Source organism: Scomber japonicus, chromosome 10, assembly GCF_027409825.1.
Source record: "Scomber japonicus isolate fScoJap1 chromosome 10, fScoJap1.pri, whole genome shotgun sequence".
Lineage (NCBI taxonomy): Eukaryota > Metazoa > Chordata > Actinopteri > Scombriformes > Scombridae > Scomber > Scomber japonicus.
The window spans coordinates 13,545,660-13,615,331 of NC_070587.1; the positions used below are offsets into that span (position 1 = coordinate 13,545,660).

At 39.2% G+C, this 69,672-nt stretch overlaps 8 protein-coding genes across 12 annotated transcripts in view; 5 read left to right on the forward strand and 3 right to left on the reverse strand.

Moving 5' to 3' along the window:
• zbtb32 (zinc finger and BTB domain containing 32) overlaps positions 1–7,063 on the forward strand; it is a 9,024-nt gene extending 1,961 nt beyond the window's left edge. The window contains exons 2-5 of the mRNA XM_053327584.1: positions 719–1,774; positions 2,696–2,799; positions 4,912–5,079; positions 6,453–7,063. Coding sequence (XP_053183559.1) covers positions 750–1,774; positions 2,696–2,799; positions 4,912–5,079; positions 6,453–6,682 — 1,527 coding nt within the window. The 5' untranslated portion in view covers positions 719–749 and the 3' untranslated portion in view covers positions 6,683–7,063. The remainder of the gene's footprint in view (positions 1–718; positions 1,775–2,695; positions 2,800–4,911; positions 5,080–6,452) is intronic.
• A 7,624-nt stretch (positions 7,064–14,687) lies between these two features.
• Positions 14,688–18,348, forward strand: igflr1 (IGF-like family receptor 1). The gene is made up of 6 exons (XM_053327585.1): positions 14,688–14,772; positions 14,948–15,141; positions 16,416–16,473; positions 16,559–16,639; positions 16,811–16,900; positions 18,038–18,348. The coding sequence occupies exons 1-6, from the start codon at positions 14,688–14,690 to the stop codon at positions 18,346–18,348; spliced, it is 819 nt and encodes a 272-aa protein (XP_053183560.1).
• A 210-nt stretch (positions 18,349–18,558) lies between these two features.
• On the reverse strand, positions 18,559–46,419 carry kmt2bb (lysine (K)-specific methyltransferase 2Bb). Of its 5 annotated transcripts, none has more exons than XR_008321894.1 (37): positions 46,090–46,419; positions 44,621–44,699; positions 40,899–44,441; positions 40,609–40,781; positions 40,294–40,413; positions 39,850–40,036; positions 39,159–39,390; positions 39,012–39,079; positions 38,666–38,923; positions 38,225–38,331; positions 35,393–35,518; positions 34,590–34,703; positions 34,238–34,384; positions 34,054–34,146; positions 33,810–33,927; positions 33,568–33,681; positions 33,082–33,266; positions 32,851–32,952; positions 31,618–31,728; positions 31,272–31,348; positions 30,876–31,099; positions 30,654–30,757; positions 30,376–30,513; positions 29,942–30,100; positions 29,728–29,842; positions 29,545–29,623; positions 29,287–29,447; positions 29,015–29,182; positions 25,754–28,904; positions 25,293–25,393; positions 25,009–25,146; positions 24,605–24,857; positions 23,661–23,768; positions 23,393–23,476; positions 21,580–21,709; positions 18,873–21,460; positions 18,559–18,754 (listed from the first exon to the last, which is right to left on the reverse strand). XR_008321894.1 is itself a non-coding variant. In XM_053327505.1 (36 exons), the coding sequence occupies exons 1-36, from the start codon at positions 46,417–46,419 to the stop codon at positions 21,185–21,187; spliced, it is 11,655 nt and encodes a 3,884-aa protein (XP_053183480.1). In that variant the 3' UTR covers positions 18,559–21,184. The 5 variants fall into 5 exon arrangements, 3 of the variants coding, with proteins under 3 accessions (XP_053183480.1, XP_053183478.1, XP_053183481.1); XR_008321893.1 differs by having other exon boundaries at positions 18,869–21,460; XM_053327505.1 differs by having other exon boundaries at positions 18,559–21,460; positions 39,159–39,372.
• Positions 46,420–48,825: 2,406 nt separating this feature from the next.
• Positions 48,826–52,054, forward strand: psenen (presenilin enhancer, gamma-secretase subunit). The gene is made up of 4 exons (XM_053327544.1): positions 48,826–48,945; positions 49,344–49,414; positions 50,832–50,936; positions 51,413–52,054. The coding sequence occupies exons 2-4, from the start codon at positions 49,354–49,356 to the stop codon at positions 51,550–51,552; spliced, it is 306 nt and encodes a 101-aa protein (XP_053183519.1). The 5' UTR covers positions 48,826–48,945; positions 49,344–49,353; the 3' UTR covers positions 51,553–52,054.
• A 1,651-nt stretch (positions 52,055–53,705) lies between these two features.
• On the forward strand, positions 53,706–54,740 carry hspb6 (heat shock protein, alpha-crystallin-related, b6). Its single transcript, XM_053327543.1, has 4 exons — positions 53,706–53,796; positions 53,886–54,048; positions 54,369–54,491; positions 54,588–54,740. Exons 2-4 carry the CDS (start codon positions 53,893–53,895, stop codon positions 54,729–54,731), a joined length of 423 nt encoding a protein of 140 aa, XP_053183518.1. The 5' UTR covers positions 53,706–53,796; positions 53,886–53,892; the 3' UTR covers positions 54,732–54,740.
• Positions 54,741–55,123: 383 nt separating this feature from the next.
• On the reverse strand, positions 55,124–60,304 carry proser3 (proline and serine rich 3). Its single transcript, XM_053327586.1, has 12 exons — positions 60,185–60,304; positions 59,815–60,068; positions 59,445–59,587; positions 59,223–59,305; positions 58,537–58,622; positions 58,324–58,457; positions 57,925–58,154; positions 57,316–57,827; positions 57,050–57,230; positions 55,884–56,055; positions 55,425–55,506; positions 55,124–55,250 (listed from the first exon to the last, which is right to left on the reverse strand). The coding sequence occupies exons 1-12, from the start codon at positions 60,302–60,304 to the stop codon at positions 55,199–55,201; spliced, it is 2,049 nt and encodes a 682-aa protein (XP_053183561.1). The 3' UTR covers positions 55,124–55,198.
• Positions 60,305–60,947: 643 nt separating this feature from the next.
• lin37 (lin-37 DREAM MuvB core complex component) lies at positions 60,948–65,884 on the forward strand. The gene is made up of 10 exons (XM_053327546.1): positions 60,948–61,371; positions 61,806–61,881; positions 61,969–62,019; positions 62,363–62,396; positions 62,525–62,526; positions 62,592–62,677; positions 62,844–63,004; positions 63,651–63,782; positions 64,084–64,157; positions 65,502–65,884. The coding sequence occupies exons 1-10, from the start codon at positions 61,338–61,340 to the stop codon at positions 65,587–65,589; spliced, it is 738 nt and encodes a 245-aa protein (XP_053183521.1). The 5' UTR covers positions 60,948–61,337; the 3' UTR covers positions 65,590–65,884.
• A 2,450-nt stretch (positions 65,885–68,334) lies between these two features.
• On the reverse strand, positions 68,335–69,528 carry LOC128366768 (chemerin-like receptor 1). Its single transcript, XM_053327533.1, has one exon. It carries the CDS (start codon positions 69,517–69,519, stop codon positions 68,551–68,553), a length of 969 nt encoding a protein of 322 aa, XP_053183508.1. The 5' UTR covers positions 69,520–69,528; the 3' UTR covers positions 68,335–68,550.
• Between the last annotated feature and the right edge of the window lie 144 nt (positions 69,529–69,672).

The following is a 69,672-nucleotide window of genomic DNA, read 5'->3' on the forward strand; positions in this document are numbered from 1 at the left end:
TTCATCTATTCACTCTCAATTTTAGATGTAAAATTCAAAATATTTCTGAAACATACTTGCATATTTACGTATTCCACCCCTGCGCACTCTTGCATTTTATGTTTATCATCCCTGAATATTGTCTTATTGTTGTTGATGTTCAAACTTTACTCATGTTTACTCGTGTGTACAGTCATTAGTCATGGTTTCATATACTGTTAGGGCTTTGTGGCTTTAGAGTGTGTATGTGAGCACAGAATATCAAAGCTTTCACAAAAGAGAGTACATTTCCACACATCAACCAGACATTCAGACACAATATCAGACACAGCTGTGATTGAGGAACCTTTTATTGCCAATTTTAAATAGTGTCAATGCACTGGTACACCCCTGTGTAGATGGGAATAACTGGATCTAATCTATATCAGTTTTAGAAACTGTTTTGCTAAATATTTACTATTAGAGTGGTAGTATTACACCAACTAAAGAATCTTGGGTACAATCTGCCCCCTCAATTCTCATTAGAGGTAAAACTACTCTCTGGAAAGGATGGAAAAACGGTACAAACCACAGAAAAACATTATCTGTAGATCATTAAAATGATTTTCCTATTTACAGTTTAGCATTTCTAGAAATGTCACATACTTGGTAACAGAGTGGCAAATGGATGGAACAAATTTGTACTCATTGTTGGCATAACATGGTTTGATTTTTTGCTCCTTTGACTTTCTCTTCTCAGACTTTTGTTACTATTTCGACCAACTTCAGAAATGATCCGCATCAACAACACCCAGTACTTCCACTTCCTGCAGCAGGCCAATGCCTTACGTCGCTCAGGGTTGTTCTGTGATGCCGTCATCACGGTAAAGAGTCAAATTTTCAGGGCTCACCGACTCGTACTGGCATGTGCAAGCAGAACACTGGCACAGCAGCTAGCCCAGGAAGATGTAGACAGTCCAGTCCACTGCACTTTGGAGTATTTCTTACCTCGCACCTTCCAGCAGGTCCTGGATTTCACCTACACCCAGACTCTTGAGGTGTCTGAGGATGACCTGCACCTGCTGCTGAAAGCTGCGCAGCTATTGGAAATGCAGTCACTAGAGGACCAGTGCCGGAAGCAGCTTAACACCCTCGACTACAGAGAAGCGGCCAAAAGAAGAGAAATTACAGATGTGAAAGAAGAAAAAGAAAGTGCAGAGGAGACAGATCAAAAGGAAAAGGCAAATCTAATGCAAGAAGAGAAACTCCAGGAAACTTCTCCCGAAGGGAAGGAGGCCAGTGACAGAATTGTCACAAAAAACCTCTCCCCCCTTGATACTGCTAAGAGCCACAACAGTCCACCATCCCCAAGAAAGAAGGCTAGACTGTCTCCCGTGTCAGCAATGCCCTACAACAGAGACAGTGTCATTACCAGGCCTATCAATGGCACATCTTCTTTCTCTTCTTCTCCGTGGACTTTACCTACAAACATGTGGGACTCTGTGAACACCCTGAAGCGCATAGCAGAAGATTATTCAAACTTGATAGCAGCTCACCCCCTCCAGACCCGAAACCAGTCCTCTGTAGCATACCCAATCTCTTTCTCCACTCCCCGTATGCTCCCTTTACTGGGCCCCCATTTTCAAACCCCGGCTCACAGCTCTGCAATGAGCTACTCGAGCTTCTATCCACGATATACACCAAACTTTTACACTGGGCCTACAAGGGTGGGGAGCATAATCAAACAAGGCCTTTTGAAAAGAAAAAAACCCAGCCAGAAACCTTTTACTGGGACCATCCAATCTAATGAGCTGAGGTAAGTCAGCCCTTGATATTTTCTATCAATTGTCTCCTTGTTTTTACACTCACAGTCATTTAGAATCCCCTGATTTGCTCAGTTGTTCCCTTGCGACAGCTGCAGTACCTGACTCACTGCTGTTTGGGTAGATGTGTGCTACCGAGCCTCCTGCACTTTCCAACTAGAGCAATTTCCCCTGTTAACCCTTCCCTGTCAGTCCTAGTCAAACTCTTGTGTCAAATTAAAATTGCTGCTGCATACCTCATATAATGTCCTGATCAGAGACTAAAATAAATGCATGATAATAAATGTAAAGTAAGTTTTAGCATCGCTTTTTAAAAAGCTGGATTTAAACAAATGATACTTTGTTTGATTTCTGAATTAATTTACTACTGCCCTTGAGTAAAAACCCAGTTCATTTTTGGGTGATTTACCACCTTTTTCAAGTCTTTACATCTTTTACAGTGTTCCACACATTAACCAAATAGTGTATAAAGGGGAGCCCCCTAATTTTCTCCCCTCCTTTGCAGATTTCAAGATTTTCCACCCACTGAAACCAAGTCTAAATGTTTAGATTGGGTGTGCCTGTACCACATTAAATTGTTCAAATTGTCCTTGCATCTTTGTGGAAAAAATAACTATTCTTCAGTGTCACTTCAACTCTACTGTTGTATAAGATGTAAACGCGCTTTTACCCTGAGTGAGTGCTATACATATCTTGTGGTTGGGGATAGAGAGGAAGGAAAGGGTGTTAAGGATGTTATCTGTGATAACATGTAATGTTGTAAAATATATGCAGAGTGCCTTTTTTCATTTAAAAAAGAGACTTTTCCTTTCTTTGTATTTCCCCAGTTATGCAATTATGTGGAACACATTGTTAAAAACTTACAATTAGAGTAATGTTTTGCAGCGGTTACATCTGAAATATCTTTTCCACAGTTACTCTGAAGTGCCGAAAGCCAGTGCAGAGAGAGATAAAGACTGCCAGCACTGCACTCTCGTTGGTGATCCAGGTCTGCGGGAGTCAGCGTCCACGCCTTCAGGTAATGATATGATTATGGCAAACAGAAAACAAAACAGTTTTTTAATAATCACAACAAATCGAACTTACTGTTATTGCTATACAGTACGATGAAGCCTGTTATAGTGGTTGTCCTGTTGTAGAACTGATCAATTTAACATGATAACAAGACAGTTCTTGCTGTGACCCCTAACCTCGGAAGACTCCAGCTACGTTGCTGCGCAATGGAAAGTGATAAAAAGAGTTGTGGTTTTGAGAGCATAGTGCAGCAAGAGCAGTAGTGTGGTTACTAGATACAGCTCCATACATGCAGTACAGTATGTACTCACAAACAGCGGTTTGTCCTATACCAAAAATGTGATATATGTTGATTTTTTAAATAATGAATTCCTTTCATGTAAGTCACTGCAACTTTACTAAATCACTTACATCAGCAGCCTGTGTGCGTGCATGTGTGTATATGCATATGTCTGTATGATAGTTCAGCTGATAAACATGTTTTATCTGATGTTCAATATCTCTGCTCTATGGAACATTATGTTCATGCTTCAAGAGATTAGGGTAAAACTGCTTTACAAATGCCTTACTGCACCACTATGTAATAACATGCACAAAAGTATAAAGGTAAATAATACCATTAAAGAACCTATTGAAAAACACAATGCACCTACATGGTATAATACATTATTATAGGTGTAGTTCAGTGTTGGTGTATAATTTTTCTGTATCCTTAGCTTTCCCTGCTTTAAAGTTATGTTAATGAAGCCATTAAGATAAATAAAATAAAATAAAAGGCATTATCTACAAAAGATGTCTTTTAAAGTGACAACTGAGGAAAAGTATTGGACAGGAAATGCACTAATGACAGCAGGTCTCTGTAGGTGGTGTTTAGAGTGGTAAGAGCTCAATTGTTGTGGTTTATTCTTGCAATTTCCCCCACTACAGTACACCCCCTTCTTATTTCAGCATCCTGTCTATACTACTCTGTTTTCACTTGAGAAACTCAAAAATGATATATAAGTGTATATATATGTATACACACACACACACACACACACACACACACACATATATATATATATATATATATATATATATATGAGGTACCAAAAAGCTTTAGTGTTGCTACCTTAACCTCAAAATCACACCTTTGTCATTTTAAGACTCACTAGGTGCAGATGAGACACGTGTGCAGACTGACAGGAAAGTGAACGTGTACAAACTGAATTTATTGTCCTGCAACAGGATGTTGGCCAAAAACAGATATGTGCCTCTGAAAGATGATAATAATACTGTAGCAATATATTGTTCTAAAGGTCAAGTTTGTTCTTGTTTTTTTTGATAACTTGTATCAAGTGAAGGTGGGTCAGTGAGTTTTTTGATCCTTTGACAGCTATTGTCGACTTTCGCACTTACCGTACTGTGTCATAGTGCCTTTACAAAGGAATTAGGACTGCAACTAATGATTATTTTCATAATTGATTAAAATCTGCTGATTATATTCTCAATTAATCAATTAATGGTTTGGCCGCTACAATGTTAGAAAATAGTGAAAAATTACAACCACAATTTCACAGAGCCCAAAGTGATGTCATTAAATGTTTTGTTTTGTCCAAGCAAATGTCCAAATGGAAGATATTTCATTTATAATGATACAGAAAACAGAAAAGTATACATCTGTTGATTAATTGATGAATTGACTTCATTGTTTTTGCTTTAACAAGTAATTAGTTATTTTGGTGGCTCATTGTGGCTCAATGCGGATGTCTATGAAAACTACAACGTAACAATTTATTCTGATACCATCTACCTGAAACTGTTAGGGATTTATGTGCAGGAGTTTACTTTTCTTTTAGATGTTGGTATGAACAATCACAATCACCCAAAACAATTCTGAATGTACGCACTCATATCCATCTATTAGTGTTTGAGCAAACACAAATGAACAGGTGGAGGTTTGGTACCGTACTTTACATTACTTTTACAAGACTGCTGGCTGTTGCGGAATTTGAATTCACAGGTGCTGCTGGCTTTTAAGGTGTAATATAGGGTTTGTGTGTACATCTAGGCCACTCTGCCCACCACAGTATTCACACCTTCACCTATCCCCCCCCCCATCCTGTTATTTGAACAGATGTGGCCTGTGCAGGGTGTAGGTTCTGTGGAAGAGGAGATGCAGCACAGCATGAAACACAATCCCATCGACAAGACCACAGGGGAGAAAAACCCTACCAGTGCCAACACTGTCCCAAGAAGTTTAGTCTGAAACATCAACTGGACACACACCACAGAGTTCACACTGGTATGTATTATATCTAATCTGTGAATGTATCTGAGATTATTCAGTTTGTCTGTTAACTTAGTAGAAGTAACTGCAAACTGTAAGTAGCATTTATCTTTTTTGTTTTGTTTACTGAAAAGAAAGAAAAAAAGACATCTGAGCTCTAAGGAGGTACTACATTTTGTAAGCCTGTAGCCTGAATGGTTAGACATTACATATATTAGCATGTTAGAGCAAGTTACCAGTAAGAGACATATGACTAATTTTCACTTATTGGCACTTTTATGACTTTTGTGTTATTTGTATTTTGTTTCATACCATTTACTACCCAGCAGGTACGATTTGCATTACTGCTAGACATCTTCCAAAGCAGACAGTTGCGTTTTAGATTTCGGACGATCTTCCAGGCAGCTGAATGTTTCCACCATGTTTACTACTATGAAACTCATCTAGTAGAAACTTGAAACTTGCAGACATGAAACTTGTGTCAGATAGAAAATACATTCATCTATGAAGAACATCATGCTGCTTTAAGGTTGTCATGGTTAAAGTATTATTCAATGGTAGTACAAAATACATACATTAATACATTAAAATACCAACATTTTTCTCTGCAAAGTAGCCTAAATGCTGGAGTTTAAGTAATGGCCCCAAAGCAACGTTTAAAACTGATTAGTGACATTTAAAAGAATGCAAGGTGACTCATTAAGTAACTCTAAAACCTGCTAAACCATAAAAAACCATACAATATTTAACTTAATAACCGATACAGTGGACTAGTATTCAAGATAAACTGTCATCCTAAAATAATATGTGCATTTTTGATGATTCCTGTAACATAAAATCTTGTTCTAAATCTTTAATTTTATTTTAAAGTCTTGCTAGCAGACGTTTTAAAGGTTTCTTGTTTGTTTTAATGTTACATCTATTTGGATCATTGACATTGTGAGCCACTCAACTGAAGTCAAATTCTTAATATGTGTAAACCTTGTTGGGCACTAAAGCCGAATTCAAATGATTAAATAAATTGGTAACCTACATGCACACACACATGCGCACATACTTTGTTCATCATTTTTTTGTTCAGAATAAACTTCCTATTCCGTTTTTTGTTTTTTTGTTTTTTACTCGTTAACATGCCATCATAGAATGTGTAGCTGTTTAAATGGAGGTCTGGAGGCGCAGTTTGGTTGATTTCACCCCAAATTACGCACTTGCTCTTTGAAAATCAAAATATATAACAGCATGAATCAATTGCAGTTTGGGAAACTGACATAAATATGCATACTTTTCATTTGTAAAGGTATGAGAGCCCTTCTAAAGTGAACACTCCCTCCTCTCATCCTCCACTGTCTTCTCTGCTTTGCCCCCCGCTTTCTTGTCTCTGTTTTAAGGGGAGAAACCCTTCGAGTGTCGTCTCTGTGGTCAGCGCTCACGGGACTACTCAGCCATGATCAAGCACCTGCGGACGCATGGCGGGGCCGCTCCCTACCAGTGCACTGTGTGCCTGGAGTTCTGCAGCAGCCTGGTCGCCATGCAGAGACACGTCAAAATTCACGCAGTGCAGGACTTCCCCCCTGACTGGAGCATCAACAGCACCTACCTGTACACTTCACACATCTGAGCCACACCTTACAACACTCTGACCTCCGTCAACACAACGTTCTCATTGGCTTAGCTTCATATTGTGTTTTTCATTTGAGTCACAAGCATTTGTTTTCCTGGAAGAAAAAATCATGATGATATCTGAAAGACCCAGAAGGTCCTTTAACAACATTTATCATTGTTTTGAAGGTATCATAATACATGAGATGCACAAACTTCACAGCAATAAATTCTATGCAAACTGAGACTGCATTGCATCCACATTCACAACAACAGAGAAATGTGGCACTAATTTCCAATGACAGAAAAGGTTTTACTATTGTGTTTTCCATTTAACATTATGTCATGTACGTGCATTAAAACCACATTAACAGCTCAATAAATGACACAGTACTCTTCCCTTGTACCGCTTGTGTAAACTTTGTAAGTTTGACCTAGGTTTATAGCGCCCTCATGAGGGCAATCACTGTATCAACCAGTTTTTACTGTGTTTCTGTTCCCAAATGCATCACTATGCCAAAATTGAACCAATACTTGAGATATTACATTTGCTGGAACACAGTCTATATTCACTGATACAGATTTAATTAATTAACTGCTTTAATTAAAATTCAAATGATATTAGCCTTTGAAATATTTATGTGACTTTGTTCAGGCCTGGTGTATTTTCCTCTTAGAGAAAAATAGAGAATGAGGGAGTCGGGCAACCAAGTCTTGAGTCTCTGCACTGCTTGGGAAACAAAAGTCAGTCAAATTCACATATGCAAACATTTAAAAGTTTGGGGAGACTGTGTTTATATGTAACAATAAAATGTCCTGGGAAGCTAACACTGGAGAGCTCATTCATTCATTCAACTCTGATTAAGAATAAGTAATAAATCATATGTTTTTAAAGCAATGTACCGTCTAGTTAGTGACAAACCATTGTCTTGAATTTTCTTATTTTTTATTCTTCTTTAAGTGGATTTTCTGTACTGTCACCCACTGAGTTTCCTAGGTTTAGAGACGTGGATACTAAAATTGGTCTCAAAAGTTGTATTTAGCAACTGCCACACCTCTTTAAAAACACCACACAAATTATATGTGTGTGAAGTTATCCCAGATGTCATCATATGTGTGTATACAGTATGTAATCATGCACATTGCTTACAAGAGGGAGCATTCAGTGAAGCTCTCGGACCTGCATCCACTGAAAGCTATTTGTCAATTTGTACAGCATTACCTTAATTAATTAATTACATGAGGGAAAGAATAAATAAATAATCATTTAATGCATCTTTCATTGGCTCATCTTTCATTCATGGGCTTTAATGGATCAATATACCATGTTTTAGAGATTGGTATTGCACCAAATAAACAAGCTAAAACACAATATCTTCACTTCTTCTTTTTTAATTTTTTAAATTATAGTATCCTAGCTTGACTTAAAAGATGGTTTTACATCGTGTTGAACATTTTCTACCTTAACACATGATACTATTAATGATCTCGTGTATGATCACACATGGAATTAAACATTAGTTTTTTCAATGAGTTGACCTTTACAGTAATGCAGTACTACATGAATCAAAGATATCTGATATCTTTCGTCTGTTTCAGAATATACGTTTATGCTCTTGACAAAAAAATCTAATTAAAATAATGAATACATTAAAATATCAAAAGACAGAACTGTATACCTTACATGTGACAGTGTGGGCAGTGGTTTGAGTAAGTAAGCATACATAGTGACTTACACAAACTAGTTTGTTTCATTACAGGCTCAGCAATGAATGTACATAACATTGTTATCTGTGTGTGTGTGTGTGTGTGTGTGTGTGTGTGTGTGTGTGTGTGTGTGTGTGTGTGTCCCTTACACTCCATAATGTAAATCCTTTTCAAGGTGAGGACAAGGTTAAGTTAAAGTTATGGTTAGGCAAGTAGTGGTCAGGGTTAGACAACGTTTCAAGGAAATTAATGTAAGTCATTGTAATGTTTTCTGAAGTGATGGAAACATAACTGTGTAAATAATAGTAAAAATGGTAGACATTAATCCAGAGGTGGTTCCTGATTAGTTAACTGGAGTGTGTTGGGGTCCCCATGTTCAGTGTCTGACAGATCTCACTGACACTAATAATCCTCTTAGGAATCATGCATGATCAAATTGACATTTTTTGCAGCAGAAATTTTGACCTGTCATAGAAGGAAATGCACAGATTTAACATTTAATGACAATGAATGTTTTCTTTTTAAGTCTCCCGATAAGTAACTGAGACCTCGAAACTGAAGCAGCTAAATTTAGCCATTATTCATTTTATTAATGAAAACTGTGTTTTCCTGTGGATATATATAAATAGACTACATTTGATCTTGTTGTAGAAGGTCTGCCAGTACCAGCTACTGTTATGATGAGCCCTTTTCTGCACTCTCATTCCCTTCAGTTACTCTCTCCTCCTAAATGTTGAGGTTACATCAATAGTGTATCCTCCATGTGATCATTGTTTGTCTTTGTCCTCATCAGCCATTTCCTCTGCTCAGGTTCTCCAGTCTCTGTCAGCTTTGGAGTCTTGACGTTTACAGTCAGTCAGAGCCATTAACTGATGTGCCTGCCTGGCACTGCAGTTTGGTGTCACTAATAACATTACTATGGTTCTGTTCTAGTGTCCCCCATGAAGCCATAACAGAAAACACATAACAGCCAACTTCTCTCTCTCAAACATATATAATTATATCACCATGTGCATAGGCAATAAGAGAGCAGTATGGTTGAAAAATAAAATAATGTGAATCTTTACTTAAACTGGAATAATAGATTTTTTGGCCACTTGGGGGCAGCGGAAACAAGTTGTGAAAACATCACTGAATACCTTTACATGCACATAATATTCCAGTTTTTGACCTTATTCCGAAAATGAAAATGAATATTCCACTAATACTATCGTTAACAGGAAGATGATTTTCAGCGTTTGCCTTTGTTCCAGTGGGAGAGGGAATCACCACAAGTAGTGATGTAAACCAGCAAGGTAAAAAAAACAAAAGCAAACAAACAAACAAAAAATGTTAATATGACTGATATTATAATTTTACAGTTAAGGGCACATCCAGAACTTAAGTTTTCCCCTGCTTTTTGAGTGTTGAGTGTTTTCTGCATGACATCGAGATGTCATCATCAGGGCTCTCCACAACGGGAGAGCCCTGTTTTTCCAGCTCTCATTCCTCTACTCTGTCTACCATCATGCTCCAGCATGTCAATGTTCCCTGCACAGGAGTGCATTACTCAACCAATCTGTCATGCATCCTGTACGGCATATGACGTTATAGCATTGACGTGACGTGCAAATGAGCGATAGAAAACCGATGCTTTCATTTATGAGATGAATATCTGTTAGAACAGTATCACTTTTCGAGGAAGTAGGTGGCCCCTCCACCCGTTTTGCGGTCTTCTGGCCTCTTGTTAATCTTATCTATAGAAAGTATTATGATATCTATTATAGGCTAGATATAGCTTTTATATCGTCACATTTTAGTCTTAAAATCAATGACTCCAATATGTATAATATGTAAAATTGTGTAAAATCTACTGAGGAGGATATTAGACGACGTGTTAACAGTTTTCTGTTGGGGGTTTAAATTACTAGCCTACATGTTGAAATAGCCACATAATTAATATTTACTTTGTTTAATACCCTACGTCATCTATGAATAAAATCAAAGCGAGGTACAATCATAGCCTAGCAAAATGTGCCTTACTTTTCTGAATTATGTTTTTTCTTATTTAATTTTTAGCTGCTTCCAGTTACGTTACACCACTTTTTCATCTGTATGCTACAATTTTAAATGAGGAATGTTAAGTCAATAGAGTGGTGAATTCAAACTTAAGCACTGACATAACTCTGAGTAAGTTGACACAGAGTTCAAGGGAACTGTTTTTTTTTTTTTTTTTGGTTCCTCAAAGCCAGTTCAGTTTAACTCTGAGTCAGTTACCCTAGCAACATGTGAACTCTGTGAACCTAACCTGCTCGCTGGCAGGTTTTCTTCAACTAACCCTGAGTTTCTCTTCCTTTTTAGTTGAAGCCTGTAGACTGAAGGTGAATCATATTATCTGTGTTCCACTGATGAGGGCTTGGTATCTCCTCATGCACGAGCTTTGTGCTGGCTGTGTTCGAAACCGCATACTACACTTCTATAGTATTATAGACCGTTTATACTGTAGTAAACTACACGCTAATCCACAATGCATTTCGTTCCTACCCGAGCTGAAATGAGCAGGCTGAAGCTGATTTCATTTTGGTTCTAACTTTGTAAATGTACCACTTTATCGACATTTCTAGTCGAGAAAGTAGCCCTTTAGATCCACAATGTGACGCTAATTTGTCCAAATAACACCTGTTTAAAGTTTTGTTCCTGCGAATTCGGATTGACTCAGAGTTGATTGAACTAACTGTTATCACCTGTTCTGAAACCGAAAACTGAGTTGGTTGACCTAGAGTTAAGGCTTTAACTCAGAGTTAGTTAAAGCTGCTTCCTGAGAGTTTTCCATCTCAGAGTAAGTCAACTCAGAGTTAGACACAGAGTTCAGGGTTAGACTCATAGTTTGTTGAACCTCCTTCTTGGAATAACCAGACATCCCAACTCTCCCGGAAGTTTCCCGCATATTGATAGTGGCTCTCTGACGCTATTATTAGACCACAAAATAAGTATAATGTGCGCACGAAATACTAATTTGTGGCCACGAAATAAGTATAACGTGCACACGAAATACTAATTAATAATATTAATATCATTCCTGGACAGCTGGGTAAGCAAATCGAGCGCACCCTCTCTAAGGTCAGAGGGGCTAAAGCTACACGATGGACAGGGGCAGTATGATACAATTTTATTTTAGGCTGGGAATGAGCTACAAAGACATTCTGAAAAGCCTGGCATGCAAGGAACCACGCATAAAAACATCATCAAAGTGTTAACATAATGGTTTAAAGGAATTATAGCACATTTCATCTGCAGGTACGTCAGACTGATCAATAGCCTAATATAGTGAACTTTTAATCTTCTGTGATTTTATTGAAGGACAAATGTCCAGAGAACACTACAGTCACATTCAGCAGTTCAGTCAGAGCAACAACAACCTGCAATCAATACAAACTAGATTCTTATCACTGATAGCTATAGGTTCCCTTGGCAACGTGATACATACAGTGTACAGCGCTACTGTAACTGCACGGCTTCATCTGGTGGCATCATTAAACGCTGTGGTTCCTATAGCCTATGTATTCCCTCAGCTGAGAGTCTGACACATATGATGCTACTTTCAAAGGAGATGATCCGTGGAAAAGGCTTGTACTATTGCAGGTTCTAGAGAAGGTGCGCTCGATTTGCTTACCCAGCTGTCTAGGAATGATAATATTATCAATTAGTATTTCGTGTGCACGTTATACCAATTTCTTAGCCACAAATTAGTATTTCGTGCGCACGTTACACTTATTTCCACTCCAAAAATATTAATAGCCTACGGATGGAAAGAACCCATTCTCTCCAGGCAAATATCAAAAGAACCAAATATCCAAAAACCAAAACCAAAGCTATTTGTGTGGCTACATAGGCTACCACTGAGGTGAAGTAAGAAAATGCATAAGGGACCCTTAAAACTTTATAACTTGTCTTACAAAAATACTGGAGGTCCACAAAGGTCCACAAAGGAGGTAAAAATATCCAACAGGAAATGACCCTTCTCAGAAATATGACACAAGTTGACGCAACACTTTCCATCCTTGGTGACATAGCGAAGTTGCTCCCTGGTTTCTGGAGGAATGGAAGGGGTGTGGTTACAGTCACTCTCTAGAAGTTTATAAAGCTTGGACAGGCTGTCTACCTCCCTAGCAGGGCTTGACATGTTGCTGTGAGCATGTGAGGGTGGGGTGCTGTGAAGAGGACTGTTGTTCCAGATTAGGCACACTGAGGGCATGGCGAGGGCATGATTAAAAACCGTGTTGGTCTCTTTCAGTGAGCAGCGGTGCAAAAAGGCTTGCTCTCTGTCTGTGAGGGTGGAAGGTGTGAGCAAGCAAATGTTACCCCGATAATGAATGTCTGTTTAGGAATATTCCCTGGCATGATGTCCGGAAGTGGAGATGACTGGGAAAAAGAGAAAGTTACTGTTACTTCCTTTTTTTAAATTTGAATCTATTTTCTAGTAGCTATTCACTGCTACAACTGCTACTATTGTGATATAATTGCAAATGCCGAAACAGCTACTAAATGGATCTTTTAGTGAGATTGTTTTGTTTCCACAGTCAAGAGTGAACTTTAAATCTCAAAGACAATATAGACAAGAAGTCCTGTTTGTCACACAGTTTTACAGACCTCAGTTCCTTAGCAGATATTCTTGACAAAGACAACAATGCACAAGAATTCAACAAATGAAAATAATTGTGCTGTACAAATTAAATCACGTTACATTTATTAAGTAGCTCTCGCATTGAGTTTGCTCCTCTGACGGTGTGGAATGAACGACCATAATAGATTTTTTTCTGATTGGGCCATCTCCGTGTCCCATCCTGGGTGGCTCCTCTGTCTACTATCGTCCCAATGGATCCAATAACCACCACCAGCAGAACAATGGCTTACTCATTCAGGTTTCAAGTTTCTTCCATTGATTTAAGACCTGAGGACATAACACAAGATTGGATCTTGACACAATCTCATCATTAGATCCCAGGTATATTTTACACCCTGGCAGAAGGAGCACATTATAGCTCATTAAATTGAACTCTAGCTGGTTAAAAGTAGCTTAAACACTTGATATGGATAACAGGAAAGGGCACACTGTGGTAATAGACAAAACTGTTCTGTAAGCATTTAAAAACAAACAAAAAAACTTGTTTCAATATTTTGACAGCAACCAATAAGTCAATGACTCTAGAAAGCAAGCTGTTTTTAGAGGGAAAAAAAGAAATACTCATACAATAGATCTGGCATGGTGTGACCTGAGGGATGTGCCAATACTGCATTCCATAACAGATGCAAGATATTTCCTTTCGAAACAATGTTTGAATGTTTTGGATCCCATTAGTGACACTGAATCCTCCAACACAATAAGAGGAAGCTTTAAAAAAGTGATATCCTGACCATCTGGACTCCATCAGCCTGCTGCCTCAGCAGAATATCCACCCTGAGGATACCTAAACCTACTAATTTTGACTATGTATTACTGATTTGAAGTTGAAGTTGTGATATTAATTACAACTTAAAAACTTAAATAAGTAAGTATGTGGGTGAGTTGAATGAGAAAGTGTGTGGAAACTTTTGACTGGAACTGTAGATATTGTGCTTAGTCATGCAAAGGTTGCTGACACACAGTCATCACAGATCACACTCACTGTCCGGTGATCATTATGACATGGCTTTGGAAACTCACAAAATTCCAGAAACAAGAACAATAACCAAGAAAATGATGACGATCATAATTTGTCATGGTTACTGTCATTAACACACAATGACAAATCAAACAAAGTAATTTTATTGTGACAACAAACTGACAAAATGTTCCTTGTGTCATATTCTTCTATATTCATATACACAATTTCTTAGCACTTCTTATCAAATTCTGTATTTGAGATTTTAATTTCACCAGTAGGTAGCCTGATGCCATAACAGAGATAGTTTAATCAATGGTTGGTAGAGCAACATCACAAAACTCATATGTATTGGATGGGATCGGTGGAGCTATGGGGTGGCTTCTGCAGCTGCAGTTCTGAATGTTTTCTCAAAAGCCCCGAATCTATGTAAAAAAGATGGAAGACATTTCAGTTGAATTACAAAGTGAAAAAAAATGTAATGTTTTCCTTTTAATCTAATTCCGTATTGTTATGTATTTATGTATTTACTAATTATTTATAAGTGCATTGTTTTGGAAAATTGTTAACAAGGACCAAAATGAATCTCTGTTTGCAGTAGTCATATAATGCAGAAGTAACAGTAGGCTGCAGAAGGAAGAGGCGGTACAATGTTTAGCCTTGGTCTCAAAGCTGCACAGCTTCTCCTTCAGTTTAATGATGAGGTACTCTGACAAATGCGAGGATCTGACAACCCGCTTGTTTCAGGATAAATGTGTCCCGTGTAATAAGCCAATACCAGGTAGGTTATTATTATATTATATCATATCATATCATATCATATCATATCATATCATATCGTATTGTATTGTATTGTATTATATTATATTATATTATATTATATTATATTATATTATATACTAGGCGTGTATAATATATTGCATTGTATTTTGTTTTGTTTTCAACAAACAATATAGGATACGAAATTACGCCAAACTGTGGCTATGATGACCACGGTGGTCGACATGAGGTTCCCACCAAACCATGCAAAGCCAACTTTTTTAATGATGGCAGCAAGGCACTCTGTCAACCTTGCGCTCCATGTCCCGCTGGTTTTAATACTGCCAGCCCCTGCACCTCAACCACTGATACCCAATGCAATAAACTAAGGTAAGAAATAATTCATTCGCTAAGAAAAAACTCCAAACCAGCTATGGGTTCATTTTTGCGTATATTTCAAAAGCAATTGAAAGACATTTTGTTTTAAATAATTCTGCCCAAAAGATGTGGAAATTCAGGGGATGTTTTGACCAGACGCACTGTCTGTAAACTACCATGTTGACATGAGCTATTTTTGGCCGTCACAGCCTACGGCAGTGTCTTGTTAGAACTAACCGCCTACGTCTCATTTTTGGTTTCTTTAGAAGTCCGACCAGTGCACTTCCTGCCAGAGTGAGTAAGATGTCACGTAACATTATAGTAGCTATACTGTTTAAAAGGTGTTTTGAATAAACTTACAATTTAGTTTCTTTTTCACTTCAGGAAACAACAACACCTCATAATGTTTTAACATCTGTCAGCAATAAATTAACGGTGATCCACATCTGTCTGTCCATCTGTCTGTGTGTTATGTTGCATTAGGGAATTATTTATGTGCTCTGCTGCCTGCTTATACACCGGAAGTTGTAGGTCATAGGAATCAACATCTAAAAATTCCCCAGTTTCATGGGTTGAGTCATACTTTTTTACAAAAGGGGTGGTGGAATGTTGTACAAATGATTAAAAAAAGAAGAAAAAAGAAGAAAAAGATTAAGGTTTAGTAGCTAAGTGTCCACTCTGTATTTTTTGGTTGATATCTTTGCAAAACTTATTGATAACTTTAAACAACCCTATAGATACTTTTTGTCAAGGGCAGATGCAGTCATTATAGAGTTTTAAAGAAAGAATCTAGTATGCAGATATGTAGTTGACACACAAAACTACTCAGTGAAAACTAGCAACTAAGAACTATCAAAGACTTGTTTGTGCAATGTATTAAGATTCTTTTGCAAATGAACAACTATGAATCCAGATGTAATGAGAGACCAGCATAACACATTTTTTCCTCATAATTTGTGCCAAACTACACCACCCTTTCTGTAAAATGTCCTAAAAATTAACCTTTAAATAGCTGGAACATTTCTAATAAAAATTAGAAGTAAAGGATCTATAAAAGAAAATGTTACTGAAAAGAATATAGAATAATTATAATAATATATAATAATTCCAACCAACTACTATGATATTAGTAACTTACTCTGGGTTATTGTCATGGCTTGTAAAAGAACAATACAAATGTTTTGGGGGATGTTGTGACAGATAGTGACCTAGGTAAGAGATGATTCAGTCTTAACAGCATACAACTCCCCTTTAAACAAGAGCCCACTGTTTTTATTTCATATTCAGACAAATCAAGGATTCAGCGCAACACCTGCCCAGTACCATGCTAATCCTGGTGTACCATGTAAGTTACATACACTGCATACACTGAAATAAGACATCTCTTCATACAGAGACACTTAACCTACATGTTTTTTCTATTTTTACAGGGGCATTACCATTTGCCATCGTAGTTTCCATCATGTTTGTTGTGTTATCTGCTTACATAATCTACAAGAAGAGGAAAAGAGGTGCGTACATTAAAACTAAAGGTTTAAACACAGCGACATGAGCATGAAGATGAAGCTTCTCTGTGTGCTACATTGACTTGAAAACAACACATTACTTTTATCATCCTGGAATGTCATTTCTCAATCTGATATTCATTAGTGTGTGTCATATATGACTTGTGTTTCACGCAGGCAATGCAAATGCGAGCAGAAGATCATACATGAATGCAACGTTTACTTCTCTTGCTGCTTCACCTGGAGATGATTTGGAGAACATTCTGAGTAAGTGGAAAATGATGCGATTATCTGCGATTATGTCATGTGACATTGTTAAGATGCAAGAATCTCATTTATAAGTTTACAGTTCAGATTACTGTGTGTAGGATCCATACCAAAACTTTACATGTGCATCAGTCTCTCTGTCTTTAAATGTACTCAAATACAGTATAATAGCCTACAGAGTATTGCATTCACTTGAAAAAAAAAAAAAAAATCTGTTTTTTCTGAGTAATTTTGTTTCTGTTTTCCAGAGTAATTTATTTTTATACTTGGTTTTTCGGGGTAATTTTTTTCTGATTTTCTGAGTAATTTCTTTCTTTTTTTGAAGAGATTTCGAAATATCTCGATAATTCAGAGAAAAAAATTACCACGAAAAACAGAAAAATAATTACACCGAAAAACAGGAAAAATTACTCCAAAAAACAGGGAAAAAATAGTCAGAAAAACAGAAATAATTACCTCGAAAAACAGACCAAAAAAAAAAATTACCCAGAAAAACCAGACTTTTTTTTTAATTCAAGTGAATGCAATATGAAAGAACTTCCAAACCGTACAGTAGCCTATTATTAAAAATCTATTAGCACTCTGTTATGCAATTATTTTGAAGTTATTTGATATCATCTTGGATTCCAGTTAGTTAACGTGGTTGAGGTGAAAATGGGTCAGTATGTTCACACATAATATCAGGAAAAGGCAAGCCAGACTTTCCACATCATGACATCATTCATTTCAGCAGCTGCTGTGAGCTCCACAGCTGATCACATGTCGAGCAGACGCTGATCTAAGATTTGAGTTGGCTTATTATCTTTTCAAATTGAACGATGCTGATGGGATAGTTATGGCTCACTACAAGGGCAAGTTGCCACCAGTATGCAATGGTTATAAATGAGACCCCAGGGTTGTCAGTAATGGGTAGGTTCACTTTAATACATCAAGTCTGTGAAACTATAGAGCTTTGAGGACTGACTCTTTTTCTTCAGTTGCTTTTAGTCCTTCATACTTGTGTGTTGTTAAAAGTACAGGCCTTATTTTTTTTTCATACTAGCTGCTGTACAGTCTGGTGTGTGAACATGTCACAATAATTATTACACTGAGCTCAAACATTAAAAAATGAAATAATTCTGATTCTTTCTTCTGTAGGTCCTGGCATTTTTTCAGCACCTCTACTGACTGTGCTGGAAAACTTGGATGTTTTGGAAGAGCTGGTCATTTTGTTGGATCCAGAGAGCCATGGAGTAAAGAACACCAGACATCTTGCATCCCTGTGCTCCTTCACGTCCACCTGGATCACTTTCACTTACTCTATGAAGGACAAGAAGAGTCCTCTTAAAGCCGTGCTCGAAGGGGTCACCAGCAAGCATCCTGACTGGACAGTCGGGCACCTGGCTAGGCTGCTAAGGCATATGGAACGCAATGATGCCATTTCCGTCCTCGCCAACCTCAGTCAGTGAATCTCCGCAGTCATTTCAAGACTTCTTTGTGCTTGTTGTGAAATTTACTCAGCTTATTCTGTTTCTTGTCAACTGGAATCTAAAACAGTTTCTGGTTGGCAGTAAAATGTATACGCAGTGCTTTTACACGTCTAATTTTCTACTGAACTGAATTGTAATCGCAACATATTGATATTATTTTCTAATAAATAAAGTCATTTGTTCAAACATCTTAACATCTTTATTAAGCAAATAACATTATAAATAAAAAAGTGCATAGAAAAATTAAACAGGTTTAGAAATATGTATACAAATATTTACAAACTCAGGGTTTATTTGTACATGGTAACAAAGACCTAAATTTTAAAGATCACATATTTTCTCATTTTTATGTCTTTTACACTTACTTTTAAAATAACCCTACTATCTATATATATATATAGATATAGATATATATATATGTATAGATATATATATGTATACATATAAATATATATACATATACATACATATATATATACACATACATACACACACACACACACATATATGTATCTATATATATATAGATATGTGTGTGTGTGTGTATATATAACATACAGCTTTCTGAACAGATTCTGGGAGAGATGGTCGTGACAACTTCAGGTTTTGACGAGTGCCATCCTTCATTGCAAACTTGCAAACACACAAACACACACACACACACACACACAAAATAACACAGACGCACCCACACACACCAGCTCTGCAGGACATTAAAACCAAGCTACTCTTAAATTATCGTCCTCTGTTTTTGCATCAGTATTCCCAAACATCTGTCTAAACAGCTGAGGTAGAATCCTTGCAAGGAGTTGGGAGTGACTGCTCTTGTTGTCAGGTAGGTTATTGACACAAGTGAATCTGGGCTCCATCCCAGTGATTGGACATGCAAGAAGGAAAGGGGATTAAGATCAAGACAAAGCATGATCCTATTGGAATTTTGCTCTAATACGTTTGGAGAGAAAGGGAGGGAGGGAGGGAGAGAGAGAGAGAGAGAGAGAGAGAAGGGTGAAAAAAACAAAACATGATCATGGGCTTGGGGAGGCAAACAGTGCTCACTTTACTCCTGTGACTGATTCTAAGACCATTAATAATCTACCATAACAAAAATAAAAATAAAATAAAAATGATTCTTTAAAAATACCTGCTTTAGAACAATTTCTGTCAAAAAGGCTTAAATGCATGACACAATTGCCCCAAATGAAAATTCAAGTAAATTAGTGAAACAAAAGGACATACTTGTAAACAAAACAAAAAAGGATACAAAGAGGGGGGGGGGGGGGCTCCTAATACACTAGACCACCACCATTTATACAAAGCACAACCTTTCACCATTAAAAACAGAAATCAAAACATGAATAAATATAACTACCAATTTGAACAGTGTGTGAATTCGATCGACCTCATTAATGACGGCACTGTACATCGACTAAGAACAACATTACACATTACTTTAAGGTGCACAGTGCATTCTCTCCAGCTCCGTGTCAGACTTGTGTTTGCTGCGAGCCACCACGCAACAGCAACATGTCCAAAGTCTTTGCACTGTGTTCACAATTACAAAAAAACAGGGTGCAGGAGATGAATGCACACACTCAGTGGCGATGCTTTTGCAGTGCTCTCCCTGATTAAGAGAAAAACTGAAGCAGGTTTAACAAAAAGAAGAGAATCTGTATGTTTGTTGATTATTTTATGTGTGACTGTAGGGCAGCGAAGTCTTATTGCAATAAGTAATGGACATCTGCCATGAGAGTAATAAAATATATATTTAAAAAAAAAAATGATACTCACCATAACTCTTAACTTTTGGCTTGAGTAGTGTTTGCTACATACACTGTACATCGAGGGAAAAAACAAAATCTCTTAAAGACGTTTTCGTCTTTATAAATATGACACTATGTTACTGAATGAAACCGTTACATTGCAATGATTTAGTTTAACTCAACGCAGGAAGAGAGGAAGTGTCAAAACACCAGATCAAAGATCTAGTGTGAAACTTAGCAGACACACTCCAAAGACATTAAGAGTACTGCTTGAGTGCATAAATTTAAGATACGTGGTCTCAGCAGGGTGAGCAATTCCTGATTTGCAGGACACCTTAGTCCAACCAAAGATGTTGAAGACCCTTCAAAGCGTAGCACCATGGTTGTCTTGTGATTTAGAAAAAAGTCTTAAAAAGAAAAAGGAAAAAATCCACAACATGAGAAGTGTTAAATGTAAGATAAAAAAATACAAAAATAAAGGTTTGGGTGAATGTATGGCTCAAGAACTGACTTCACCACTGCACAGATGGGGCTATAATGTTCCCATCACTGGAGGATGGAGCAATCATGATTACAAGTGTACTATAGACAAACACCCCTCCCCCCCCCAGAAATGAATAAAATATAAGGAATCTCTCAAAGCCTGGCTCTAAGTTTTCAGCAATGATTCTAACAGATAAGGCTTGACGTGTGTATCAAAGAAATTCTGTTGGCGTCATCCGTGTTGATCCAGGAACCCTCACATTTCCATTATCTCATTCGGTTGTCTTGGACACCAAAACTACTTCCTCCAAAATATTTAGCTGTACTCTGAAGTACCTTGTGAACACACAGCAGGCAAGAAACTTCTCAAGAGTTACAGAATTATCTCCTTCTTCCTCTTGTTCTCCAATCCCGAAAATGTCTGTGTGTATCCTCTGTTGACCAGTCTCATAGTGGCTAATTCCCCTGCTGTGCTGACTGCCCACTGCCTCCCCAAACCCAATCCAGTGCCACCTTAATATAAGGCTTACTAGTAAACAGGATGCGCCCCTTCACAGATGAGAGGGCCCCTCTCAGTTGAGGAAGCGCCGACATCGCCGGGCCCCACAGTTACAGTTGAGTTTGTTGCTGGCGTCTTCAATGGGGAACTTGTAGTCGTAAGTGAGCTCCTCTCCCCTGTAGATCTTCCTCAGAGCAAAGATGACGATGTGCTTCCGGCCCTCCACGTTTATAACTCGCGAGTAGCAGTTCGGTTCACAGGAGTGGTTGATGAATCTTGCCGCGTTGCCATGCATGGTTGCATCTACCACGTCAAAGTCATCAATGCGGAACATGTAGCAGCCGATACCCTGTGAATGCACGAATGGAACGTATTGAGACATCCTATAACGTCTTTCACTTTAAACTTCAATTACTGTGGCTAACCAACATGCATTAGAACAGAACGGATCAAAGATATGGAACCAACCTTGCCATCGTAGTACTTCTCCCTTTTGTCAGTGAGCACCGAGCGAATGACAATGCCTGCATACTCAATAACCATCTCCCCTGCTTCGATGTTCCTTTTGCAGAAAAGACCACGCCCATGGATAGCAGATCTAAAATGGATGTACACAAAGGGTAGAACTGGTTAGATCAGGCAGGTTAATTCAAAAACAGTGTGATGGAGTCTGCTCATGTACAGACTCAAATCAACTTCAACATTAAGCCAAAATTACAATGTGATCATTACTTTGGTATGATTAAATGACATTTTTTGTTATTGGCATCAACTGTATGTTATATACACAGATTTCAACTGCAACAAACATTACCTGCTTAACATGAAACTGTTAACATATTCATTGTGAAAATGTTATCTCTCTCTCTCTATCCATCTATTTCCATTAACATTCATGTTCTATCAATGCATTCAATAACCTAAACTTCTTCCCCGGAGTTGTCTGTGCTTTCTCGTCTCACAGGTAATCTGGGCCTGTAGACGTCCGGATGACGGATTCCAGTCCCGGACCTTCTAGCTTCATTGTTGATTTCATTGTGCTTCCTCCTCTATCCTTCCTCTCTCTCCTCTTCGTCACTATCCTTCCTCTCTCCTTCCTTTCTCTCCTCTCAACCCAACCGGTCGAGGCAGATGTCCGCCCACTTCTGAGTCTGGTTCTGCCTGAGGTTTCTTCCTGTTAAAAGGGAGTTTTTTCTCGCCACTGTTGCTCATGTGGGAATGTTGGGTCTCTTTAAAGTTAAAACCTGAAGAGTTTGGTTTAGAAAGTGCCTTGAGATAACTTTGTTGTGATTTGGCGCTATACAAATAAAGATTGATTGATTGATGGTTATCATGATGACTTTAATAGTTTTATTTGGGGGTTTTCTACTTACAGTTCAAAGACTACTGCATGTCTTAAGGTCAATGTTGTCTACACTGCAACTTCTCTCTTAGTCTCTCTTCCAGAAAACTTCAACAGCACATCTGGCATATAAACCTGTGGTCTGCGATTGTTGTCGTTACTCCAACAATGCTGTAATTGTTTATATCTCCCCTGAGTGTGATGCAAACTTCACCATTTCACCATTTGTCTGGCTCTCTTGAAATTTTGCACAATTTTTCCTTTCATGAAGAAAAAATATTCCCAGCAAGGATTTACTTCATTTGCGCAAATCCTGGTTCATTACTATGACTACTATGTGATTCAGGTCTAGATTAAACCAGTTTCATTCCATTTTCTCAGACTAATTTGATGTTTTTTCCTCTGAGTTGAGAAACAATCGATGGGCTGTCGTGTATGATGTTCAAAGTTTTTGCTTTACATTCCCTCAGCGAACCACAGTATCAAACAGTTTTTTGTAATTTTCAGTTTTTCAAATAGCTTGTATGTATATGTTGACAGGAATGCCTTAATTGCATTTACATGAACATTATTTTGTAAACTAGCAAAACACCAAATGTCCACCAGATGTTTCACCCCGTTTCAACTTGATTGCTCTTCATTAGAATGTGGACTTGAATGTTGGCGGTTTTTCTTGGCAATGAATGACTGCTCCGGGAATTCATGACTGCTCTTTGAACGCAGTGATTTGAAACATGTGTCTACAGACTGCATGTCAGTAAGATAGCCACGTTAATCTGGTGAATTCTTACAATAACGATCCAATCAGTTATGAGCATGTAATTTCCTCTACTTTCTCTGATTACAACATTTTCTTTTATGAAAGCAATAGCATGGCTCAAGCACTGATGGCTCCAGGTAAGCACTGTTTTGAAACATTACACATGAATCTGTGCTGACCTGTACACGCCTACAGCTTCCTTGGATGTCCTTTCCAGATGTCTGAAGCGCATGGCCATGGGCAACTCCAAACTAGTGGCCCGTCTAAAAGTAAGAACAGACAAAACTTCACCAAAAACATCAACAAAAAAAGGGCCTGAATATTTTTAAAAAGTACAATGTGTGGACTGATTTTCACTCTTTCAGTGAAAAGGTTATAATTCCAGATTCAAAGAGATTAAGAGTACATTTTAACCCAGGAAAAAGTGTCATCTAAATGAAGCCTGACCTTGTGGACTTCAAAAGAACCTCATCCTCTTCATCATCATAAGGCCCAATGTCAGGAAGCTGTCTATGCTGAGAAGCCAGGAAGTTAAAAATGTCAAACGTGGACTTTCTGTTAAGAGAAAAAAGGAAAGGTTTTCAGGTCAACATGAGTCTTAATGGAAAATTAAATACAAAAAGTAAAATATCAGTTAAAACATTACACTTTTCATATTATTTATAATGCGATAACACCAGAGCTTTCCATAAGTACCAGTCAAACAGCTGACTACTTGTTGAAGTCAATGTATGTTCATGTGTCGATATCCATACCCCCTGCATACACACAGATTTATTTTCAGCCTATACATTAATACACATTAAGTTTTGATTCTAATAAAATAGTTTTGATTAAAAAGGTGTGATTTGCTACGCATGTACAATTATGACCACTAGCTTCCCCTTCAAAACAGTGTGAGCATGATAGTGAAACATGCCCATCTGTTTGTATCAGCCCTGCCCTCACATGCTCTATATGTATGTGTGTGGAGTCAATAAATACATTCATAAACAGCTATTTACAGACTGTGTGGGATAAAACGCACAAGAGCTAATTTTCCTTTACAAATAATTCACAACATGTCAGTTAGGCAAAGTGTAATTAAGATCAGTGCATGTGATAGAAATAGTGACATTAGAATGTGCCACAGGTCACTAAATTTGGGCTTTTAAGAGCAAAATATTCCTCCAGGGCAGCATGTCCCCGGATCCTCCTAGTTGGACAATTTTTCCCACTGACTGGCAACTCCATATCTGTGTGGAAAGCCCTGGATGACACCTGTACTTATATTCACTCATATGAATAAATAGAATTAATCATAAGATCAGTTCACTTCAGTGTGGTTAGTAGAGATCATACTAGTGTTTAAATTACTATTAATGACTGGTACCAGCAATTTGTAAACAAACCTAAGGTAGAGCTCTGAGCGGGCACAGCCACTGGGATTGACAGGCAGATCGTCCTCCTGGCTGAACTGTTTGAAGAAACGAAAGCTGTGGCGTTGACAGCGGTGAGCTCCTTGAAGTTGCTCCAACAAGAACACCACTGCATCATGGACCAGACCTATCATATGGGCACCAGTAATCCTCCGAAAAGTCAGAGGTCTCAACCTTGCAATTGCCCGTGCCTCCTGCACCCCATCTATGACTGCTTTCCAAGCCACTGAAGGGAGAGTTGACAATTAAGTGTCATAACGTTAATACAATGAACATCAAAAAAATAAAGAATTACCAAATGAATCATCTTATTTTGATAACATGTTAGATAGTACGGAGGCTTTTGAGAAATATTTCTTGTGCACAATCAGACTCACCCTCGATACTGTCTGCTTCTGCACTGAAACCATCGTCGCTGGTTATCTCAAATCGCAAGTGTGGCTGGTCTCTGTTCACCTGACATTCCTCATCCTCATCAGATGGTGATAGTTCATCATCTGAGGTGGAGGCAGCACCTAATAAATATAATAATTTACTCAGTCAACTTTCATTTCATTTTCATGCTATTCTGAGAATAGAGAAGAGCCCAATTAGTCATACATTAGTTAGAGCCATTTAGCCAGAAATATTGTGTCACTGATTCAGGGAAATGATTCAATACCAGAGTATTTTTTCCAGTCAGTCAGGGTGCTGTGTCCCACTGGTTCCCAAGCATGTTGTTTGCCTTGTTCACCTCGAGACATATAATCCCAAGGCTCAGACCTGAGGAAGAGGAGATGTGACTAAACAGTAATACTCTGTAATGGGCAATATAAAACAAAAAAAAAGGCAGACATTTTTCAATATCATTTTTAAGAGCAAAAAATATGTTCATTTCATACACAGATATTGATTTCTTTAATGTATACACTGTTATTTGATTTTTCTTTATGGCGCATTTTCCATTCATACGATATTTTGACTGAAAGATTCATTTATTTTTACTTCTTCATTTCATAAATGATTACAGTACCAGTCAAAAGTTTGGACACATCTTTCCATTCCCTTGAGCTTTTGACTTAAAGTAAAAATAAATAAAAATCATAAAACTAAACTATATATTGTAGCTGAGGAATATCTTACCCTGAGCTGTCGGAATTGCTCAAATGCTCCTCGTTTAACTCATCCAGGTTCAGTACGCCTTTCACTGTTGGGGTCTTGATGCGAACTCCTGAAGCCCGGCTGGAGATGCTTGGAAAGTTAGGTTTGTGGCGCTCCTCCACCTCACTGATGGGCTCTGGTTGCAGGAAGTCAACTTTAGATTTCTTTGTGACAATACGATCTGAAAGTGACGATACTCTCTTCATGCGGACGTGGGTGCGAGGGCGGGGTGCAGGAGTTGGAGCTGGAGAGGGAGTTGGTGTTGGTGAGCGATGAGATGCTGGAGCCTCGGGTTCAATTAATAGGCCAGGTGGCAAAACCAGGGAAGAGGGGCTCAGTGTTCGAAGCCCACTCCACTTTGGGGTGTAGTTACTTGCCATTGCTTGATTGATAATTGCTTGGGCGCTTTCAGCAGGAGTCATGGGAGGATTCTCAGTTGACAGAGGAGGCTGCCAACTAGCCTTGGATGACTTGGATTTTTTAGATGCACTTGACTCCTTCTTTTTCTTTGGTTTTTTCAACTCTGGGACAGTTTCATCTTTTGATGTTTTTGCATTCTTTCTTGGCTTCTTGACATTAACTGATGCCACTGCACCATTGTTATTGTGAGTTAACAGCTGTGTGATTGTGGTTGGATTCTGCACTGCAGGTGTGACCGCTGGAGGAGCTGCTGTTGTTATGGTGGCCCCGGGGGGTGGAGTAGACATGTTACCAGCTGCTGCTAGTGTCGCTGACAGTGCATTGCTCTGCAAAAGGCTGGCAATCTGAGTGACACAGTTATAGGATGGGGAGTTGGGAGTGGGCAGCTGGAATGTGTTGCTCTCTGGGTTCTTCACAAAGATCTGCCCAAGGCGGTTCACCAGTAGTACATGTGGTGTTGGATCCACATTTGGACCTCCTACTTCCTTCACAGTAAGAATGGCGTGGCCAGGTAAAGCCTGGGGTACCACAGGCTGCTGAGGTTCTATAGTCGGCCTGGGTGTAGAAAAGTTGATGGAGATTGTGTGACCAGATGAAGCTTCCTTCTGCATAGATGTGGAGCTGTAGCCATTTAAAATCACAGGGGATGAGGTGGTTTGGAGTGATGTTGGGGCAGTTGAACACAGTCCAGAAAGAGATGATATTGAAGCAGAGGAAGAAACGATGGTGACAGCTGTAGAGCCCAATGGCTGTGTTTGTGTGGAGTAAATAGGTACTGAGACAGTACCACAGGTTGCTGCTTGGGGAAAAACGCCTGACATAGCTGATAACAGTGGATCGTTTTGAGGGGCCACATTTAGAAGTGTTTGTGTCAGGTCTCCAACAGGACTGAGGGTGGTTAGTTTAGTAGACGAAGGCTCCGCGTGTGGAAAGGTTGACTCTTGTGATGATGTTACTGGCTGAAGTGTAATACTCGTTAGAGGAGGCTGACTGAAACCTGGTAAACAGGAATACATTTGCAGAGAGTCTACAAGGCCTTGAGTAGGGTTTTGTACATCTGTAGACATTAAAGGGGAGGGCTGAAGAAGATCCAGCAGGGCACCCTGACTACTATCTGCAGACTCTGCTAATGAGGGTTCCATTGCATTACCAGTTAAGTGATTCAACATCACAGCAGACCCCTCGGTTGATGAGACAAAGTGGCTGCTGTCAGGCTCTGTATTAAGGGGTTTACAAGGCTCAGACTGTTGTGTCTCAAGTGGTGTGTCATCTAACAAAGGAACCATCTCAGTTAAACTGGGGCCAGAGTCACATCTTTCAAGAACAAGAGGCGTTCCTGAGGCAAATCCGAGACTGGAACTCTGGAGTAACTCTTCTGAATATGAGGTCTCAGGCACCTTTGTGAGTAAGTTAGGCAGAGGATCATAGACTTGGATAGGAAGCACAGTCTCAGGAGTTGCAGAGTTTTGCTCTTTGACTGCAGAGGCTCCAGAAGTTTGTGGAGAAACAAATCCCATATTGGCCTCTTTTGAGGATTTTGGTGGATTTTGAGGTGAACTCTCTGTTGGGCTTTTGCTGGCAGCTGAGATGGTGAGTGATGAAGAATCTGTGTGCTTATCATCTGATGATGCTTTAAGGATCAGACTCTGAGCAGCCTGTGTGCCGTTTGTAGTTTCAGATTCAGGGACATTCTTTTTATTGAGGTTTTTGGCTTGTATCGGCGCTTGACTAGAACCCTCAACTTTCTGAGCATCATCGTTGGTAGCTATACTTGCATCACTCTCTGTACCGTCATCTACACCATCCAGTTGAGCCATAGTCCGAGAGGAAGGGGAAGAAGGAGACTTTGAATGATCTTTTGATCCTGGACAACTGACTATTGTCCGTGAGAAGTCAAAATAGTGCTCCATATCATCATCAGAGGAGGTGTTGCCCATGTCGTCCCTAGCTGAGGCTGCAGACCGTGGCAGGTTGGCAACAAGGGTCTTTCTCTTGGGTACATCTTGGGCTCTTCCCCAAAATTCCTCCTGATCATCACCTTCCACCACGATCTGCCCCCCACAGTTCATTGCCACACCTTCATTAAGGAGTGTCTCTTCGATCTCCAGTTCTGTCCTCATCTCTTGGCCCAGAGTCATGCTGGGATCCTTATGGAATGAACTATAGGGAAATTCTTCTTCATCCTTCTGTTGGTGTAAGTCCTCCTGAGGTGATGTACCATTTGCTGGAGAGACATCTTCAGGCTCTGGTGAAGCTAAGAAGTTGTGTGGCACCTCAACTGAGTCTGATTGGCTCAGATCAAATGATAGTCGAGTTCTGGGTAAATGTTGTACGGGTGAGGAGAAAGACATAGTTGGAGAAAGAAAGCTACCTGCACTGTCCTGCCAGGGAGACTGAGGAAAGAAAGCTGAGGTACAATGGGTCATTACATTTCCAGGACATCTGACTGAGGAAGCACTTCTACCTCCGACTGGGCGGGCTGAGGGAGAGTTTATCACGTTATCTGTAGCACCAATTGGAAATAGTGGGGAAGTAGGGAGGGAAGATTTCCCAGCACGGAGGGTGATGGGTCCAGTCAGAGGGCTTAGAGGAGGGGGGGACATGTGATTGCGGAGGCCTGTTGTCTGTGAATGTGGACTGTGGCGACGGACCCTTCGAGTCTCCTCCAGATCACTTATGGTTAATATGTGGTGAGGTTTCAGTTGGGCTACTCCTAATAACAAAACAGAATTGATCAACTGTTTAAAACTTGTGTGTTCTTGATTGAGTCAACTTATCAATTTAAGTTTTTATCTCCATAAAAGTTTGTAATTTATGGTTTACCTGGGGATGGCAGTGGTCGGGACATTCCACCAGCTGGTCTCCTGGTTTGGGGATAGCTGGGAATCTTTGGCCTTGCTCCATGATCTGACTTGCTGGGTGGGACTGACACAAGGGTTTCCTCAGCTGGGGGTTGCAATTCTATTGTATCAATCTCTTGGGCTTTCGGTTCTGGAAAAGAAAAAAGAAAAAATGACAATGTGTATCTTTCACTTTACAATTGTAACTCAATTCCTAATATTCTTCTATATATACTTTAACAGCAAGACACGAACCAGGTGGAGGACAGGGGTTGTGAGAAATGGTGTGATTATCTCCTTGGTCAGGCATATCTTCAACAGGCTTCTCAGGAAGTAGGGGTCGGACCTCACGGACTGTGCATGTATATTTGCACTGGCGCAGTGGATTAACTGTACTCCAATACCAACGAGAACACCTTAGAGAAAAAAAAAGAAAAAAAAAGTCTTACAAGTGCTGTATATTGAGTGAGTACATTTTATCTAATAAATTGGGAAAAGGTAAATGCAACTTACTGAAAACCCACAGGAAACAGTTTCCCTTTGCTAGCTGAAAGTTCTGACAGCACACCTAGCTTATCAATCTGTAGGGAACCTGTATAGAGGCAATAAACAATTCAACAAAAGTTAGTGTTGATAAACGTAAGAAATTACAAGTAGTGAAACAGACATTTGACTTAATAAATTCAGTATACTTACCAATCATCACATTGATTAATTCTGGTTCCAGTCCAGTCAAGAACTTTCTGCGGCTTATCCCCTCAAAATCCACATACACTCTGCGGTTCACCTCAAATTCCTGACCAGTTATTACCTTTACAACACAGGAAAATACAGAAGCTCAGAATTAAAATTCAAACCTTTAAACTGTTATAACATTTAGTAAGATACAAGTTAGAAGGCCAGAACTTACCCTGCCACTGATCAGATGTCTGTGTTTGTGGCAATAGACCTTCTTATCATCCTGGAACACACAGTGACGGGAGCGGGCACACATGAAGTGATAGTTGCTTTGACAAGACGTCAGGCAGCAGCCCACTGTGGCACCTGTGTGGTTGCAGCGTTCACAACGCTAGCAGGGATTGATTGGGGTGAAGGGTGAAATGTTAAGTTTGAGTCAGAGTAATACAGAAATGGCAGTCAATTATAAAAATGTATATTTGTTTACAAACAGAGCCTGACTGTTATTATTTTGAAATATCAATATCAGTAGAGGCCAGTCAGGCTACATTTACACATTTTAAAGGAATTAAATGGAAATTCTAAGAAATATTGTGAATGAATTAGCATGAATAAACTATTAAAAACAGGTTAACAGGTAAATCAGTGTATAAGGTAGATAATTACCATCAAGCGGCCCCTTGTAACCGCGCTGTGCACATGTAGTAGAGAGCCATTGTCCTCTTCAAACACCTCAGCTGACCACAGACAGCAGTTGACATGTGCCCACTCATTCTGGCCCAAGTACAGCAACCTGCCTGCTTCCTGCAGAAAATCACAAAAAATGATCTATTAACTAACCAAGCAAAGCTGTCGGTACAGAGTTTACATGCAGTTTACTCCTTAAGTTCGGCATTTAAAATGGGTGTCACAAATGTCATTTTCATGTCTACTGCATTACTTACATTGGGTTTAAGGTCTCCATATTTTTGGCACAAAGAGCACTGTCTCTCATCCTCCTTAGACCATCCAGTGTCCAGATCAGCTTTTGAAAGCCGGCCCCTTTTCCCTATAAAAATAAGTAAAGACTTCAAGGCATGCACCCTGCCTGCTATCAATAGCAACAATCCAAACAATTACAAGTAGACATTTAATGATTTTATTTTTTTTACATTCTCTTGTATTACCTTTGAATTTGAACCTGACAGCCCTGCTGGTTTTGAAGTGGTTCCGGCTTGTTGGCTCCCCAGACATCGGAGAAGCTGCCTCCTCTTCCTTTACATCTGAGCTTTGCCCATTATCCTCCTGTAAGAGCCCCAGTGGAGCCCTAGACGGGAGCTCCTCTCTCTCCTGCCACTGGGCATAAACATGTTCAGTTGTGGGAGGATGAACAGCATGGGTCAGCATCCCACTATAAAAGACAGAAAAATATGATTATTTTGATGCCATAGAAAAAAGGAACAGTGTCTTTTCCAGCACTACTTTCATATTAATTCACAATCTGCACAAATAGGGTTTGCTGTAGACAAAATACATACTTATGATAACGGTCATGTGACCAGTGAATGGAAACCATTACTCACATGGGCAAGTCTTTGGTACAGGAGTTCCACACCTTTGGGTCTTGGCTGTTGAACCAATTAAATACCTCCTCAAGGAGCTTAAAGGAAACACAGTCATAGTCAATGATTCTTATTCACCTTAATTCAATGAACACTGCATAACTTAACCTGAATGATCATCATTCAGGCAACATGTCTTTTTAGCTCAAAAGTAAGATGCCCTATCCACCCACAACCTGAAAGAGTTCTGTAGAGCTGCAACCCCTTTTGCATTTGATCAAAGGTTAATATAAAATATGAGAATGAATTCAACTATGAGAGAAATTATGTACTGATGTTGAAAGAATAGTCATTTCTGATGTAGTACCTTTAAATAGTAAGAGCGTGCCAAGGCAGTGGGTCTTTGCTCCTCTGGAAGATCCTCCTCTTGCTCAAGCCTCTTTCGCACCACCTGAACCACATCTTCATGGAACATTTTCTACGAAAAATAAAGATAATTTTAGTACCCCTCTATAAGTAATTGTTTGAGTTCCCTTGAGCTCTCTTTTTTCATTATTTACACAACTATTTCAGTCAATATTTGTGTGAACAAGCATGTGCAGCACTGTGAAAGTCTTCCAGGAGAGACTGTCTCTCTATGACACCAGCTTTTCACAGTTGTCACAACACATTTGGTTTCTGACGTCGTCGCACAAACCTGTTCTATTTTAGGATAAATCTCTCACACTACAAGTAAAACCTTTCTGATATGCATGTTAGTACCTATAAAGTTACATAAAATGAAAATTTTAACGTAAAAAAGACACATACTGTACTGTAATGTTTTTTACTTCATATTGTTCAGTTATGATGGAGCAGTGGGTTGCCTATTTAGATTTCCACAGGAGTGGTAAAAAACGATGGTTCGATGATGTTTACAGCTTTAGCAGTTAGCAGCAGAGTAAAAGCCATCAGGGAAGTGTTATTTTAATAAACACCTGGTGTACTTACAAACTTTCCAATGCATCAATTTATGAGTAAAGACTCTATTTGTACTACTGTAGAAGTTTGATAACAAGCATTATTAATGGGGTCATTTATGAGATACACTGTTGGGTCCATTAGCACCAGTACTAAGCCATTCGGCTGATGGCTCTAACTCCACCAATTTGAGACCAAATTTTTAAAAAAGGGCTGAGGGGGTGTTTAGATAGGCCTAATGGTGCATATGACGCTAAGTCAAAATGACGCCGAACCATCGCTTTAAATATTTTTACATAGTTTCTTCTTGGGTTAAAATGTAGCTTTGAAGAGGTGAGTTGACACACACTTGTGCCACTAATTGGTTGAACAGCATATTCATTTTGGAATTTAAAAATAAACACTGACCTCTAGTGGACAAATATAGTTATGTTACAAGAACCAGTGAGTTGTGTTGGCTTTCACTTAATTCATGTGACTTGTAGCTATCTGAGATTAATACACTTTCTTCAGAGTTAACAATATTTGAAGAAAAACACATGTTAAGATGTTTAACCTCAATCACACAGCTGAAAATTTGTTTAGAATGGAGGTCAACAACAGGTACAATAGCGGTTAAAAAAAAAGAAAAAGGACTCACCAATGTAGTGTAAAGGCCTTTGTCAAACTTCTTGCCCACAGCTCGGAGGTCACAGGCTGGCTGTCCTTCTATTACACTATCAGGATCAACCAACTTTTCACACTGCAGTAAAAACCATAGCATATTTGACATTCAGTTTTACAATAACATCAGTTCTCACACAGACAATACAAAAGTTCCAGTAAGAGCACAACATTTTTGATCTATAAAAAGAAGGGCTGAATCTTTTACCTGTGTGCAGGTAACAAGGTGCTGGGTGAGGGTGGAAGAAAGCAAGCAAGCCAGCACCTTCTCCACCCCAGCTCTGAGCTCAATATAGAGCAGCTCTCTCCAGGCACTGGGTTGGGTCACACTGCACGGCCGACAGGAATACACTACACTTTCAGGCAAGCTGGACAGGATCTCATATAGTTCATCTGAAATCATTTTAAATCAGGAGAGAGGAATTTAATGAAAATGCTTTAACTAAATCATGGTGGCACTGTGCATCCACAGTATGCAGTTCATTCAACAATAAACAGAGCATGCTCAGCAAATAATAGATACTGAGGAAATCCTTTTTTACTGTACTTTTTTTTACTTTATTATTTTCACTAAATTCTTTCTTATTTGGATATCCTTTTTTTTATTTAATCATAACTTGTATCTAAAATAAACCAAAACTTGACCCAGCATTGCCATTTCTAGAGCCATGCCACTGTCATAGCTAAAACCTACCTGTTAAATCCTCACACTTGGCATGTACCCAGTGGTTACAGGTGCCACACTGCATCATCTGACTGTCATAGTCATTGTCCTCATAGCACTTGAAGCAGATTGGACAGTAGTTACCTTATAAGAGAAAGAGGCATTCAGTGAAGATTATCCCTAACACAAAGTAATGATACTAAATCACTCTGAAGCTTACAGATTACCAAATGATAAACAAATGTACTGTCAAGGTTACATTCTTCCCTCACCTTGTTCATAGAGTTTTGAACAGTCTGGACAGAGTCCTTTATCGTGATTCCACTCAGTGTCCCAGCTCTTCCCTGGTGTGACTCCACAACTTTTACACCTGATGCATGTCATACAAACCTGAACAGAAACCATTATATCAGCATTGGCCATCATTGTATTACAAACTCAGGATGCTTTTAGTAAACATGTATGACTGTGGGTTTTTTTTTTTTTTTTTTTTTTTAAATCGTGACAAAAACATACCCAAGCTTTCCTCTTCTTGTTATGTTTTGGATAATTAGGTCCCAGACAGGAACCATGATAACAGTTCTGGCATCTTTCACACTCCAACAAAGGCTGATGGAGAAAAATGTGATACTTGTTAACTGGATTACATTTATAATGATAAGTCCAATTTAGCAAAAACAGGCAATGAAACAGTTTGTACCTTTGAGAACTTGTTTTTTCTGCCACACACACGGCAAAATTTGCATCGACGACAGCACCAGTTTTCCTTGTTCTCTTCCGATGGGCGCTCCGCTGGTTCAAGGCAAAACTGGTGGAAGGGCTCACAGCATACTTGGCAATACAGCATCTGTAAAAAGTCATTCACAAACATAAACATGACTTTTTAGGTTCAAAATGGTCCAGAAAAGAAACAAATCTTGTCAGCATCTGGTACTATATGTTTAACTACTAAGAGACGATCAGAACCTTATCAGCCACTAGTTTACAAATTTAAGGTGGCAGGAAAAGCAGCTGTTTTAATTCACATGGGGCAAAAAGTATGAAGCAGTTACCTCATGTTGGCCTTTACTGGCACAAAGGAAGCAGACGTAAGGTGGCATGAGCGGCGCAGAGGTCAATATACTTAAACCACCCATATTCCAGACATTCTCTAGAGTGCAATCCTCCTGAAAACCAAGACAGCGCACACACACACACATCACAATAACATCTTGGAAAGAGAGCCAGAGAGAGTTAGAGAGAGTTAGAGCCATCATCCGAATGGCTTAGTACAGGCGTTATGGGACCAACAGTGTATCTGGTAAATGACCCCACTAATAATGCCTGGATTGTTATCAAACTTCTACAGTAGTACAAATAGGGTCTTTACTCATAAATCGATGCAGTGGAGAGTTGTAAGTACAGCAGAAGACATCAACGACATGGCAGAGTTTGAGGTTACTATCGAACGTGAAGACTTGCTCCTTCTTCACTACTACTACTAGTCTCTTCCGGCGCAATAGATGTGCTCTGTGCGGGATCTCGTGCGACCACACGGTATTTCAGTGATCGTGCGAGATTTCGACGATGTTTTAGCTTTAGCAGTAGCAGCAGAGTAAAAGCTATCAGGTAAGTGTTATTTTAATAAACTCCTGGTGTACTTACAACTTTCCAATGCTGCTTCTTGCTCCTTCTAGCTCGAAATTAAGCCGAACCATCGCTTTAAGTTAAACATGTTAAAATGTTTTATATATATTTGTGTTTATTTTTAGAATGGATGCCAGGAAAACAGGAAGTCTATGCCTGCTGTAGCCATCATATATGAAGTGTGTTTATTTAACAATATACATTTAAGGCACTGTAAAAAGTGACCTACCTTGAAATCAACCCTAATTTTGTGAGTAGGTTTAGAAGGCTCGACATCTCTCTGCTCAAATCCATGGGCCAGGGCAGCCAGAACACTGGGAGGAGTCTGCTCCAAGGGACCCTGAGATGACAGACCCTGAGAGAAAACCAAAACTTGAGTGAGAACAGTGATGGACATCCTCAAAAACTTCAAATGCTTCACTTTTATTGACATATTCTCATGAGCATCACAGATACCCTGTGTATCTGACATTACTTCCTCAGAGATTAACACATCTGCGAGATGCAATTAAGAACATGAATGGTGTGAGCAGTATATTTGGATGTGCAGGTAGGTCAGCAGTAGACTCTTGTTGCAGCTGCTACTTTGTCTGCTGTGATCTAATTAACAGGAGTTAACTCCTCAAATGTTGTTATACTAAATTATGTTTATATTGGGAAAAACTGGCAGAGCTCAAAAATATTCTGGTGAAGGTCAGGGAGCATTACGCCACCTTGTGCTCCTGAGTGCATACACATTTTAATTCTCCATGTAAACATACCGTTTGCAGGCAAATATGTGAACACTGCCACGTGTCCTGCAGCCACTCATCTACATGTAGGTAAAATACATATCACTCTCTCGCGGCAAAACTCACTCTCTCTCATATATATATTATGAGTTATTTTAATTATTATGATTGCTAACATATTGCCAATAAAATAACAGTGAATTGCAAGAATCCTGTATCACACAAATAGAAGAAAAAATGTCAACCTCAGTCCAACCCTATAGGAGTCTGGTGGCACGTCCCGTGGAAGAAACATTTTTACATTTTCAAGTCAAATTCATCATTCTGATGCACTCTTAGAGTAACATTAAAAGGTTATATGCAACTGTCTTTGCTTATCAATAAAAGACTTCCAGATGTCTTAGAAGTCGATCTGATCAGAGTTGATTTATTGTACAGGTGGAAATAAAGAAGATCTCTCATTAGGACCGTTTTTTAACAGAACCAAGCAAACAAGCATAATGCTGCTGTGTGCTTTTACACCAGTGTTTCAGATTCAGAGGTTTGAGGTGGAGCTGCAGTGTTGAGTGGAGGTGTGTGGGGAAGTCTATTTGTGATGTTGAACGTAACCACTTTGAAACAGTCAGAAAATAAAGTGTTATTGATCTGATTCACTGGCTTTCTTACAGTCACCGCTCCCTCACTTCATTCACTTGCTAGGTCGCTCGACCACAGCGTCATCCTGATCAGTGACTGTAGCCACTTACTGACGAAGCTCTGTCCCCCTATTCAGTGTCCGGACCTTTTATACAGAACAGTGAGGCGGAATAAAGTAGCAACAGAACAAACTCTCTGAGAGCAGAGAAGAGCAATGTGACGGGAAGTGACGGCAAACTACAGCAGAGGCTAATGTTAGCTGCTCGTCTCTGTCTCAGAGGGGCGATGCGGAGTCCTCCGTGTATGCAGCAGAGACAGACACCGCGTTTTTTGTTTTGGTTCCGAAATCCACTGTAGCCTACTGTTCCCTGTCATCAGCACCCCCTAAAATTTCTCATCGTATCTACACGACTCTCGTAGGTGACCCATTGTTCTATTAAAATGGCGAATTTTGTCGAAAGGTGAGTTGTTTGCATCTCTGAAAGTCACAGCCTTCAGACCAAATCCAGCAATATGTGAAAAACGGCAGCCCTCTCATTCATTTGAATTGGGGCAGTGCATTTACACTGTGGGAGTGGGGACCACATAGGGCTCACAAAAAAAATGGAGCGGCCCGTTCAACTTTCAATACCTTTTTGCCAGAATGCAACCCAACATCACACCGCGGTGGCCAATAAGCCAGTGAACAGACCAAAGATGCCCATTGGAAAGAGAAGAGATCTTGTTTACCATGTAGCATTGGATTGTTTAGAGTTACTGATCCCTGCCGCGATGACCTTTCCACAGCTGTACAACGCTGTCATGAGGGAATACAAGGATGTAACCACCGCAGAATCCTACGTGTCACATAGCCAGATTTGGTCTCAACATGGCCTTACAGTGTAGCCTAAGCTTATGGCTAGGGCGGCCAAGTGCATAAGTTCTGTTGTAAAACCTTAACACACAAACCATAAATCAAACTCAAGTCCAGCTCATACTTCATGTGGAAAATTAATATAGCATAGTGTATAGAGTCAAAATGATGCTACTAAGGCCAAAACTATTTACATTTACATATATTAAAATACACATTATCCATATTTGAGTTCCAAGTGAAACCATGCAGTAACCTTAACTGAAAAGCTGTGGATGGCACCCACGTTTTACACACCTTGCTTAAGGAGTGGGTGAACAAGAACTGGAATTGCTGGCTCTGGGTTTCTGCCAGAAAAGATGTCAGGTCTGGTGGCCAAGTGTCTTTTTTCTTTTTTTTTTGGTGGGAGGCTTAAACTTGCTGGTGCTTAGGCCCAGCAGGCCACCAGGCTTGCAATACTCTAGCAGAAACCCTGTGGCTCATAACAATGCAGAGATTTCTTTTGGAAAAATAATAATAGACAACATGTCCTAGATTTTGCAGAGAGGGGCAGTAAGGAATGTGGGGATTTATCAGTTACACCATCACAAAAGCTGGCAGAATACAAACAAACTGCATTTACCATGCTCTCAGACACAACATTGGCAGATGTGTGACATATGTAATTAAATGGGATTGATTAATCCAGTGCAGACCTTTTTGAAATTTCCGTCCAGCTTTGTTTACTTCCCCTTTCGTATGTACTTGTGATTGACACTTGTTGGGTGACAGTGCAATCAAACATAAATTCAAGTTGTGTAGTTGAACCTTAGCAGCACTGATCAAACCCTGAATTACCCACCTTCTCGGGCTTACGACGAGGAGGTGGTACACGGTGTGAGCTGGGCTTTCGATGCCTGACTTCTTCATCTGAAATGTCTCCTAGGAATCCATCCAGTGACACAAAGTCTTTGAAGGACAGGGGAAAAAAACATGGTTTATTATTAAAAGACAAAACACAAGACTTGGTATTCTTACTAGCAAAAGAAAACTGTGGTAATAACGTATGTATAAACATTACAGCTCTATATCATGGGTGAGCAAATACTTAACTGTGGTGCTAAGAATAAAAATGCTTGACTAGCCTAACCAGAAGATTGTTGATAAAATTACACTGGCACAAAAACTGCCATATTCGAGAATTATCATAGGCAAAGCAGCTCCACTAGTGACGCCTCTTGTCTAAAACAGACTGATTGTGAATGATACACAAAACTAATCTTGTTTCTGAGTGTTGATCTACCTTGACTGAAACGGGGTCCGTGTCCCCTTCTCCTGGCTGGCGAGGCTGAGCTTGAGATAGCTTTGTCATCAAGATCGGAATCGTAGTCCACCAGGTCAAAGTAGACGCGAGGTTTCACAATGCGCTTCGGCTGCTTCCTTACTGATGGACTGTGGCCATCACCCTGGAGACCGGATGGTGAATCTGCAGCACCTTCGTTCCCTTCATCATTGCTTGAGTGTCCCCCGCTTAGCGAGGATCGCCGTCGCTTAGAAGGTCCTTTAGAGAAAGAGAAGTCAAGTCTCTGTCACACCGGATGTTATACAAGTATCACAGGAATATGATATCATGCTCGGGTGAAAATTACCTTTGGGTGCTGTTCTTCCACTTAGTCGGCGTGCTTTCCTCTCTTCAATTTGATCACATCTCTTATACCTTGTGATAAAATATAGAATCCTTTTATACAGTGCTGTGCTCCACTACAACATCAAAAATTAAATATGCGTCAACTTACACGCAACATTGCCGCTTGGTATTGGGACCACCAAACTTGGGTTTGTCAAGACAGTTCATGCACTTGCCACAGTCCTCCTCGTGGTTACAACCTTTGCAAACTCCACACCTCCGAGAGCGGTACCCAAACGGCCCGAGTCCTTTTCGTTTCACAAAATTCGTTGGCTTCTTGACTTTGGTGACCTTTGGATCTGACAGCCCAGGACTATCCGATTCTGAGGGAGAGCCAATATCTGTAACAACACACATTCAAGACGAATGGAAAACTAACACCAATCACATGTTGCTTAGCTATGAATAATCAATCAGTAATAATTCAGTGTCACTAATTTTGGTTTGGAGATGAAAAGATGATTTGAAAAGCAATATCCTGAAAAGCTGAGTCATGGGCTAGGACATTTTGCTGTTTCAAATTTGTTTTATGTAAAGCATATTGCCATTGTGTATGAAATGTGCTATATATATATATATATATATATATATATATATATATATACATATATATATATATAAAGCTGCCTTGCCTTAAATCTTTTTTTGAAAAACAGCTCAATTTATGTTGCTGTGAATCTCTTTGTATTTTACAAATAAACGGATCAAACTGAAAATTCATAATGAAGTCACAAGAAATTTTTGGGGAATATTTCAAGAAAGAAAAATCCAGAGATGACTGGCAATCAGTTCACAGCTACCTTTTGTGATGGCTGAAGGGGAAATGCCACTTCTTTCATGCAACGGTAAGGCGCTAAGCCTGGGAATGTCATCTGGTATCAAGGCTCGAGGCTGCCCAAGTACCACAGATGCTGCTCGGCAAACATGCTTGATGCGTGGACCTCCTGCTCTACGGAACTCCTGACACAGTGGGGAGATGAGCTGTGGCTGGAAGAAAAAAAAACAGAACAAAAACACTCTGAAACAGTGATGTAAACAGACTAGAATTGGCAGCAGCTTCAATTTGATAGAGCCACTGGTCATGAATTAAGTATCACTACATTTCAGTAAACTGACACATTTGACCAGAGCAGACAGTTAAATCTAAAATCTCATCATCAACATATGAAACACAGAAAACTGAAAGAAACAAGATTTTTAATAGGATAAATTCCCAATCCATGCCTATTGATTTGTACACTTACTTGTCCTTGAGGTGTCTCCGTCTTGACTGGAACATCAGAATCAAGCTGCACCCTCTGCTTTCTTCTTTGTCTCTTAGAGGTCACATCTCTAGACCTGGCGCTAGTTTGGCCAGATAGCAGCTGAAGGGTTAATCGGCAAAAACAAAGCATCAGCACTTGAGCTTCAAAAAAACTAGAAAACGTATTATTCAAAACACTTGAGTCTTTTTATGTTTTCCTCATCTTCAGCAGTTCATATTACATAGTACTTATCTAATAATAAACAATTTACGTCTATAATGACTGAAAATGTGCTTGTGGTGAGCGTAACCATACCCCAGATGACTTGAGCTGTTTCTGCTGGTCAATTTTAATGAGCTGGACCTTGGCTTTCCTGAGGAGATTGAACATTCTTTTATTTGCACCAGTGAGGCGCGCTCTTTGTGACGCTCCCTTGTCCATAGACCCAGGATAATCACCTTCACCTGCACCTGATTTCTGCTGCTCTCCTGTGAACATGAAGTAATACATACCAGTTTCTAGTCCATTACATAGTATTTTCTTCAAGTGATGTGCTATTTGTTGTAACGTTCGGTAACTTGTTGCTTTTGAATTATTTTGCTTACCTGAGTGACGTTGGGCAGTGTCTTTCACACCTAAATCATCCTCTTTGCCGTGAAGAAACAGAAGAGACTTGGAGTTTGTATTCCCAACACACACAGAAACTTTTCTCACAACTCCAGGACTGTCAAGGTCTTCTATCTTGAGCTTGGATTTGTCCTTCTCTGTGTTTGTGTTGCGTTGCCTCAGGCTAATGCTCATGGCCTCATCATCAAGTCCTTCAGCTAAATCAACGGGGGGCTGAAGAGGTTTACTAATGCTTTCCATCTCTGTTGTGTTTTTGCTTTTTGGAAGTCCTGTGTGTGGCTTCTTTAGTCTTTGATAAATCTTGAGGTGAGCTGCTTGTTTATTAAACTTGGGGGAAGTTTTCTTTTTCTGAGCGTCCAGGAGGTCAACAGATAGTTCTGTGGGTTTATCAACTGGTGACGATAAAAAGAGATCCTCAGTTTTTGTCTGAGTTTTGTCCAGTGTATACACTTCCTCCCTCGACTCTTCAGGCACATGCCACTTGAAACTAGAGTTCTTGAGAAGAGGTCGCTTCTTTTCAATTTTGCCACTTTTTGTCTCAGAAAACAGGCTGTCAGCTATGTCAGCGCTGTCATCTAGGCCCTGAGCTGAAAGCAGATCGACATCGAACTGAGCTTCACTCAATATGTCCTCCTCATCAACTGGCAAGATGGGGGACATTGCTCTGCCATTCCCATCATCTCGTCTCTTTCCTGGACGTATTTGCAAGCCCAGTTGAAAACCCTTCTTTGGGGAGTTTCTTCGAGGCAGTACCGACATTCCAGCATCATCCATAAATCTCTGTGGGGTCTTGATCACTCGTGAGGATCTGGCACTTACAACAGGCATAATGAAGTGCTTGATGTTCTTCACAAACTTTGATTTACCAGGCTGAGAATCTACCACATCTGCTCGTGCCCCATCAACTAATGTGTCAGTTTCCTCCTGTTTCAAATTATCTTTGTCAAGCCCTATTTCTATCAGCTTAGAAATTATTTTAGCTTGTGGATTTGGTCTTTTAGACCCAATAAACTGAAGGCCCGACAGTCTCTTCTTGTACTTTTTATGTACTCCCATAAGTTTAGAGCTCAGGGTTGGTGTGGTAGCTACCAACTGGGTGGAAATGTCATCATCCCCCTCAACAATTTTCTGACTTTCAGATAATTTAAGTGGAGCAAACTTCCCATCCCTGCTCCTGTGCCTGTGTTTCTGGCGCTGCCCAATCAAACTTTTACGCCTCTTTTTTACTTTCTTGAGGGATCTCTTTTGTAGGCACAATGTTTTTGGATCACTTACTTGGCTTTCCGATGCCAAGGATTGTTGACTATCTATCAATTGAATGTCTGTTTCCTCTTTTACGGGTGGTGGTATCTGCTCTTCTTCAACTGATACAGTGTCCTGTTTTGCCTCAGGCTGGGGGCAATCTTTTGTTTCTGACGGACTTGACTCTGTTACTAAAGGCAGACTATCTTCCTTTAGCAAAGACTCTGTGTTAACCACTTCAACTGTAGCCAACTCTGAGCTGACAGCAGTTTCAGGAGAAACAACAGAAACAACAGTCTTCTTCCTTTGAACAGGCCTCTTCTTTCCCAGTTTATTATTTCTACATCTTCTAGGTTTAGAAGGCACGGGCAATGGTTTGGCCTCTTTAATTTGTGGTTCCACCTCATTCTCCATCTTCTGAGGAGAAACTTCACCTGGCACCTGTGGGGGGTCGTCAGCGGTCTGTGAAGAATCCTTATCAGGAGCTTCAGAGGAGTTTACACAGGTTACCTCTGAGGAGTCTGCAGCTAAAACCTGACAGGAGTTTTCAGGAAGAACATGTGAGCTGGAATTTTCTGTTAAAACCTGAGAGGAATCTTCAACGGGCACCTGTGGGGTATCCTCATCCTGCGGACTCGTTCTCAACCTCCGTTTCTGAGTTGTCACAGCCTTAAGACTGTCAGGTTTTTTTTGCGGTGAATCAAGGCTTGATGTTCTCCTCCTCAGCCTCCTGGTTGGTGTGTCTTCAGCATCCGGACACGATGATTTATCCTCTTTAACTTCAGTTAAATCTTTCGGGACATCATCCTCTTTCTTTTCAGGCACAGGACTAACTTGCTGAATTAAAAAGGATGGTTTCGAGGTTTTGTGTTTACCAGGAGAGGAAACCTTTTTTATCTGAAGAGGTGGAACTTTCCCGCAATCCATTTTAGTGATTTCTTGCGGAGGTGTTTCTGTTATGTTTTCCACAACGTCCACCTGTATAGTGGACTTCTCCTCAAATGGCATGTCAGACTTGTTTTGGGAAGCCTTCTCATTACTGCCTGTGTTATTACTCTCTTGTGGGGCAGAGTTATCCACTTTTGATATCTTATCCATCCCCTTTGAACTCTTGTTAACACCAGTGTCACACAAAGTGGACTGATCCACTTCACTCACAGTCTTATCTGTTACTTTGACAGTGTTTTCAGCACCCTGTGTCTGAATGTTTCCCTTTACTAATGTTAAAGTCCAGATAAATTTTTTACGTTTTTTCTTTCGCGTTGAATTCTTCCCACCGGACTGTGCATCATATTTTGGGTTTCTGACCTTCATCAGCTTTAAACTTGGGACCCTCTCTTCATCATTTATCAAAGGCAAACTGTCACTGGATTGTACTGCTAAGTTATCAGTCTCTGTAGAGGATGGACCATGGTTTTCTGGCACTGTAGCATCCTTATTGAGTCTTTTGCTTTGCCTTCGTCCATCACTTCTCATCGATGGTTTGGCCTCGACTGTTTTGTAAACTTTTGATTTAGACTCCACAAGAATGGCATCACTTTTACTAAGACTTTCAGGTTCAGCTGCACTGTCCGAGACTTTTTTCGAGTGTGGGTTGGTGGCTCTGTTGCTCCTACGAATCAGTTGCTGAGTCCCTTCAGAAGCTTGCTCTGTTGCAATTTCTTTATGCTTTAATTGCTTTGCATTTGTTTTTGGCTCTACAGTCGTGCCTTCCTTTACAGTGTCAACTTGATCGGCTGATTTTCTCTCTTTTGGTTTTTGGTCAGCCACAACTTTGGCGCTAGTCTGGCAAACAGACTCTGTTGTCTTTGAAGCAGATCTTCCACGCCTTCTTTCAGGTAAAGTTCCCCCTCCTTTATCTTCTGTGCCAGGTTTATCATCATGTGGTTCAGTTTTTAATTTGACATGAGCACTTGAAATCTGGTCACCCTGAATGTCCTTGGCTTTAGGCTGATCCTGAATTCCTTTTATCTTCAACTTCTTCACAGATTTTTTATGGGGCTCCTTTACGGTTTTCATTTTCTTTTTGGCCACCAACTTTATAGTAATCCTTGGTGTTGCTGCTCCGCTTTTAGTGGACTGTCGATCCATAGTGTTTTTTCCTTTCGAACCTTTCCTGCAGTCCTTTGCGGGCTCTGCTTCAGGAGATAAGGTTTGTATCTCCTCCATGGGTTTTACATCCTTTACAGGATCGGGTGGACTAATAGCTGCCTCCACTGCTGGCGTATTAAGTGGTAGCTTCTCACTTTGTTGTTTAGATTTTGTGTTGACAGCATCACCTACAAAACAAAAAAATAAAAGATTACAAAACCCACAACATCTTCAGTGAATACAAAACTGCAGTAGAAAACAAACCTTTTTAAAATTACATTTCATGTTTAGTTCAAACTTGAACTTGTGTGTTCATCATTAATTACACTATTCATGTTATGTGATGCAACAATATATTTCTCTTTACCTTTGGAAGGGTTTTGTCGGGACCATAAACGTCCTTTGGAGTTTTTTCTTTCAGCTTCAAATCCTGTGAAGTCATCTCCCTGAAAGTAAGAACAGACAATTAACACATGAAGCAACATCACTCTGTAAACGACTACTAAACTATCAGTAAAAAGTATGTGTTGAACGTTAAGCACATAGCATTCAGACTGCAGCATAAATGTCCACTGTCAAGTGTCTAAGTGGTGAAAGCCACCAGAAAAAAAAAACTGAACAAAATGTATCAAAACATTCATTGTGGATCAATGTCCAATGTTGCTCACAGCTTTAAATCAATTATTTCAATGACAGACAATGGACAATTGTTCTCATCAGTTCCACTATTAACGAAAATCTTTTCATTAATCTCATCTGAGTTTCAAGACATAACACTAACTAAAGACTACATTACTAACAAACAACTGCATGCATTTTAACTGTTTAGGAAAACTCTTTCTGAACTTCTGATCATGTAGTTACACGTTATCTTTGCTTTGAATGACAGACACCTGCGCAGCCTCCAACGAAACTGCAGGGGACGGTAGGTCTGTAATAGCGATTCCCTCCAAGTAACTTTACTGTACATCTAAGTGAAGCTTGCAGTTGTGACCTCAGCGCCCACAAGCAGCTCCTCTCTCATGAATAACGAAGAGACGCTAACGACTACATGTGTATTCGTAGGGACCTTTCACTTCTGACAACAAGGGTGCAACTGGCTTTGGCACACTTCTGCACCACCATTTAAACATGTCGTGTTTGGTGACATTGGCTAGCAATTAGCCGTACCCTTATCTTGAAGGAATTTACACACATGCTACTTAGCCATAATTAAAACTTAGTTAACTGAGTGTTCACATTGCAGTGACGTTAGATAGGACACGTAGTATCCCCGGTAAGCAGGAGTTTGGTTTATTATCCAATTTAAACAAGCTAAGCATCTGGACAACTTACGAAAACAGATCAGTTAGCAGTAGCCGCTGTGCAGGATACAGAGGAGCTAGCCTTCCCGTTCTTTGTGTTGGCTACTACTAGCTCGCTGCTACTGTGGCCCGATAACGAGCGGGCCATACATGAAATAATTGCGATGCCTGTTTACAAACTGGCGTACTCACTTACGGGCTCTTAAAATAGAGTGCAATCATAGTATCCCCTTTAAATATTATTAACCCCTGTGATAGCAATTGAGGGAAACAGCGCTAATGTAACTTAAACTGCTCTGTTGGTTTGTTGAAGTGGTATTTTGTGTTGCGACTCATTAAATATCATGGAGAGCTGCACTGTGCTAACATTAGTTAGCATGTAATGTTAGCTTACCAAGGTATCGTTAGCCTAGCAAAAAGGATGTTGACATTTCTCCATGGCACTAACCAGACACACTGCTGTAGATAGCACACATTCTCAACACATTTAACCATCACACAAAATGCGAAAAGATGAAATAAAGATACTAACTCCTGGGTCGGTTTGGGGCCTCACCTCTTCACTCCCACTAGAGCTGTATCCAGCTTGGCCAAGGATCTTGTGGCTAGCCTCTATCCCAAGTAAGCGCAAGTGAGACTGGTCTTCGTTTAACGACAGAGCCAGGTTTGTGGGCCTTGGCCCTCCGTTAGTCACATCGTCAGCTTCTAAACCGGATCGTCCGAGTTGCCATCGCTTCTCAGAGCGCAAACGACTACGAGACGACCAAGGCCGACCGGGGAAACGACCTCTGGCCGTAGCGGTTCCACCTTGGCCTCCTCCGGCAGCCGCGGTTGCTGATCCGCATCCCGCTGCCGCCATCATTGCTTCAACAACAACACACACAGCGACGGCTAGCAGCTCGAGGAGAGACAAGAGGGAAGGCGCGAGATGGGAGGGGGGAGCCGCAATGCCACAAGGGAAAGGGAGTTTTTGTTCTTGGTATGACTCTAAACGAGAGGGGGAGGCAGATCGGGTGATTATCTTACAAGTCTAGTCTCCATTCAGAACTGTAGAAATAATCAGTCTCATTTAATGCCACTTGAATCAAACATTATTGACTGAGTTCATCTGATGACAACTTTATTCACTTACTATACTCGGTTAACTCAGGCACTCTGTGCAATTACCCAGTAACACATAATACCCACTGCACTTACACATACTTATTTAGTTTAAAATACAAAATGTGCAACATGTCACTTACTTACATAACGATATTATATGTATATAAAGCAACGTCCTTTTTCTTTGTCTTTTCTTTTCTTTTCTTTTTTTAAACCATTTTTATACCACAATAGAGACAAATTCCTTGTATCCAATCCAATCCAACTTTATTTGTTAAGCACTTTAACACAACCAAAGTTGACCAAAGTGCTGTACAGAAGAATAAATAAGAGACATAACAGCTCACGAGGCCCAAAATTACATATAAAATACAAAAATAAATTAAAAGACATACAACATGAGTAAAAAAGATAAAGTTGACATCTTACTAGGTGTCAAAGGCCAAGGAGAAAAAAAGTAGCTAAAATATAATCACATAAAAAAACCAACTAGGTTTAGGTGTATCCCACATATTAAAATGCCAAGGCTGCCTTGTATGCAGTTTAAAAATGTTCAGCCAAATTTGATATCCAACACATTCGTTAAATAGTCGCTGAATAAAATAGATGCTGCAAACTTTCCAGGCGTGTTCTCATAATACACAATATAATACATCTTTTGACCTAAAGCTTTTGTAACAGGCAATAAAAGCGGAAAAAGTCGAATTAGAAAAGACTCCTGAAAACACTGTTGCTGTTACTGGTAGTAACAACAATAATAACATTGGTATTATGTCAGTTTTTGTTGTTTAATAAAATTTAAGGTCTATCCCATTTACATTATTGAATGTAAACGCAATATTAAAAACACCTCTCAATAACACCACAAATAACAACCTCCAAACCAAACAGAATTATAAATCAGCACCTCTCTAAAACAGTGTCAACAGAATTGATAATAGCTTCCTTGATGGCATAATTTATTGCATAGCTGACAAGAGAGCATATAATTCTATCATAATTGGGAATAGAAGAGTTTCAATAGTCTTGCATTATGTAAATAGCATACATAATCACTTAGTGAAAAAATGACTGGCTTATTATCAAGCCAGAAGAAGAATCAGTTTAGCATGATCAGAGAGGGAAAGGCTTAATCATCAATTAAAACATCCACAGAGGACATCTGAAAGAAAGAATTGGATTGGATTTAGAGGCAGATAATAAAGACACACAATACTACAGAATTTATAATACGTGATTTTATGATTTACTGCATAAGGCCACATCCATCATTTAATGGTCTGCTGTACACATTTCTACACAGCAGATGGCAGTATGTGTCTTTAATGTCACCAGAAGAAGCTGATGATGAAGAAGGAGAGGAAGCAGCAGAAATACTCAGCAACTGGATGTGGTTCACACCCTCACATCAGTGTTGCCAAAAACTATAGAAGCAGTTGCAACTATTGTAGGCTAATAACTGAAGAAAATAATGCTGCAGAATAAGAAAAAGCCAGTGATTTAGACCACAGGAAATAGCATATTAAAGTCGAAATGGAGCAAAATGTCTTCAATAATAATTTGAATTTGGTGGAATATAGGATAAAGACATTAGGTAGGGAATACTATAAAATACAGAACATGGAGCCTATTGTTTGTTCAATACCAAGAGGCATGATTCCTCTGAAAAGCTGACAACATGACTGATTTGTTAAGCAATTGAAATAGCGATTCAATCTGATAATCAGGCTGGGGTCTTGGCCTCAACGCTTGATTACATTTTTAGTTGTAGGCCTATACAAAAGTGTTCCACAAACTTGAGCTTTACAGTAAGAAAACGATGTAAATGATTTCATTCTCGACTTTGGGAACAGTACATGTGACAAAATAAACACACTTTTGCCCGTGCTTTCATGAAAAACAAATAGGATGTTAAGTGGAGGTTTATTTTGTCACACATGGCATGCGTGGAAAGAGACAGAGTCGGGACTTTAGATTGGAATGGCGTTTGCTATTAAAATATTGTTAAAGACGAATATTGGAGCAGACGAGGAAAAATGGATGGCTTTGATTATAATCTATAATCAAGATCCATCTAATTTCAACTTTAAAAACGTACATGAACGCATAATTTCACTTTGGTACAGTAGGTGGCGGTATACAGCATTAGTTTGTGCTTGCCATAAAAATATAGATGAAGAAGAGTTAGGAGCATGATTCCGGAGAAGAAGAAGTAGGAAGTGTTGTCCAATTGTTGCCATTTAATTAACGACGACTCCCTGACTGTTGGCCTCTTTAATACCAGGTAAATGATCACATTGATGTGTAAGTTAGTGTTTTTCCCCACTCAGACACACTATAAACGGTAAAAAAGTAGGCGGATGTAATTACGGCTGTTTGTAGCCAAAGTAGTCGGAAGCTAACGAAGTGCTATTGTTAGCCTGAGGTGAATTTTGTGTCATATGACTGTACAAACCAGGTCAACAAAGCCTTAAAATACTGCTTTATATTCATTGAATTTTACGTAAATTTCGTCCGTTCTTTCCAGGCACGCCCAGGCCAAAGACAGAGCAATCTTTTCCCAGTCTTAGACATGACTAACCTAGCAGCATCACCCTTTCACCAAAAGCCTCATGTATTTTGGGCTACTGTGTCCATCTCGTTATGTGCTGTAATCTTTCTTTGATCTTTGTCTGCCAACAGGAAAGTCACCATGAACCTGGAACGACTGCCCAATGAGGAGAAACTTAGCTTGTGCCGAAAATATTATTTAGGTGAGAGTACTTTAAAAATGGATCCCACACATAGATATTGTACACAGTGTTATTCCACAAAATCAACGTATCCTAAAAGACACAGAGATGATATTGTAGCTTATATCTTTTAAAAAAAATCACAATTACTTAAATATGATTTAACAGTTGGGATGAGACAGAGACACAGCTTCATCTCTCCATCCACCCTTTTACACCTGCTTATCCTGTGCAGCTCAAAGTAGGCGACAGGTACTGTAATCAGTCTATCACAGGGCTACCACATAGGATACAGACAGACAGTTACACTCACAATTACACTTAGGTTTTTGTTGTTTAAAAAAAAAAGTCAGTTATGAGCTATAGTTATGTTTTTGTGCAGATTAAAAACTATTTGCCAAATTATACCCAAGCAGTGTTGAGTCTGGACCAGTGTTTAGGTGTATTCAGTACTGTGTGTGTACCGGACACCACTAAGGGGTTTGCTAAGTTTGCTAACAGCGTCCTACACAGTCTCAGAGAGATATAAACTCATTTGGGTTTATGCTCTCAGGGTGGAAGAAGGAGGATAGGGGTGGTATGTTTTTGTTTGACTAACATCTTAACAAGTGCTAAATTGTATTAAATCAGCAACATAATCTGATACCAAACCCACACACAACAATTTTATGCATTGGCTTAAATGACAGCAGCCACAGCCATGACACTTAAATACATCTCACCACATGTCTACATCAGTTTATGTAATATTGATCAATCATGTGACATTTGCTTTACGCTGCAGTGTCTCTAGACATTGACAAGATCTTTTTTTTTGCTATAACAAAAAAACTTTATTTTGAGAACAAGTTCCTTGTTTTAATCAGATAAATCATCATATAATATAAAAAGATACAATGATTTTGTCAACTAGTAGCTTTTTTCTGATATAACAAGATAAAGTGGCATGAACAAAAAAAGTTTCTTATTCAAATGGTATAATTCAGCATCAAGTAATAATGAGAAAATATATATATTCATAGTATCACCTCCCTCAATATAGAAATATTATAATGAAAAATATTTTGTTGTAACATAAAAAAAAGATTGTGTTGAAATTATTATTTTTTAGTTTGAAGTAGAAAATACAGTACCAGTCAAAAGTTTGGACACACCTACTCATTCAATCATTCAAGGGTTGGTGTGTGTGTGTGTGTGTGTGTGTGGCTACAAACTGTGATACTTAATTTTATCTCCTCCATATTGGTTTGTAAATTCCGCATACAGGATAGTAGTGTTACACCTGCCTCTATAAAGATGCATTTAAGTGAGGAGGAAGATAGTTTACCAATATTTCAGTCACTGGGAGCATTATATAATAAAGCTTGAATAGATTTGCCTAAATATGAATTCAGTTGTACTAAAGGTTAAAGTGTTGTGTTTTTTCTGTCTCTCTTAGGTGGCTTTGCATTTCTACCATTCCTGTGGCTCGTCAACGTTGTGTGGTTTTTTCGGGAGGCTTTTGTAAAGCCAGCCTACACTGAACAACTCCAGATAAAAGCCTGTGAGTGTTTAAAAGGCCAATTTAACTTGTGATGTTTTAAAAATGCACATGGCACTAACTTAGTTTTAATGCAAAATGTAACACGTACAAGTATAGTGTGGATTTATCACAATGTGAGACGTTATCGCAATACAATATATCCAGGTGCCTTTGATGACTTGTTTCCCCAGTATTGTTGCAGTTTATTTAAAATGCTTGTGACTTTCAAAGGTAGCATTGCAGTAAAGAGTTTGAAACCACTGGTCTGCCTGCTGTGAAGACGTTAGAACAGCTTTGCAGTTCTCCTAAATACAAGACGGCAACTATTGGCACTAGCACATGCATTTACAAATTGATGGGCTGTACTCTGCAAAGAAGGCTTTATGCCAAGAACATAATGTAGGTGAATTATATTCCAGCCTAACAGTTGTTATAACAATGTGTCAACTAACTGTTTTATGTGTGTGTGTGTGTGTGTTCTTTGTTTTTTTATCTAGATGTGAAGCGTTCAGCACTGGGGTTGCTGCTATGGGTAGCAGTGCTCACCACATGGATAACAATTTTCCAGCACTTCCGAGCAGAATGGGGGGAGGTGGGAGATTACCTCTCCTTCACAATCCCACTTGGCATTCCTTGAGACATTTTTTGATGAAAAGTCTTGAAACTAACTAATGATTCTTTATAATGGGCCAAAAAATATTTCTTGAATTGTTGATGAAGATTTTGATGGCTCTTTTGGTCTCTGGAGCTAAATTCAATGGCTGAATAACGCATTAACAGAGTTGTCCCTTATGTCTATAAAAGATCAATGCTGTAGGACTAGAAAATACTTTTTTTTTATGTTTCTTCTCAAGAAGGTATTTGAGAAAGTTATTTGGTCTTAGTGTAGGCTAATTAATCTTGTGTAGCAGATCATGTTAACTGTCATGTACAGTATCTAACAGTAACTAATGACAAAGCTGGTGCAGGTGAGAGGTTTGTTTAAAACATTGAACTAAAGATACAGCAAACAGTTTTTTTCCCTTTTGATTTTAAAGTGTTGTAAATGATACTGCTTTTCTTAAACTGTTCATTGTGGTCTTTGTGTGACTGTACACCCCACACTTTTTACTATGAATGACAAATAAAATAAAAAATGCAATGTTTCTTTGTTTATTTCTGGCAAGAAAGACTGATAGACAGATATTGGAATATTATTATCCTTTTAAAATCTATAAATCAGTATGTACATTTTGTATGGTGACTCATCAGTGGGCTATTTTCTCCACATATCTCCAATTATTCTGAATTACAGATAGTAATAACAGAAGTCCCATTGTCTGGACTATCAGTGGCGCCTGTTGTGAAACCCAGTAACTTAATCCCTCCAAATGTCTCCACTTCCCGATCATCCTATATGAGTCACAACATAATCAGAGCCATTTTTAGTCACTCCAGTCAAAGCTTAAGTGACAGGTTCCACATTACTAACAGGAAGAACATGTGCCCGTACATATCTGTTGACTTCACTGCAGTGTGCCAAGAACAAGTCAGAAATATCAACACCAACAGTACATGTCATGATGCAGGGTCTCACTAGATAAAACTGATTTATAGGAAGTGAATTATGTAATAAGGGGCCTTTAATAGTGTATTGTTTCCACGTGTGTTATGTGGGGGGGGGAGTATTCAGACTGCAGTGGTGAAAGGTGACATTTCCTCAAGTTTCTAAATATAATTCTGTGACAAACAAATGTACTAGGTAATATACCTGGCTCTGGTTTTATGGCACTTCAAACACTTTATGTCACTATATTAAGACAGTTCTGTGCTGCTCACTTCCCAATATTCATAAGTCATTATTTAAACTATTTAACTGTAGTTAGTAATTATTTTATTAAGAAAGGTTTTACATACACACAACATTCAGTCATAAAATATGTCATGTGTAAAATATAAAGTTGAAACTGTCTCTACCAAAGTTTGCCACACCCTTAAAATGCTACACATAGGCTACACATTAATGCATCAGTAATAATAAAATGATGATATGATAATAACAATAACAATAATGATGATGATGTCACTCACAAATTCATATTTTTGGTATTATGATTTTAACCTATGATACCTTGATACCTATATTGTGCTGATGATACTTAAGTACTAAGATTTTGAATACCGGATTTTTACCTGTAATGGAGTACTTCCACATAGTGGTACTGCTACAGTTACTTCATTATGGACCCTGTTATGGGTGACTGATGAAGGGGAAGTGGCTCATTGGTGGCACACGTGCACCGGCATGTGCTCAGAACGTCCCTGCTGTCACTGCCTGTCTTGACATCAGCTCACAAGGGTCAACACCGTCTTTTGAACTTATTTTTGGATAGACCTTCCTCTGGCAACTGGCCTTTACAGTTCTTATCGGGTCTGATGACTACACCTGAACAGTGCGTACTTAAAGGTGCCATCAACCCCCTCGGAATAAACTGTTGACCACATTTATGTTGATAACAGCCAATAGACACGTTAATTGCCAAAGCCAGCAACAGCTGCATCACTCCCAAAACAAAACACTCTTTATCCTCACATTCCTATACGGCCCTAGCTGCCTGAACACCCAAGGGTACGCATAAGTCTAGAACATAACAGAAGCAAGGTGTCCCAGTCAGTATGAATTCCCAACTCATTATGCAACTCCAGCATAGTATAAAACACAGACTATAACAGTCACTCAGCACCAGAGGGAGACGAGCTCAGAGTCAGACAGACTGGCGTTAGTTCATCTCTACCTCTCACTGTGCCTCATTCAGGACTTAACAAGGAACACACGCAGTTGAGCAGGGGCTGTCCTTTGCCTTTACACTTTACTCATTTGGTCAGGAAATTCAATCAGAGGGTAAGCTGTGTTCACTGTTAACTTGTAGGCTGACTTGTTGTGGTCTCAACTGCTGTTTTATTTTACTTTTTCAAATTTCCTCTGATCAGATCTGAAATGGACTTCATTCTGCCACCCTCTCTCCCTGTTGGTGGCATCCCATGGGAGAAGGTTTTACCACCTCTTATTCCTCGGCTGAATGGGAGTTATGGACAATATAACTGGTCCCCGAAATTACTAGTTCCAGAGACTGACAACACCAGCTCTGCAGAGGTAAGTCACTTTAATTCACTAAGCTAGGCACTATGCACATGTTAAAAGGAAGTTATTTGTATTGATAGCAACCCATTTTGTCTGTATTATTTTATATTATATTATTTTATTTCTTTTTACAGTGATAAATTGTTCAACATGTTGAGATCCACTCAAATTCAAAAAATAGTCCCCTTATTTTCAAATCTAAAAAGCATATTTTGACTTTATGTCCTCTGAAGCATTTTACGATCTTAGGATGAAGACCATTAGAGGGAGTTAAAAGCCCTGTAAAAGCCCTAAACATTTTTATAATAATGTGTTTTATTTTATGTTGGTAGGTGACCTGTGATGACAGTGGATTTACAGTCCAGGTTGATGTTAAGCACTTTAACCCAAAGGACCTTCTGGTCAAAGTTACAGGAGATTTTGTGGAAGTGCAAGGAAAGCATGAAGAAAAAAAGGTTGGTATCTTACAGGGAACATCACTGTTTTTGGGGTTATTTACAATAGCTATGAACCATCTCCTACAACATATTTTCATCTCTCTGTTTCGTTAGAAGGATGGTCCTGGGTTGACAACACGGCAGTTTAACCGGCGTTACCGAATCCCAAAGGGAGTGGATACCATGGCTTTGGAATCTGCGGTTTCTCCAGAAGGCATCCTTATCATATCTGCACCCATGCTGCAAATCGAGAACTGACCTCAACACATTAACGGCAATCATGCAAATCTCTACCATCTTCATTCTGTGTAAAAACAAGTTCAACACACCTGCATCGGCACATAGACACAAACAGAAATAACTTCAGGCTCCTACAGTCACAGCAACACTCAGTCTGTGCCAAAACACACATTAGTTATGTTCCTGGCACTATTCGAATATTCCCTGCTCTCTGAGGTTTGTATATACTACTCCGCCATGACTCACCCATCTTACATAATGTTTCAAGGAACAAGTCTTTGTAAATAATGTGTTCAAACAATTCAAACTGCTGCTTCATTTTGTGCAACTTTTGTAAAATGCACTGTATTGTGATTGTGATTGATTATGCACACAAATGTAACTCCAAAGTGTTTAATGTGGAAATATATCTTCAAAAATGTTCAAATAAATGATGTCTTTATAAAATAAAAAAATCTAATGCGTCAAGTTTGTGTTGACAAAGTTCAAGTAACTTGTTGCTCATCCAGGACTTCATCCAACATAGAGTCCACTTCACTGAAAAGAAAAATACAGTAGATTACTTTTCTGGAGTTTGAGAGGCTTTATTGAGAACATTCTTATAAAATTGTGAGAGCTGAATTTCATTAGCATCGCAAAATGATCAGCCTTTTACAAGCTGCATCATTTTCCATAAATCTTGTGTATGGTATTACACAACTGACAGTTTACCTGATTTGCTCCTTCACCCATTTTCTCTGTTTGCGAAGGACTTGTAATAAAGGGTCATCTTCAAACTCTTTTCCATCTGAATCTGGAAATTTAAAAAAAAATGTAAGGTAAGTGGAAATTAGCAGACAAGGAAAAGGCAGATATTAAAATGTTATCAGCATGCACTTAAAGAGGACCAAGACAACATGTTACCGTTTTGTAACATATTGTTTTGTTCTGGTTTAGTAGGTAGTAATGACTATACGGCACCCGGCAGCAGTGAAACTTCAACATGGATCACAAATGTTACATATTCACATACAAACAGCATGCTTAGGAAAGATGGAAAGTTCTAGGTCTAGGGGTTTCGAACTAAACTCCTTTGGAATGTTGGGAGTGGCAGCTATTCATAGGTCCACATATATTCCCCACAATTAACCACAGGGTAAAGGTTGGTGCTCTTTGCTGCCATAAGCTCACCTTCAGCTTCTTGCAGCAGCTGTGAAATGACCTCCATAGAGTTGTGTGCATTGCAAGGAGGAACTGAGGATTGTGGAGGTGCAGACACTGTGGATGGAGGTGAAACTGACAAGACAGGAGTCGTTTGTGCAGGAGATGAATCCACTGCAGGGAACAATACCTCTGAAACAACCTGTCAACGCCCAATGAGAACATCCTGCCGGTTAATGCAGTGTTTGATTATCATAATGACAAGTGAGAGATTGGATTTTATAATCATCCCAAGTGACCAAGCATGATTCCAAGATTTATAAAACTTGATGAACAATTGTATTTTGAGCAGCCACAAACTGATGTCTTTCAGCTCATCACAAATACTGCTGGTCATTTTTAACTTGTATTTATCCAATGCTGTCACATCAATGAAACCAGGTTTTTATTTTCATTTCGTGCAACCTCACATCAAAATCATTTTTGAGAGACATACAAAACATATTAGCTCATAAAATGTGGCACAGTTATATAAGTAAATATACTGAACAGTGTATGAAAGTATTTGAAATGAAATCCGCCTTAACCAATGACAACAATTACATACTGCTTTACACATGAATGCATCAACAGGTTAATGAGTAATTTTACCTTTAATGATAAGATACATTTTACTACTAACACCTCCTCAATTTTACTTCAATTTTCAATGCTGGACTTACATTGCATTGCTATATTTCTACTTTTACTGTGTTGCAAAGAAAATTACCTGAGCACCAGTGTTACTTTTACCTGTCAGTGCGTCAATTTTGTCAAAACTACAAGAACCTAATCTGTTCAAAGGATATATGACATAAATTCCTTCTTCATTTAAGCAGCAAACCAGACAATTTGCAGGTGTGCAACTCACACAGACACATTTCTGGTTTCAGGGATATAATAACTACTATACAGAAATGTGATTGTGTCAGTAAATAAAAAGAATTTGCCCACAAATTCTTATTTTCCAACCTTAATTTTTGTCTATCAATCTAGTTCCTACTTACCTAACATGTTACCCTCCAACTGTACAGCAGGAAATAATACTTTGCACGTTTATCACTAAATAAAAAATGGATCACCAGTAAATGTATGGTATCTGAACTATGAAGCTACTGTTTCCCTGTACATGTGAATGAGTCAAACTACATACTGACCTGTCCCAAGGCACAGTGGATTGGAGATGGTGGCGGTGCATGAGCGTCAGTACAGCTCTCACTGGAAAACTCCTGTTGATGCTGCTCTGTCCATGACATGACCTTTTTGGAAACTCTTTGATGCGAAGAACTTCTATTTGTGGAGCTCAGCCCGTCAGTATATTTACTATCCACAGTGCATCTGCAGAAAAATATAGGTATAATATATGTATATTAAGCATTCAGACTTGAACTTAGTGCACTGTTGGAATGTTTTAATTGTTTACCTGGATAATTTCTTCTGCTTTCTGATGGCCACCGCTGTCTTCTTCTCATTCCTCTCCAAGTCCTTTGTTTGAGCTTTCTCTTTCTTATTCCTCTCAGTTATTTTGTGGGGACTAGGTGTACACTCTCCTTGCACAGCTGCAGATGAAGCAGGTGGTGGGGATGGATTATGTTTATGAATGTGCTCATCCACTGAGGTTTCCTTTGACTTTCCAGAGTTTTGGGTCTTTTTTGGGGCAACTTTGGTCGGAAACTCATCCGACCTCTGTGAAATGCTTTGTTGCTTGCCAGCATGAGATGATTGGATGGGACATGGCAAAACATCACAGAGTAAATGCATGTGGGCAGGGACATGGGCGATAGCATGGGGCTGAGAGACTGAAGAGCAAGAGGCAGCAAAGGCAGGGAAGGAAGGTGGGCCTGAGGCTGGGGGACAGAGTCCATGAGTGTCTTTGGTTATTGGCTGAGGAGGAGTGATGTGTGAGTGTGAGGGTTCAGGAGGTTTATGACTTTGCTGTTGTGACAAATGAAGAAAGGACAGGGAAAGTAGAAATTATTCTGTAAATCCTGAATAAGAATACAGTGAAATGATCAAACACTATGACTCCAACCTTGTAAGCCTGTGCATTGGCTAACGGATAGCGTACACCGGGGCCCTGCCAGCTAAATGTGGATCCATGAAGACCAGAGTGTTGCTGGGGCTGGGAACATTCCCTGGCCTGCTCCATCTTTCTCCTTAAACGCCACTGGAACAGGATGTCCTCTTCTGGGCATGTGGGGGGCACCAAAGAAGGAAAGTCAGGGGGTTTTTGGGAGGACATGAAATCTGGCCCGGTCTTCACTGTAAATTATAATAAACACACAGCACAATAACACTGACACAGCAACAGAGTTTCAAATGAGGCAAAACATTTCATGAGAAAGAACAACATTCTGCAGGTTTACACTTATAAAAAATAAAAATACTTAGAACCTATCATCAAAATACTTTTAAATATTCATAACCTCACCAGTTGTAGATTTTATTAAACTAGGAATCAAAGGTCGTTGTACTGGTTCATCTATGCTGATTGGAGAAGAGAAATCTGAGCATGCCAGGCCTTCTGAGCTGACCAGGATAGATCTGTCACTGAGAGCACAATCACTGTTGGAAAGACAACAGGTTACATACAGCAGAAAGAATGAATTCATCTATCATTAGTGTAACTAGCTGGTCTTCATACCCTCTCTGCAGAAGTCTGCTGGCCCTCTCTTGAAGGTGTAGTATCTCTGTGTCATCACATTCACCTTGTGAGGTGTCTGATAAAATCTGAGACACAGAGACAACAGGCAGAACACTGAAAATGCTACAAATTTGCACTTCACAATACTGAGTAAATGAAGAAAACTAGATAGTTTCATTTGCAGCATTTGAGTTTAAAAAAATCAAATCAGTCATATTGATTGGTCTCATCTTGCTAACAAATATACCGAGGTTCTTTTATAATTTAGTGAGGATGATGCATTTGACAGGAGCTCATAGAACAAGCCATAAATGTATAAAAAAACAGGGACATAAACAATGGCTTCCCAGGCTTTTAGTAAACACAGAAGCTTCCAAAATGGACTTGTAGTGTGGTGCTGAAATGTAAATGTTTATATGCACACTTAGTCGGAATAAGGGGTCTGTTCTGACAAACCTGACATAAACCAGTGCAGCATGCAGACCTACAAATCCATAACACCAAGAGTATTAATAGAGCATGAAAAATATTGTGTTTTTATGGAATAAATATGTATTTTGGCACATTTTGAAAGCCTCCTAAAACAATATACGATTATTGTGGTATCATTATTGTTCAGTTGAGGAAAAAAAACATAATAACAGCCTATATTGTGCACTCAATCCTTTTTCAGCAAATAAACTTACGCTATGGGGTCCTCTGCATGGGGAAGGGGTTCTGTCAAGTCGACTATGTCCAGCTGGGCTGAAAATGGCAGGCCCGTGGTCATCTTTTAGAGGAAGAGATTTCACAGAAGGATTTAACCATACAGGTTGCCTTTTCACAAGAATGTAGGAGGTCATGACATTTATTATAACCATCTACACTGAAAACCAGTACATTTGCAATAAGTGTCAATGTATATTTGCCTGTTGCTTTAGTTGGGGTTGAACTGGGGGGTAAAGATGAAGGTGACATCCACCAAAATGGCAGGTCCTCTCCGATGTCAGAAGCCATTTGCTGGCGGTCCTCTCGGCTCTGTGGCTGACCATGGCGAAAACGTTCCATGTACCTGGCAGAGTGAAGGTCAATGCAAAGTCAAAGAGAAAAATAAACTACTGCTACTGACATGCTATGTATGTTCCAGACTTCACCTCATAGTTACCATGACATTGATTGTCATGTTAAGTAGTGACTTATAATATGCAGCTTTGCATGTTTTTGGTGCAAAAAAAAGTTGCAAAAGGATAGGGCATAGGCACTGTTACATTTGAAAGTGAGGTCTAAACTAAAGCATACTTGGCCAGTACTGAATCCTGCTGATGTCCTTGCTCAGAGGACACAGTGGATTTCCCTGCTCTTGCAGACTGTTTGGGTATTTCCATGCCAGATGAGGCTACTGTTGCGTTAGAAGGAGGGGATCCGCTGCCAGTGGAAACCCAAGACTCTGCAAAAGTAGATTGTCCATCTATGGCAGCCAAATGGTGGTTAGGTTTCTCTAATGTGCATCCTTGTGGACTGTCTCGCCAGTTTGAACGTATGGGACTCAAAGCCTACAATAAAGCAAAAAAGACTGGGGTGTTGGTGATTGACTTTGTAACATGTGAATACGATGTGCATAATCAAACATGCCTTGCAGTGCATATATAAAGTTTCCTTTAAAACTTACAATTTTTTTCTTTTTCTTTGACAGGGATTGGGTGCGGGAAGGCTGGTGATTTGTCTTCACCACTGAAGATGCTGGTTGGAAAGGACTCTGCCTTGAGAGCACAGCACTGATGTAAAACATGCATGTATTAACTATGACTGTTGGTTCTGGCACAATAAAAATGTGTTCTACAGATCTTACCTGGATTTTACTGGTTTCATAACAGCTTTAGGATGACAGAGTTGATTCACAGACAGGATGCTCGGTAGAGGTAGTTTATAGCTGTGGGATTTCATTCATGCCTAGACCTAACAAAGCCCGCTAACCCAAAAACATTCGGGTGAGGCTGACTGGGTTACATAGTTCTTACTTTAATATAACGTTTAAAGATGAAGAAAACGTTATCCTCCGGCCTTCCGATGTGACTTGGACGTCCACAAAAGAAAGTTACCATGGAATCAAACGCTTGCACGCCACAAACACTTCACAAGAAAGCGTATTAAGTCGCAACAGTTGGCTTTTTGTAGACCTGTCTATCCTACAAGTCCGACTTTTTTTGGACTGAAAACATAAACTTACTTTGCTTTTTTGACAAATATAAGTCTGTCGGTGAAGTCAAGAGTGTCACTGTTTATGCCGATCGTTATTTACTAAAATACACACAGCCAATAGGAAACGAGATTAATATGATAGACATGACATTCCACCAATCACGTAGAAGATCCTTGATCCATAGGTACGAATCAGCTAATAGGAAACCGGAAGCGCGCGGAAGAGGAAAGTCTGTTGTAAAGGCTATGGTCGAAAGCTAAGTTAGCAAGCTAACGTCACGGTACGTTAAATAAAACGACCAGACTGTGTTATCGTTGAACTAAATGCACGGAAATCGGTAGGGGTAACTACCTGACAAATAACCGTTCTATTAGGTAACAGTAGATAAGGTTGGGTTTGCTAACTAGCATTATCCAAAGGTTTGGGCTAACAGTCTGGTAAACGGTCGTTTCCTAATCACAACCAGCAACCAAACATCCTGTAAACAGATGTTTTTTTTTCACTTAGTAGTGTTTAGTAGCGTTAGTTACAAGTTGATATTAGCCTAAAGACGTGTCGGTCACCGACGGCGAACTTGTGTCTGTGGTTGTTTTAAAGTTTGTTCATTTAACGTGCGGAGATAATGCATCACGTCAAGATCAAGACCGAAAGGCCAGGTGAGTGGTTCCCCTCCTACCAGCTTTCACAAGTGTCACACAGCCCCAAAATGAATTTGATACAAGAGTCCTTGATTCAGCAATTGCATGTGGCGTTATAGTGAGGATGTATGGAAGCCCATTTCCGCCAATGATTTGGCATAATAATGAAATACTATCTCAAAATAAGGAGAGACAATGTCAAAATAGTGGTCTAGTATCTCAAAATAATGACGTATCTTGTGACTTGTTAGTATGTCCTCATTTTGAGATAATTCATCATTTTGAGATACCTGGCCTTTATTTTGAGATTTTTATTTTATACTTTTTTTCCCTGTCACATTGGCTGAAATTAGCTTTGATAAGGATGTAATCCACCTGCATTATAAACAGTTTCTTGGTATCAGTGAGTATCAATTCATGTTTCACAAAGCACCCACTGTTTCCTTTGACAGATCTAGAGGGGGGCGGTGCTCGCAGCAGACTGGATGCTGTTTTAAAGGGACTGGTAGAGAAGAGTGAGAATGAAAAGTCAGTACAATTATTATTAATATTTGAAGCCCATCTAATAATCATGATTACTCTCCAGTCATACTAATTGTTTTGTGTTTTGAACAGGGAACAAAGTGAGAGTGATACTGGAAAAGTATCAGTGGACTCTTTAAACAAGTTAGTATGGATGATTTTAAAGTTGATTTGCACAGTGCAAAATTAACTTTTTTTGTCCAGTGGCCACATGGCTTGTGAATGCCCAAATCTTACTTGCCATTCAGTAGATTACCCTTGTTATTTTGGCTGTAAGTGAAGCAAATCTACAGCCACTTGTATATTTTACCAGCATTTGGCTGCCTGCTGATGCTAATTTTGTGCTCTTTTGATGTGTATTAGGAAAATTTGACACACTGTAGTATGTACTATGAAGTTGATGAATGGCTTAGGTTTTTTTTCTATATAAAACAAATTACAAAGGTCTGTTTGTGATAAGATTGTATATTCCATTTACTTTCTTCAGGGATTTGTCTCCATCATCTGCTGGGAAAAGGCAAGTACTAGGACTAACAGTAACTCATAAACATGCTTATTACTTTTATCTGTAAAAAACAAAACAAAACAAAAAAAACACAAGTTGCATGTCTCACAAAATAATAGATTAAAAAAAATATTATGCAAGAAGCTGTAACTTCTGTGATTTTTTCCCCCTCTGATATGTTTCAAAATCCTCCTTTGTTGTATTTTTCCAGGCCGTCAGCACGATTCCCACAGCACCGGCGGAAGAAGAGAAAAGAAATGGATGAAGGGATACCAGAGAGCAATCAGCATAAACAAAGTAAACTTGGAAATTTTGGCCTTTTAAAAATACTACAGTGAGAAATCACATTCTAGTATTTGCCCGAATTGTGACTCTACTGTGATCACTTTGCTGTTAATTCTGAAAGTTCTTAACCTTTTTTTCTTTTTAATCTTTTCGTATTCTTTCTTTCTCCATTTGCCAGATGCTTACATTATCAAGTTGTTTGATCGCAGTGTCGATCTGGCTCAGTTTAATAACAGCACTCCTCTGTATCCTATCTGCCGTGCCTGGATGAGAAACAACCCTTCTGTTCGAGAGCCAGCTCCTTCCCCAAGCCCTCCACACAACATTGTAGAGGATGAGGTGAGGCCATTCAGTAATGTTGAATAAAGTCAGTGGCATTCAAAATTGTCCAAAAGTACAAATGTAAATTCTGTATGACTCTATAAACTTAAATTAGTGTCTTTTAAAAGATTAGTGGCTTGTTCATTGGCAGAGTGCAGTATGGATTTACAGTAGCTATGGTGACCTAGTTTGACTGTGGTTAACTGACTAGCTCAATATTAAAATGTTTTTGTCCATTATTCTTATTACGTCGCTTCAATTTGTATCCTTGCATTTTAGCTTGTGAGGAAGCACGTATTTGGTCTTTTTCAGTGTTCATTTTTCAATGCTTTGAGCACCATAAACACAATTCCATCTCCATCTTTTTTAAATGGAGATGGTGGATGTCCCTGCAGTAGATATCTCATAACCTCTGCAAATAAAACAGAAAAGGCATAAGTGCATAGCTAAACACCAACAATGGTAAGTGGAAGGAGAAAAAAAGATTTATTGGGGGGATTGTTTTTGTTTTTGTTTTGTATTGGAAAATTTTAAACACAAATTTTAAATAAAGTATTTATGAGAGTATTATAGTACTTTTATAGAAAATACTAATATTTTCTAACTCTAGAGTCATAATGACGCTCCACTGCATTCCACCTTTTGTGTTTCTTTGTTTTCCCAGGTCACAGACATGATAAATGGTAAAGGTCAGAATGTGTACAGACTCCCCCCTCCAACCTCCTGTCCAGTGAACACCTCTGGTGAACCTATCAATCTAAGGATCCCACAGACTGAAAAATCCACTGTTACCAAGGTTCTGTATAATATACACATGTGAATCATGTTTTTCTTGCATTGTGATAATAGGTTGCACAAATCTATTTTATACCAGTGTAAGTGCGCACTCACACTAGGCGATCCGTGCCGTGCCCGAGCACGTTTGAGCCCTGAAGCCTGGTTCGTTTGACTAGGGTGATCACTCCAAACCGTTCCCGGGCACGGAACGCTGAACCGTGCCTGGGGGACAATCGTGCTCCAGTACGGTTCAAGCCAACCAGGCCTAGTGTGAGTGCACCCTAAGTTAATCTTAACATTATAACTTTGTCTTTCCACAGTTAACAGATTCAGTTCCTATACCAGGTTCCCTCATATGTGACCACATGGAACGTTGGAAAAAGATACGGCAAAAGTATGTTATTCATGAAAAGCTATTTGAGACACTTGCTTTCTTATTTGTTGATGAGAAGTGACTGAATTACTTTTCTTGTGCTGTTCTGAACAGAAACAGTATGTTAAAGTTCAGCACTTGCCAGATAACCAGGTGCAAACTTGATTTCAGTCAGCATTCGGTTCATTCAGGCTAGACATGCTGAATGGTAAAAATAGAACTTTTATAAATGCTCACATTTTTCTTACAACTTTACTGTATATGGTCTCTGTAGTGGTTGTTTAATTTAATTTATAAGAAATTAAGCAATGCAGTGTTAAAGCTGGCCTATGTGGAAAAAAATATAACTTGTGGCTTCTAGCAAGCCCACTACTAACTAAAATGACTAAAATGTAAGATATCTCAGAGACAAAACTCTTAGTGTTCCACATTTGTTTCATTTGCAAACAGCTTGACATGTTGCTATCACGAGTAAGGGTCTGACAGGGCTCATAATATAGCAGGGGAAAATGAGTTAACAAAATTAAATTCGTCATGTAGCTCTCATATATTATCCCTCGTGCCCCAAACATGTTGTGTGCTATACTGGAGCATGGTAGAAGAGTTGAAAGAAAGGGTTTTTTGGGGTTTCTTTTTATAGAGGGGTAATTTAATTTGGATAGCCGTGTATCACACCTCACTTTGTGAGCATTCTCACAGTTAGAATCTTGGAAAAATGGTTTAAACATAAGTTTTTGGCATAAAATTGCATTGCATTGAAAACTGCCTCAGTTGAGCACAAGTTATTTTCATTTGCAAGTAGAAATAACTGATTTACAGCAACCTATCTGGATTGTTGCTGTACAATCTACGGGTGTCTTTGCAAGTTTAAAGTTCCCCTCCACTCAAGAAAGCCATTGTTGACTTGTTACCTTACTTTGATGTTTGAGCTTCATTGTGCAGAATGATGTATGTACAAAGTCTGATGTCACAAGGCTGTTTTGACATCTTTCTGCTGAAGGGTGAAGTTTCTCTGTGCTTATTTTAAATCTGAAGATTTTATGACATCAGGACTGTTTGAGAAGCCACTCCTGTTTCAGTATACAACTTCCTCATATGTGATGTGGGGACTTGAAGCTGCTACTGCATATTTGTAGAGTCTGGGTTTTTCGGTGAGAGTGAAAGATATAATTTTAAGAATTCTAAATTATTTAATTTAACTTTTTTTTGGTAGGAAAATATGCAAGAAGTTTTTTTTTAAAGCAGAGTACTCTCTAGAGGGGGACCTTTTCATTTGTGGGGGGAAAAACAAGACACTGAAATATTAAAAAGTTTGGAATAATCTAAGCTGAACTATGATGTTTGTTTGTTTGTTTGTTTTTCCAGATGGAAGGAATGCTCCAACAAGAACCAGTTAAGATACAGCGAAAGCATCAAGGTCCTTAAGGAGATGAAGGACCTCTATGATCGCTAGCTGAATACTTTTCAGCTTTTCAAGACAGAATGGACTCTACAGTTGGAAAGGAGCCATGCTGGAGCAGTCACTGTTTAAACACACCTGCCATCTGCACAGCAAGACTTATAGGGAAGCGTTAATAGAATGTTAAACCTTAAATAGGCCGTATATCCTATGCATTGCAGAAAAAATTGTTTAAGTGTTTTTAGGAATTTTGTGAGCAGAAAAGTGTTCCAGTGTGACGTGGAAATGTTTTTATTCACATGCATTCTGTGTAGATGAATAATGAATAAATTAACCTGTTCTTCTGTGATATTTTTCAAGACACATGGTGACTTGTGCATCCTCAACAGTTACACTGATTAAGTCCATTGTGTTCTTTTACTTTCAGACTTGCTTTTTTAATGTCCGCACACGTGAAAACACAGCAACTAAGAAATACAAAAGAAGTCTTTGTCTTAGAGAATTGATTTAGTCCATTAAAGTAGCCTATAAATAACATTTGATGTTCAGTAAGACTCCATATTTTGACATGCACACCAGGCATCTAGTTGAGCAAATAGTCAAGCCCCAATAACTGCAGACATAATAGAGATTACAGTTTTAATTTTTGTCCGTCTGTTATTCAACATATTTACAGATGTTCCCTGATGTAATGTTGCTGACTTAATCTCTGTACCCCAGCAAATTGGATGTGCAGTCAAGCAATGACATGAAATGACAATGAAATTTGATTATAGAGTGAGCAGCTGACATCCACACCAGTCCACAGGGATTCTAGCCCATTTAAGTATTTGTAGGGGCTTTATTACAGTGGGGGAAATAAGAATTGAACGCATCAACATTTACTCTCAGTAAACATATATTTCCAATTAGGCTATTCACATGAAATTTTTACCAAACTTTGGTATTATCTCAAGAAATCCACACATAAAGAAATATTAAAGTCCATGTAAAGTGAGAATATATATATATGTGTTCTGAGTCTGACAAAAAAAGAAAAGTGTGTTAACCACCCTGCCAAATTTGAATGATTTAAAAAAATAGCCAAATAAATGAAATTAGACTTCCAAGTTGTCTCTGTTCCCAAACGATGTGGGCGTGCCCGCCGAGTTCGCTGAAACCCCGCCCCCTACCAAGTGGAGGCTGACGTGCGCGCGGTGGTTGCTGCTGAGCCATTACTTTCTCTAGCTCCTGAAGCCGCTCTTGGAGATATGAGCTTGACCGAGCTGAGGAGGAACGGGGTGTGGGCTGTGTGCGTGGAGCAGTGATTGACAGCTGTCAGACACTCCACCAGACACAATCCTGGCTCTGATTGGTTCTTTTTGTCCGGTGCGGTGGATTCTGGCAATTTGCAAAGTCCATGAATGAAGTTACATGAAAAAAGTATTGAACACACTAACTGAAATGTATGTAATACTCAGGGGAGAAGTCTTTGCTTGTAATGACTGCTTGCAGACTCCACAGTAGTGCCCAGGTGTGATTTTGGCCTATTCTTTTAAACAGATTGTCTTTAAATCTACAAGATTACAGGGGACATGCTTGTGAGCCCTGATCTCTAGTTCCTTCCACAAATGTTCCCTAGTGGTGCTTACTGGAAGATTCCAAGGTCAGTTCCACTGATATGTTTTTAACAACCAGGTTGCAAAGGTCTTGGGAGAGCTCTTTGCTTTAATCCATCATGAGGTGTCTCTTGTGTGACACCTTGGTAACAAAAAACCTTTTTATAGCTCATCAATATGTACCAGTCATATTAACTTAGAGAACTGCTGTCTAACTACTTACAGATTTCTGGTGGTTCCTTGCCTTTCCTTGCCTTGGTGTACTGCTTTTTCTTAGTGTGTTTAAAACTTTTTTTTCTGTGTCATTCCACTTTATTACACAACTTTATTTATGGACTTAAATGTTTTGATTTCTTTATATGTGTGGATTTCTTGAGTTAATACCAAAGTGTAGTGAACATTTAATGTGAATAGCCTCATTGGAAGTATGTTTACTGAACAAAATGTTGATGCATTCAACTGTATGTTGTCTTCTAATGCTTAATACTGTGTAATTCAGAATGCTCACAAAGGAAGTCAGTACTTCCGTGACTATTTTGCAAGTTATAAACTGAAGAAAGTGCTCGTGTGCAATAAGATAGTGTGATTTGCATGGTAGATAGGGATTAATATGAAATACGTGCCTCGAAGAATTGTGGTGGTGGGGGGGGGGGCGGTTTATGTAGACTTTCATATGATCTGATAATGATCTGATTTTTCCATTTTACAAATAAGCAGTCAGGCTTATACAGCACATGTGATATCCTATATTGTGAGTAGTGTGTACTCATGTTTGTCGTGTTAAAGAGAGAGAACAGCTCATCGACAGCTTATCAATGTTTTTATTTATTGTATTGAAATATGTAAAGTTCAGTTAATGAAGGTCAATGTTTTGTGACAGAAATTCAGTAAACATGGTTAAATAAGCTGGTGCAACAAAATCTTACAAACATAAAACAAACATACAACTGATATTTTTTGATCAACTGAATTATAGGAGAATCTTTATCTGATGTCTTGAGAGTAACATTATGATGATACAAAGAAAACTTTAAATGTTTTATATTCATAGTCACGCAAAGCTTAATATTTACATGCTAAAGTCACAGTATACCCGCAGAGGTGTTTTCAGTGCTTCTGGCTGATCAGACCTGTGTTCAGGCTGAAGCTGGGCAGGCTGAGGCTGTGATGTAATCAAATTAAATGCTTAATGAAGGTGGAAGGTTAAACAAAAGTAACAGGATAGTCAGAGTGACATTTCATGAGTAGGCACTTAAACATAAAAAAACATTCTAGCTTTTTTTTTCTTTTTTCTTTTTAACTGTGAGTACCATCTGAATCAGTTTCAGGTACAAGTTTCCACTTGTGCTCTACTTTTCCTAATCAGTGCTCAGTGTGTCTTTCTCATCAGTGGCATCTACTCTGCATTCTTTGAAGATTAAGAAGTGACATTGTCCTTCTTCTCCATGGGTACAGCAGAGTCAGACTTCCGAGAAATCCGAGATAACTGTGATGACAAGGAGCGAGATGACATAAATGAAAAGTGGTCCTCTGCCAGGGCGCTCTCAAAGACATGGTATATAGACTGCTTAAGCTTCTTTTGGAATTCATCACACATGAAAACATAGAGAATGGGGTTCAGGCAGCTGTTCAGAAAAGCCAGACACACAGTCAGAGGACCTCCAGTCATAATAATGATGTTGAGTTTTGGGTTCACATGAAATTTTAATTCTAAAAATTGAAAAACATGAAAGGGCAACCAGCACAAGAAGAATGCCAGAATGACAACAATTATGATTCGGCGAGATCTCCGTGTCCTTGTCCTTTGCAGGCGCCTTGCACGAACACCTATGGCCACATAAGAGGCCATTATTACCAGGAATGGGATGAGGAAGGCCATAATAAAACGAAAAGTAACAAGAATCCACTTCTGTGTAATGTCCGCAGAATAAACACAGTAAGTACTGTTGTTCTTTTCTAAAAGTTTGCGAAAAGTGGCATAAGGGGTGCTGCAGACCATAGCCGTCAACCAGATAGCAACACTTATGAGCTGAGCTTTGCAAACAGTGCGTTTGTTTTGTGCCCATACCACTACACAGGTGGACAGGCAACGATCCAGACTTATGGCCATCAGAAGAAAGACACTGGCAAACATATTGACTGCAGTCACAAAGGTGTTGAGCTTGCACATGAGAAGTCCAAATTGCCAGTGGTAACCTTGAGACAGAGCAATGGTTGAAAAAATCAGGAAGGCCGTAAAAAGGAAGTCAGCCAGGGACAAGTTGAGAAACCAAACTGAGTTGACTGTTCTCTTCATCCTGAAGCCTGTCACATAGATGACTAGACCATTGCCCACTGTCCCAACCATCAAGATCACACAGTAGATCACCAGGCAGGCTATTTGCATTTTACTTAAAGTCTCCGCTGGTTTAGATACAGTGATGTTATCTAATGAATAAAGAAGAAATGCTTTATTAATGTCAATCTCCACCCAGCAACATATAGTGAGAAAACAAGATAATTTAAATTCAAAAACAGAAAATTATTTCAAATTGACTTT

Excerpts from the sequence above, each read along its gene's own strand:
- igflr1 (XM_053327585.1), top strand. The coding sequence starts at position 14,688 with ATGATGAGGTACTCTGACAAATGCGAGGATCTGACAACCCGCTTGTTT. Across the intron at positions 16,474-16,558 it reads TGCTAATCCTGGTGTACCAT|GGGCATTACCATTTGCCATC; the intron begins GTAAGTTACATA and ends CTATTTTTACAG. Across the intron at positions 16,901-18,037 it reads TGATTTGGAGAACATTCTGA|GTCCTGGCATTTTTTCAGCA; the intron begins GTAAGTGGAAAA and ends TTTCTTCTGTAG.
- kmt2bb (XM_053327503.1), bottom strand. The coding sequence starts at position 46,419 with ATGATGGCGGCAGCGGGATGCGGATCAGCAACCGCGGCTGCCGGAGGA. Across the intron at positions 34,704-35,392 it reads AAATTAGGGTTGATTTCAAG|GAGGATTGCACTCTAGAGAA; the intron begins GTAGGTCACTTT and ends CTTGGTTTTCAG. Across the intron at positions 31,100-31,271 it reads TGTACCAAAGACTTGCCCAT|TGGGATGCTGACCCATGCTG; the intron begins GTGAGTAATGGT and ends TGTCTTTTATAG.
- psenen (XM_053327544.1), top strand. The coding sequence starts at position 49,354 with ATGAACCTGGAACGACTGCCCAATGAGGAGAAACTTAGCTTGTGCCGA. Across the intron at positions 49,415-50,831 it reads GTGCCGAAAATATTATTTAG|GTGGCTTTGCATTTCTACCA; the intron begins GTGAGAGTACTT and ends TGTCTCTCTTAG. Across the intron at positions 50,937-51,412 it reads ACAACTCCAGATAAAAGCCT|ATGTGAAGCGTTCAGCACTG; the intron begins GTGAGTGTTTAA and ends TTTTTTATCTAG.
- hspb6 (XM_053327543.1), top strand. The coding sequence starts at position 53,893 with ATGGACTTCATTCTGCCACCCTCTCTCCCTGTTGGTGGCATCCCATGG. Across the intron at positions 54,049-54,368 it reads ACAACACCAGCTCTGCAGAG|GTGACCTGTGATGACAGTGG; the intron begins GTAAGTCACTTT and ends TTATGTTGGTAG. Across the intron at positions 54,492-54,587 it reads GAAAGCATGAAGAAAAAAAG|AAGGATGGTCCTGGGTTGAC; the intron begins GTTGGTATCTTA and ends CTGTTTCGTTAG.
- proser3 (XM_053327586.1), bottom strand. The coding sequence starts at position 60,304 with ATGTTTTACATCAGTGCTGTGCTCTCAAGGCAGAGTCCTTTCCAACCA. Across the intron at positions 59,306-59,444 it reads AACCCCAACTAAAGCAACAG|ATGACCACGGGCCTGCCATT; the intron begins GCAAATATACAT and ends TTCCTCTAAAAG. Across the intron at positions 55,507-55,883 it reads GCTGCTGCAAGAAGCTGAAG|ATTCAGATGGAAAAGAGTTT; the intron begins GTGAGCTTATGG and ends TTAAATTTCCAG.
- lin37 (XM_053327546.1), top strand. The coding sequence starts at position 61,338 with ATGCATCACGTCAAGATCAAGACCGAAAGGCCAG. Across the intron at positions 62,020-62,362 it reads TCAGTGGACTCTTTAAACAA|GGATTTGTCTCCATCATCTG; the intron begins GTTAGTATGGAT and ends TACTTTCTTCAG. Across the intron at positions 64,158-65,501 it reads TGGAAAAAGATACGGCAAAA|ATGGAAGGAATGCTCCAACA; the intron begins GTATGTTATTCA and ends TTGTTTTTCCAG.
- LOC128366768 (XM_053327533.1), bottom strand. The coding sequence starts at position 69,519 with ATGCAAATAGCCTGCCTGGTGATCTACTGTGTGATCTTGATGGTTGGG.